The sequence below is a fragment of the Prionailurus viverrinus genome, chromosome A1 (assembly GCF_022837055.1).
Source record: "Prionailurus viverrinus isolate Anna chromosome A1, UM_Priviv_1.0, whole genome shotgun sequence".
Classification (NCBI taxonomy): Eukaryota; Metazoa; Chordata; class Mammalia; order Carnivora; family Felidae; genus Prionailurus; species Prionailurus viverrinus.
The window spans coordinates 30,761,546-30,833,634 of record NC_062561.1 but is presented as its reverse complement, the minus strand read 5'-3'; the positions used below and the strand labels follow the sequence as shown (position 1 = coordinate 30,833,634).

Here is a 72,089-nt window from a genome sequence, read left to right as displayed (position 1 = left end):
TCACTCTGTCTTTATTCCAAAAATCCGAGATGCACGCCTGAAATTAAATCCTTGACTGCTCCAGAAATTCACACGCAACAGGTGGCCCGTGTGTCTTTAGAGTAGAGAAGTGTGGTTATGTACTTGGATTGCAAAATAGTTAACAACTGCGGAGTAGAGACTTTCCGCCACTGAGCTCTCCAAGTCAGAGCTGTTTCAAAAACTTAGAAACCAAAGGAATCAGTGGGTGAGTCCTGCTCCGTGTGTTTTCTGCTACGTGACAGAGCCTCGGTACCATGGGGGTTTGCCAGCCATGTCTGAACAGCAAACCCAGTGGGAAAGAAGCTAGCTGGGGTTTGGGAGAACTGCCAACAGGTGGGGCATGCCAGCAACTGCAGAACTCAGTACTTTCACAAAAAGAGAGTTGCAAAGCCAAAGAGGCATCAGCAGCCCGTGTGCTCCACAAACCAAGCCTTGAGAGCTGCTTTTCTCTGGAACTTTTCTGCCCATGGCATAACTTACATAAAATCTGAATACTCAAAAATCTGCAGTTGTTTGAAGAAATGGAGTGGCAGCATTTCTGGGGCCATAGTATACAATGGTTCCTCTTTGGGAAAGGGGAAGAAGTAAAATTAAGTCGGTTACATACCGAAGTTCTAATCTGCCATGTCTTTGGTGCCCTCAGAGGATGCTATGATAATCTTTCATCAAATGGCCAAAGGAAATATTAATATCTCTGCTGAGAAAAAGCATTGTACTTTGCCCAGCATTGTCGGAACATTTGGCGAGATCGCAAGCAAATATTTAGGTTAGGGAGACATCTGCCAAGGTAAAGGTCTTTCAGTGAAAAGGGCATTGGAAACTTCTGTCTGGAATATAATACTTTGCCAAATCAAAGTATCAAACGGGAGAATAAAATATATCAAAAGATTGATGGTTGGTCTTGGGAGGATGAGGGGAAGGATTAACGAAGAGGAAAATAGTGTCTTCTTGGGCACCCAAATATAAGTAAAAATTAAAAAACATGAACCTACTTAAAATTACCCATTTTAAATAAATATCAGTTCATAAAATGAATTATTAATAGGGAAAGACAAGAAAGGATGGGAGTTTCCTGGAGAGGTAAATTCCAAGCTTGAGCTAAGCATTCTTTCCAGACTATTCTCTTTGGAAGTATTTCCTGCCAAAAATATGCTCCCAGGCTCACCTCGGGTGATGCATTAACATTCTGAAAGCTTTTACCTAAACCAATAAATGAAACTCCCTGATTAGCTATAAGCCCTGTAGACTCCTTAACTTTACCCATTAATTAACAAAGGGACAAGTGAAGAAGGAGAGAGAAGTGTAGGGCAAGAAATCCTGCTATTTCCATTAAGTCTTAGGAGGACGACAACAAAAATGAAAATGAATGATTTATAGCCCCTCGTTTCTGGGCAAGATGTTGAAGTAGCTCGGTTTTTGGATTTAAGTAACATAAACCAGCCGATCACTAATCTGTGTATGTATAGGCTTGCGCGTGTATCTTGAGTGGAGAGTTTTTCACACATAGACATTCAGAATGCCTACTGATAAGTATAAATATTTATGACACATTTGTAAATTCTGTTTAAGGAAATGTTGCTATGGGTAGTTTCACTTCAAAAATTGTGATGCTGGGAATTTTAGCAGATTACAAATATATTTATTTTCTAACAGAAACCAAGCACACATCTCCTAATAAGATGAAAGGCCACCCTAATGATTTCCCTTTCCACTCACAAATTAAAGTGATGGCTGGATGTTAAAGACACAGATGTTATGTGGCAATGAAATATTTATCAACTTAACCAGACGCATCAGACACAGGTAAGGTTTCCTTTAAAAATAACCGATCCATTTGGATAGGAAAATGTCACATTTTTGAAACACAAAAGCACCTGGCTGGGCGGATAAAGCGAGGGTTGGTTGCAGAAGTTCTAGATGAATCTCAGAGTCACAAATCAGCTCCTGACAAGAGCTGCATTGAAGAGTTTCACAGTATAAATATGCAAAGGTTATACTTCAGTCTAGAGAAGATGGAGAAAGCAACACTATCTAAACCTAATATGATGTGAATATAAACCATATGTTTTGCCCTCTGTATACCTCTATAGAATCACCAAATTTAAAAGAGAAAATTTCATCTACATGAACCTACCTGATCATTCTTTTCTCTAGAAGGTGACAAATGGTATTTCTTTAGAATTATTAAGCCGACTTGCCTAGTGATCAGAAATTAAATTATACATGCTGACGTCTGGTTTTAATATAAAACTATGTAATTATCAAAATTTACATATTAGGAATGTCTAAGTGAATATTCAGTGAATATTGTATCCAAATGCAAGAATAAACAATGTATTAAATTAGTAAATTTTCTGGGGCGCCTGGGTGGCGCAGTCGGTTAAGCGTCCGACTTCAGCCAGGTCACGATCTTGCACTCCGTGAGTTCGAGCCCCACGTCGGGCTCTGGGCTGATGGCTCAGAGCCTGGAGCCTGTTTCTGATTCTGTGTCTCCCTCTCTCTCTGCCCCTGCCCCGTTCATGCTCTGTCTCTCTCTGTCCCAAAAGTGAATAAACGTTGAAAAAAAAAATTTAAAAAAAAAAAAAAAAAAAAAAAAATAAATTAGTAAATTTTCATTTTAAAAGGTGACTAAAAATCAACTTATAACTGCATAAGTTCATTGAACTCTTCATGACTCAATTTCCCTATCTGTAAAATGGGCCAATAACAGTGGCTAGTTCAAAGAGTTTTGGGGAGAATCACATGGATGTAACACAGTGGAATGATGGGCATGCAGTAAGTGCTCCAAAATATAATTTATTATAATGATAATTTATGTAGGCCCATGCAGTGGTTCCCAGGATAAATTAATAAATGATCTCCTCTTAATGTAACTTACATAGATTCAAGCTACATACATCGCATACAGTAATTGCCATGAAATGCCACATTTCTGGTCTGTGTACAAGAGCTCCTACTGCCAATAAGTGGGCATTTTGTTCCTGTTTCCGTTCCATATGTATTTTTGTTAATAAGACTGCATTTCTAGGAGACTGCTCACCCTAGGGCTTAAGAGTCCAGCATGAAGGCCATTATATAAGAGGTTGTATACGGTCAGATTTCTTCTAAATTAACATTTTTCAAAGTTTAATTTTGTAAAACAGTGGTCTCATGGCATGCCACAAAAATAAGGTAACTTTATCTAAAAAGGCTCAGATCATTGCTCCAGAAATTCACAAGCAACAGGTTGCCTTGCCTGTATGTCTGAGTTTTATAGAACTCCCATTCCCCATTCTTACCCACTAGATCAGGGCCAGCTCTTTATTCATTCTTTTCTACAAGGATATTACTTCAAAAACTGGGTGTGTCACTTACTGGTTTATTTCCTCAAAGTCAGTGATGAAAGATAAGCTGGATCAAAACTTGAGAAAATAAAGGCAGTATGCTTTTTCTTAATAGTGTCTTAGTTCAGAACTTCCTATTTTTTGCTACTATTGCCTCCCAAGTAGTCACTCTGTTTCTATTTTAACCTTTCATTTAATTTATGCTCCATGCTACCATAAAGGACATCCTTCTGAAAAAAAAAATACGAACACACACACACATACACACACACACACACGTATATATGTGTGTATATAGTCATCTATTTAAAATTCCTTATTTAAGAGGGAGTAAATATGTTCCAACTTACATGCTGTTATGAACTCAATGTGTCCCCTCAAAATTCACAAATGGAACCCTTAGCCCCCAGGGTGGCTATATTCAGAGATAAGGCTTCTAAAAAGGTAATTCAGGTTAACTAAAGTCATAAGTGCGGGCCCTGATTCACTAGGATTAATATCCTCCTAAGGAGAAACATCAGAAAGCTCATTCCCTCTGTGTATCGCACTGAAGAAAGGCCACGTAAGGATATAGCAAGAAGGTAGTGGTCTATAAGCCAGGAAGAGAACTCTCAGCAGAAACCAAATTGGCTGAAATCTTGATCTTAGACTTGTAGCCTCAAGAACTGTTAAAAAAAAATTCTCTTGCATAAGCCACTTAGTCTATGGTATTTTATTATGGCAGTTAGAGCTGACTCAGACACATACCATAGAGATTGCTTTTATCTGTAGCTACCTGGTGTTAAACAGCTCATAAGGACATAATACAACAATTTATGAACAACAGTGGGGGAATGGCACTATGTGGGCTATGTGACTGGATTACTGCTTAGAGTATATGTTTGAAATGACATAGCATGGTATCTATGGCCCTTTATGGCTTGGTCCCAACATACCATGGACTAGTGAACAGAACATTCTAGGGGAAAACGTTACAATGACTTGATCAGTTTCACTTCAAAATCATAATCCCAAACCCAGAAGCACTCGCTACAATCTGGCAACCTCTTAGTGTCCTCCCGATGGCCTTCCAATCTGAGCGTTCTCTTCCCCTCTTAAGCTTCTGAGTACCCCCTCCTCCGTCTTCATTTCCCTTTCCCGCAGCCGATGACCCCACTGCATGTGTATCATCCTGCAAATGTACCCATCTTTTTTTCCAGTCACGGTTGTGACAAAACCCCCTTTCCCAAAAAAGGCCAGTGCTTCCACAGGAACAGCAAAACTATGCTTGTTACCTTAACACAGAACATTTAATCTGGTACATCAGTTACGCTCATGCTGAAGAACAAAGAAAGGCCAAAAGAGAACACTTTGGCCAAGATTACAGGAGGCAGCTTCTCCACAGCCGAAGAACACAGGACAAAGCCTGGAGTTGCATGAACCTGGAACGAAAGCCCTGTGGCAGTGAAATCTGGCTTGCTGAAGATGGGACACTTCTCAGCTATGAGCTCCCTGTGGGCCTCCAGCTCAGGTGGGTTCAGTGAGACCGTAAAGGTAGAGTAGGAAGCTAGACACTGGAACCAGGTGATGCTGGGAGGGCACTGAAAGGGACAACAAATGCAAAAGAAGTCCTTTCTTCCATTAGTCCTACTTCCAGGCTCCCTCTAGTGTCTCCAATGGGTGTAACGTATAAAAAACCAGAAGGTAAATGAAAAAGTGTTTGCAGTCTTGCTGGGCAAGCCTCATAGAATGGGTCTAGAGTTGAGAGACAACAGATTGATAACCAGGATATTCTGTTATTTTCTCTCTTACAACTTGTTTCTTTTTCTCTGTCATATGTTTCCATCAGCGTTCCAAGACACTCTCAAATTGTCCAGAAAATTCTCCTAGGACCTCACATGCCTCTCTGCAGCTACTATCCCAAATTGCCAGTCCCCTTCATAACAAAAATTCTCAAAAGAGCTCTACAGAAGTCTACTTTCCACTCCACTTACTGCCATTCGAATACTAAGCCACTTCAGTTGGCTTTCACTCCCATCCTTTAGCACAATTCCATAAATACCGATTCTCACCAGTGTTACCCAATCCAAAGATCCTGCTTTGTGCTAACAATCCTTGTGCATTCACCCCAGATGGCTACCCTCTCACCCGGGGAAACACTTTTCTTTGTGGATTTCCATAAATTCCTGTTCTCTTCATTGACTTCTTTCTCAGTCTTTTACACTTGCAGCCCTTATTTTGCTTCCCTTCTAAATGTTAGTATGTCACAGATTTTGGTTCTGGTATATAACATTTCTCTAACTTTACTCGTTCTGTAAAAATCTCATATAGGCTTCAGTTGTTAACAGAGCCTATATGTTGATAAACACCAAATTCAAATTATCGAGAGATACTACACCCCTGAACTCCAGACATCCAATAAATTGCTACTTCACCTTCATTGTTATAAAGGCATCACCAACATGATGCGGCTCAAATGACATTATTTATTATCTTTTTTATTTAAACCTGATACCTTTTTCTAAAGTTTATTTTTTTTCTAGTAACCTCTACACCCAACATAGGTTTGAATTTATGCCTCGAAGATCAAGAGTCACATGGTTTTCCTACTGAACCAGCAGGTGCTCCTTATTTATTATCCTTTAAAACATTTTCTTTCTGGGGCACCTGAGTGGCTCAGTCAGTTAAGCACCAGACTCTTGGTTTTGGCTCAGGTCATGATCTCAGTTTGTAGGATTAAGCCCTGTATGGGCCCTCCACTGACAATATGGAACCTGCTTGGGATTCTTTCTCTCCTCCTCTCTCTGCCCCCCCCCCCCCGCAATCTCAATCTCTGTTTCTCTCTCTCTCTCTTAAAATAAATAAATAAACTGGAAAATAAAAAAACAAAAACAAAAATTAACCATTTTTCTTCTGTAGCTGTCTCCAAAACAGGAACTGGAATCAATTCCTACCACTTGCTCAAGTTAAAAACTAAGAAATTATCCTTAATGATATCTTACTAATTTTCCATCTCCTGTATCCAATATAGGGATGTCCTTGCTTTTACTTTCAAATAGATCTAAAATCCCTTCACTTCTTGCCATTTTCACTTTTAGTACTAAGAATCCAGGCCACCATTACTATGTAGACTATTCTCATATCTTCTTTACTGGTTATCCTTCTCCTATGTTCTCCCATTCTAATTCATTCTCTCCAGAGCAGTCAGTGATATTAAAAAAATAAAAAAATAAATAAACAAATACATAAATAAACAAATTAATTAATTAAAATCTGGCTGCTTCACTTTGAAAACAATTTAATGGCTTCCTATAGCACTTAGGATAAATTCCAAATGAAATAAATTCCATGGCCTACTGGGCCTTGTGTAACTATCCATATTCACTGTATATATATCTTATCAATATCTCAACTATATTCCAATAACACCGATCTTATTTCAGCTACTTAAAATTTTGAGCACTTACTATGTGATATCATTATGATATGCAAAGTCCCTGTACTTATGATTATGGAGTCTAATGGAAAGTGACACAGATACATATATACATACATATAATTATAGAATTTAATACTGTTATGTAGGAAATAAACAAGGATTTAGGACAGAAAATACATCATGGATGGTGAGGTAAGCTGAAACTGAAAAAACAAAATGAATAGCCATTCAAAAGATAACAAGAAAAAAATTCCAAGCAGAAGAAGACCATGTGTAAAGGCCCTAAAAGCTTAGTGTGGACAAGCTTCTGCAAGAAATTCAAGATAGCCTGAAATAAGCAAAAGAAAGGGAAATAAGCCAGAGATATTGTTGGATGGATATAGCAGCCTGACCAATCAGGCCATTATGAGGTTCTCAACCTTGGCACTATTGATAGGATGCTAGTCTTTTTATTTTTTTAATGTTTATGTATTTAGTTTTGAGAAGGGGAGAGAGAGAGAGAGAGAGAGGGAAAGAGAGGATCCCAAGCTGGTTCCATGCTGTCAGCACAGAGCTCCACGCAGGGCTTCATCCCACAAACTATGAGATTATGAACTGAGCCAAAATCAAGAGCCAGATGCTTAAGTGACTGAGCCACCCAGGTGCCCCGACAGATTGCTACTCTTTGAGGTGGGTGGCTGACCAGTTTACTGAAGGATGTTTGGCAACATTTCCAGCCACTAGATGCAAGTAGCACATGCCCCTGTTGTGACAAAACTGTCTCCATATATTGCCAATTGTTCCATAGGGAACAAAATCACCTTTAGTTAAAAACACTGGAATATAGTGGTGTCTGGGTGGCTTAGTCGGTTGGGTCCAACTCTTGCTCTTGCTGTCCGTTAAGGTCATGATCTCGTAGCTCAAGAATTCAAGCCCCGAGTCAAGCTCCACACTGACAGTTTGGAGCCTGCTTGGGATTCTCTCTCCCTCTCTTTCTGCCTCTCCCCCACTCACACTCTATGTCTCTCTATCTCTCTCTCAAAATAAATAAATCAATTTAAAAAAAAAAAAAAGGAAGAACCACCATTGGAATGTAGTAAGAACTTAGAATTATATTCCAACCATGAATCATGGAATCTGTGCCCTATGTTCATTCACTTGATGTTTTATTCATTTATTTAGTATATATTTATTGAGAACCTAATATGTGTTAGACACGACACCCAAGTGCTAGAGATAAAAAGTGATCAAGATAAATCCCTGCCCTCATTGATCACATAATCTAGTGCAGAAGAAAATTTCTAAACAAATAACAATTGTCTAATTACATTTGTTGAAAGTGCTATGCAGAAAGAAGTGTATCTTTCAGTTGCGACATCACAGAAGTAAATTTAGTCAATCAGCATCATATACCAATTATCCTTCGTCTAATATCCAACTAATGTTCACATCCATCTTCAGTTGTGTTTGTTGATACATTTTACATAAACGTAAACTTTTAGAAGTTTTAAGATCTTAGAGGATAGCATTTGGATCCTTTATACTAAATGATCCACACGAACTATGAAAATTTTGTGAAAAAAGAATGTAAGTCCTGAATAAAGGATTTGACGGTAAAAGCCCAATGGGATGAAAATTCACTGATTTTTCTAAATGAAAGAGAAGATGTTGACGAATTGTCTGGCGAAGCCACGCAATGAAATTAAAGACAATTTCAAAACACCATCAACAGAAAAGAGTAAAAATATGTGACTACAACCAGAAATGATACATCCAAATTAGTGGAGGGGACAAGCTTCTCTGAGCCATAAGGAGTTAATGGTTATTCACAAAGGCCATTCAAAAGGGAACCTCATAGGGCAATAGCAATATATAATAATAAGAGATCATCATCATCACCATCATCCTAGTCATTCCTCCTATGTGTTAATTGCACAAAGTGCAAAGGCTAAATGTAGTGCAAAGTGAGTGAAACACTGTGCTCAACCTCCATCCAAGGCAGGTTATAGTAAGAATATTGTTAGTGCCTTCATATGTCCAGCTTAACTGATACATGGACTTTATCTTGAAGACCTAAGATGCAGGGTCCACACAACTTTTATATGAGATCATCTAAGAGGCCTCTAAGAGTTCATGATAATAACAAACAAAAATAAACCTTACAAGTATATTGTGCATAACACCTAGTATCTGGGCATGTTCTCCAGGCATCAGGATTTCTCTTAATAACCAAACGTGTTTGGCCTCAGTACTAAAAGCAAGCACTTCCATTTTTAAATGATGAACAGATAAGGAATGATTTACTTTAGAAAGCAACCTTTTAGTTATCAGTGTATGTCTAAATAAATGTCTGTTTATTGAATGCTGACGTAGACTTATCTCATTAGGAATATTGCCAATATGAAGGTTACTGCCCCAAGCAAGCATTATCAGATAATGTATGTGGTTTTAGTCATTACCACCCATCTCAATCCAAATAATGCTTCATACTTTTGAAATTACAAGATACTTGATTTATAAATAATTGCATTTGATTGACAATATCAGAACAATTTAGATATATTCAAAAAAAGCAAAGATGTTAACTTTATAATTTACAAAAAACTTTATAATCTCTTAAACTCTTTGTCATGAACTAAATTGTGTTCCTTCAATATTCATTCTCTGAAGTTCTAATATCCAATATATAATTGTATTTAGACTTAGGGACCTTAAATAGGCTAGAAGGGAGTTGGTTGATATAGCCAAAGTGCTGAAAGAAAAAAATATCAACCAAAAATATGGTATCCAGAAAAACTATTTCTCAAAAATGAAGGAGAAATTAATATTTTCTCAGAAAAACAAAAGCAGAGGAAGTTGATTTTCACTAGACCTCTTCTACAACAAATGCTAAAGAGATTTCTTCAAATTAAAATGAACCAATGATAGAAGACAACACAAAGCCATACTAAAATATAATGTTCTCCAGTTGGGGCACCTGGGTGGCTTAATCTGTTAAGTGTCTGACTTGGGCTCAGGTCATAATCTCACAGTTCGTGAATTTGAGCCTATGTTGGGCTCTCTGTTGTCAGTGCAGAGCCCTCTTCAGATCCTCTGTCCCCCTCTCTCTGCCCTTACCTCACTTGTGAGTGCATGCTCTCTCTCTCTCTCCCTCTCCAAATGAAAATAAACTTAAAAAAATATTAAGTTTCTCCAGTAAAGGTAAATACATGAGCAAATATTCTAGCCTGTACTACTGCAATATTAGTATGTAAAATTTAAATGACAAAAAAACATAATAAAAAAAACTATAAATCTGTGTTAAGGGTATATAAAGGTGTAATCTGTGACATCAATAAAATAAAGAATGTCGGGGGGCTATAAAGGAGTGGAAGTTTGGTCTGCAACTGAAGTGTTATCACATTAAAATAGAATGCTATAACCTTAAGATGTTTTATATAATTGGAATGGTAACCATAAGGAAAGCATCTACAGTCTACACACAAAATAAGAAAGAATTCAAAGTATATCACTATGAAATTCAATGAAACACTAAGGAAGGGAGGCAGAGCAAGAAAAAAAGAGCAACAAAAAACTATAAAGCAGACAGAAATCAACCAACTGGTAACAATAGCTCTTCCCTACAGTAATTACTTTAAATGTGAATGGATTAGGGGTGCCTGGGTGGCTCAGGTCATGATTTTGTGGTTCATGAAATTGAGCCCCGTGTCAGGCTCCCTGCTGACAGCTCGGAGTCTGGAGCTTGCTTCAGATTCTGTGTTGCCACCGCTCTCTCTGCCCCTCCCTGCTCACGTTCTTTCTCTCTCTCCCCCCACCAAATAAACATAAATAAATAAGATGGATTAAACTACCAATCAAAAAATATAGATTGGTTCAATTGCATTTAAAATAAAAAAAAAAAAAACAGGGGGTGCCTGGGTGGTTCAGTTGGTTAAACATCTGGCTCTTGATTTCTGCTCATGTCATGATCTCATGGTTCATGAGATGGAGCTCCATGTAAGGCTCTGTGCTGACAGCGTAGAATCTGCTTAAGATTCTCTCCTTCTCTATCTCTCTGTCCCTCCCTAACTCGTGCTTGTGCACATGCACACACTCTCAAATTAAACATATAAAATAAAATAAAATAAAATAAAATAAAATAAAATAAAATAAAATAAAATAATAAAATAAATAACAGGATCCAACTATATGCTGTCTCTAAGAGATTCAATTTATGCCTAAGGACTTACATAGGCAGAGAGTAAGGACAGAAAATGATTTTCCATGCAAATGGTAAACAAAAGACAGCACAAGTGGCTCTACTTTTATCAACTAAACTTTAAATAAAACACAGTTACAAAAGATATAAAAACATTCTATAATGATAAAAAGTCCTATTTACCAGGAAGAAATAACAATTATACTTATTCACCAAGCCTCAGAGTTCATATATATGTGACATAAATATTGACAGAACTGAAGGGAAGGATAGTAACGCAATAATAAGACGATGCTGCCATATCTCATGTTCAATACCAGAGGAAGCGATCTGAGAGAACATCAATAATGAAATAGAGAACTTAAGCAATACAGTAGACACATGGGCCTAACAGATATAAAAAAGAGCACTTAACCCAACAATAGCAGAATATACATTCTTCTCAAATGTACATGAAACATTCTTCAGGACAGGCCATAAGTCAGGCTACAAACCAAACCTTAAGTAAGTAAAGATTTAGTTTCATTCCATTACGATCAGAAAATATACTTGATATTTTTTCAATCAACACAAAGAAAATGGAAAATCCACAAATATGTATAAATTAAACAACACACTCTTCCACAATGAATGGGTCAAGGAAGAAGTCATAAGTATCATAAGTATAATAGTATCATAAGTATCATAGCCAAACAAAAAGTCTCAGACCAACTGAAGACTAACCACATGCTCAGACGTTAGGACAGTATATCACTGATGAATGTGCATGCCTGTTTTACTTCTATTCTTCTTTTTTTAACAAGTTAAAAATGTATCCAAATTCATATTTTTATACCACAAATACAACATATATGACACAGTTTGTATATATATACATTTAAAGACAGTGTCTTAGTGCTAATGGTGGTAAACAAACTTTTAAGTAACCTTAAAATATTTTAAAACAAAAATTAGGGGTGCCTGGGTGGCTCAGTCGGCTAAGCGTCCGACTTTGGCTCAGGTCACGATCTCATGGTACGTGAGTTCGAGCCCCACGTCGGGCTCTGTGCTGACAGCTCAGAGCCTGGAGCTTGTGTCAGATTCTGTGTCTCCCTCTCTCTGACCCTCCCCCATTCATGCTCTGTCTCTCTCTGTCTCAAAAATAAATAAACGTTAAAAAAAAATTTAAAAAAATAAATAAATAAAACAAAAATTAAAATATAATATACCAAAACTTGTGGAATTCAGCCAAGGTAGTACTGAAAGGGAAGTTTATAGATGTAAATGTGTACATTTAAAAAGAAAAAAAATATTTCAAATCAACAACCTAATTTCGTACCTCAACAAATTAGAATAAGAAAAAAAAAAACCTAAATCTAAAGTTAGCAGAATGAAGGAAATAATAACTATGAGAGCAAAAATAAATGAAACAGAGAATAGAAAAAGCAATAGAAACAAATCAATGACGGAGTTTTACTTAAATAAACTCAGAATAAAAGAGACATTACAACCAATGCCACAGAAATTAAAAGGATTATAAGAAAATGCTATGAGTAATCGTCATCAAGTTGGATAACCTAGAAGTAGATAAATTCCTAGAAAAACACAGCTTATTAAGATTGAATTGTAAAGAAACAAACTCTAAGCAGACTAATAAGTAAAAAGATTAAATTCATAATTAAAAAACCTTTCAATAAAAAAAAAAAAAACTCTGGACCAGATGTCTTTACTCGACCACTCTCGCAAACATGTAAAGAATTAAAACTAAATTTTCTGAAACCTTTCCAAATATTTGGAGACAAAGGAACATTTTCAAATTCATTCACCATGGTACCAAAGCCAGACAAAAATAGTAGAATAAAACTACAAACCAATACCCCTGATTCCATGCAAAACCTCAACAACATACTAGCAAATAAAATTCAACAGCACATTAAAAGGATTATGTACCATAACCAAGTGAAATTTACTCCTGGAATGGAAAGATGGTTCAATATAGGAAAACCAATCAATGTAATGCACTATACTAACAGAATAAAGGACAAAAACCAAATGATCATCTTAATTGATGGGGAAAAATCACTTCACAAGATTCAACACTCATATATGATATAAAACTACAAGCTAGGAATAACAACAAATATAACATAATAAAGGTCATTTATGATAAGCCCACAGCTAAAAACTCAATGGTGAAAAAGCTGGAAGCTTTCCCTCTAAGACCAGGAACAAAGCAAGGATGAAATCCTTACCACTTTCATTCAATATAGAATGAGAAGTCCTAGCCAGAGAAATTAGTCGAGATACAAAGGCATCAAAATGGGAAAGAAAGGAGTAAAATTATCTCTGTTCACAGATGACATCATCTTATAACATAGAAAACTCTAAAGATGCCACAAAAAATGTTAGAATAAACAAATTTCTCAAAGCTGCATGATACAAAACCAACACACACAAATCAGTGATACTATTAATGAATATCCAAAAAGGAAATTAAGAAACAACTCCATTTAGCATAGCATAAAGAAGAATAAAATACTTAGGGATAAACATAACCGAGGAGGTAAGAAAGATTTGTACGCTGAAAATTACAAAATCTGAAAGAAAAGAAACAAATGGAAATATATCTAGTGTTCATAAATTAGAAAACTTAATGACCAGATGGTCTTACTACCCAAGGTGATGTATAAATTCAGTGCAATCACTGTCAAAATTCCAATGATATTTTCTGCAGAAATAGACAAATTCATCCTCAAATTCATATGTAACCGTAAGGACCCCAAAGGGGCAAACAATCTTGAGGAAGAACAAAGTTGGAAGATTCACACTTTCTAATTTCAAAACATAACACAAAACTAAAGTAATAACAACAGTGTGATACTGGCATAAAGACATACAGATATACCAGTGGAATAGAGAGCCCTCATATATATGGTAAATGATCTTCCACAAAGGTGCCAAGGCCATTCAATGAGGAAAGGATCATTTCCAATAAATACTATTTGGAAAACTGGATATTCACATACAAAAGAATGGGGTAGTTTTTTCTCTTATGCCATGTACAAAAAATAACTAAAACTGGATTAATGACTTCAATATGTGATCTAAAACTATAAAATTCCTGGAAGAAAACATAGGAAAAAAGCTCCATGACAATGGACTTGACAATGATTTCTTGACTAGGACACCAAAAGCGTAGGCAATGGATACAAAAATGGACAAATGGGACTATATTAAACTTAACATTTGTGTATCAAAGGACACACTCAACAGAGTGAAAGGCAACCTATAAAATGAAACATTGCAAAATCGTATATGTAAATTGTCAAAATACAGAATATAGGAAGAATTCTTACAATACAACAACAAAAGAAATCAAGTAACCCAATTAAAAATAGGCAAAGGACTTGATTTTCTCCAAAGATGGTATATAAATGACTAAACAAGCATATTAGATGCTAACATCACTAATCATAAGAGAAAGGCAAATCAAAACCACAATGAGATATCACCTTATACCCATTATGATAGTTATTATTTAAAAACAACAACAGGGACACCTGGGTGACTCAGTGTGGCTTCCACCTTCAGCTCAAGTCATGATCTCACAGTTTGTGAGTTCGAGCCCTCCATCTGGCTCACTGCTATCAGCGCACAGCCCACTTCTGATCTTCTGTCCCCTTCTCTCTGCTCCTCCTCCCTCCCTCTCTCTATCAAAAATAAATAAACATTAAAAAAACAGAAAGTATTAGGGATGTAGAAACATCGGAACCTTTATGCACTGTTGGTAGAATTGTGAAGTGGTACAACTCCTCTGAAAAACAGTATGGAAGTTCTTTAAAAATAAAAAATAGAACTAACATATGATCAGGCAATCACACTTCTGGAAATATATCCACAAGGATGGAAAGCAGGGTTGCCGAGAGATATTTTTATACCCATGTTTACAGGAGTACCATTCACAATCATTATGACACTAAAGCAAACCAAATATCCATCAGCAGATAAATGGACAAACAAAATCTGGTATATTCAAACAATGGAATACTATTCAGCCATGAGAAAGAAGGGCATCCTGCCATTTGCAACAACATGGGTGAATCTTGAGGACATTGTGCTAAGTGAAATAAGCCAGTCACAAAACAACTTAACAATGAAGTATCTAAAGTAGTCGAATTCACAGAAACAGAACGTAGACTGAATAGTCATTACAGGATCTGGCGAGAGGCAGAAAAATGGAGTTGTTTAATAGGTACAGAGTTTCAGATTTGCAATGAAAAAGTTCTGGTGATCTGTTTCACAACACTGTAAATATACTTAACACTACTTTAACTGTGCACATTAAAATGGTTAAAGTGGTCAATTTTTTTTTAACACAATACAAAATTAACATCCTACATCCTATATAGAGCTGTAATCTCCAAAATTTTTTTGTCTTTCCCCTCCATCTGCCTTCCCCCATATATATACATGTATTCATAATAACATTTATATACTAATATTTAGCTAATGTCTCAAGGTGCAATATACACATATAAGGGTCATATGTAATGAATAGTGAATGGTGTGTATAAGTCTGTATTTTCAAAAACATTGTTGATAATTTTAATTTTCAAAATTTTGGCCATATATCAGCTCTAATGAGGTCCTCATTTTATTTATTTTATAATGAGACTTACAAAGAATTTATACTAAAATAAAAAGTATCGGCCATTCCCTTATTGGTTCCTTATGCTTGTATGATTAACATTATTTCAATTTGAAAAAAAAAATTGTGCAAGAATATTTAAAGCTACTTTTTAATCTTTCAAGGTGAATTTATCAAAACTAAATATCACTATAAATCCACTCAAATGATCACATGTATATTGCAATATGAAGCAATACAATGAAGGCAAATGGACAGGTGTACCAGTGTCCATCCCTCCACACTGCAAAACTCCCCCTTTTCCCAAAGGATCGCTCAGGTGCTGTTGGTGACAGATGACTAATGGTCTGACCTCAGGACCTTTGACAGCACTAGAGTTATTAATCAATACATTAAAAAGTGATTAAGCTTAATTTTCCTTTTAGATGGAAAATTAATATACATATTTTAATATTTCCTTCTTGTGCAAGTTTCAAGGTCTACCTTTTTTTAATATTAAATACATTTTTAGTCTAGGCTTGTCATTTCTTCAGTAATATTGTACCTAAAAACAATGAGCAGGCTTCTTATCTGTTTGATTCCTATCAGTTTCATTCCTATCGGTAACCAACATTCTTTCCTATAGTTCTCAAATCTGCAGTTTTTTGTTCTCAAACCATCCCTCTACTATCATGTCCTCTGCTTTCTCAACTTAATGTATAAGACCCTGTAATCATGTGGATTGGTTGGCATTGATGAGATGGAAACATCATTAATCTGATCTTTGCTGCAAAGTCAACTCTTTTCTTCGACAGAGAAATCTTAGTGGGTGTTCATCTCTTGAAACCATTTTTAAACATCTGTCTCACTCTTTTAAGTCCACAAACAATAGCTTTGCCTAGTCCTGACATCTGACCTCCCCTATATCACCCCATCTCTGCCTGACTCCACCCAATTCTTGCCTCACCTTATCTCTTGTAACACACTGGCAAAAAGCGACCAATAATGGCCAACATATCCTAAAAAAAATTTTTCCCCCAATTACTTCCTAGAGCTATATGCTTGGAGATAGGTGGTTTACCTTCCATGTTACTCATGGGGGAGTTTTACCAAGTGTTTTTACAACTCTATAACATGAACCATCAGATCTCTGTCTCTTATATTAGGCTCTTTTCCATGTCACCTGTCTCCTAATTGCTAACCCAGGGCCATGTATTAAGCAGAACTCTACTCCAATGTACCATTTCCATATTAGGTAATGTCATTCTACCTGCTACAACAAACAACCCCAAATCTCAGTGGCTACATTCAGGAAAGGTTTATGTCGTACTCTAATTATGTTAGATGGCAAATTTGGGGAAAGTGATACTATCAACTCCATGAAATCACTGAGAAATCTAGGCTTCTTGTATCTACTGGTCCTACCCTTGGCCTCTTCCCCACTCAGCTGGCAGCGGGAAACGAAGTGGTTAGTTATGTATATTTTGTTATAGACCAAACCTAAAATGGGTATATGTTACTTTAACTCCCAAGCCACAGCCGTATTAACTGCAAAGGACACTGAAGAATGTGGTCTAGCTGAGTATCCAGAAGAAAAGGCAGTTTGAAAAACAACAGTCTCCTCTTCAGCCCATGGATGAGTGAAATTGGCCCCTAAACTGGTCCCCTGCCTTTACTTTTGCTCTCCCATGATTCTTTTTATTTTAAGTTTATTTATTTATTTTTGAGAGAGAGAAAGGGAGAGAGAGAGAAAGAGAGAGAGAATGAATGAGAGGGGGGAAAGGCAGAGAGAGAGATAGAGAGAGAGAGAGAGAGAGAGAGAGAGAGAGAGAGAATCACAAGCAGGCTCTGCACTGTTACTGCAGAGCCAGATGCAGAGTTCAAACCCATCAACTGCGAGATCACGACCTGAACTGAAACCAAGAGTCAGACATTTAACCAACTGAGCCACCCAGGCACCCCTCCTATAATTCTATTTTTTTTTCAATATATGAAGTTTATTGTCAAATTGGTTTCCATACAACACCCAGTGCTCATCCCAAAAGGTGCCCTCCTCAAAACCCATCACCCACCCTCCCCTCCCTCTCACCCCCCCATCAACCCTCAGTTTTTCTCAGTTTTTAAGAGTCTCTTATGCTTTGGCTCTCTTCCACTCTAACCTCTTTTTTTTTTTCCTTCCCCTCCTCCATGGGTTTCTGTTAAGTTTCTCAGGATCCACATAAGAGTGAAACCATATGGTATCTGTCTTTCTCTGTATGGCTTATTTCACTTAGCATCACACTCTCCAGTTCCATCCACATGGCTACAAAGGGCCATATTTCATTCTTTCTCATTACCACGTAGCACTCCATTGTCTATATAAACCACAATTTTTTATCCATTCATCAGTTGATGGACATTTAGGCTCTTTCCATAATTTGGCTATTGTTGAGAGTGCTGCTATAAACATTGGGGTAAAAGTGCCCCTATGCATCAGTACTCCTGTATCCCTTGGGTAATTCTATTTTCAATTCAAGAGCAGACAGTTTTTTTTCACATGGTTCTTCAACACCCCACAATAATGCCTCATTTTATTTGTAGTAAAGGCAAAGTCATTCTAGTGGCCTATCGTGCCCAACATGTTATGGCCTCCGTACGTCTTGGGCTTCATCTCCACAAATTTCTCTCAATCTGCACCTGACACAGTGGACTCATAAATGTTCTTAAATGTCCTCAAATGGGACAGGTGCAGTCTGGCCTTGACGTGTTTCTATTGGCCTTAAGGATTCTTCTTCTAAACATCTGCATGACTAAGTTCAATATTTCCTTTAATTTTTCTCAAATGTCACCCTCTCAATGAGATCTGTGCCCAACTCCCAATAAACCTGAATTCTAGCATCCAATATACCTGCCATGGCAGGTACCATACAGTTCTTTCTCCCCCTGCTACGAAGCAATTGATAAAACTATACTTTCTGGTTGATGGTCTTATGGTTGGAAGGGACCATATGACAGTTCTTGTCAATGACCTTTGGATGGAACTGAGATGTGGTCCTTCTTGGCCAGAGTAATTCACCACCTGGCCAAGCAACCACCTGGCCAAGACTCTGGGCTCTCTTTTCTTCTGGCAATCCAATGGCTGATTTAAACCACAGAACTTCTAGCCTTTCTGACTACAGACTGCTTATTTGTTAAATTTACCACTCCACTCTGTCTTCCATGGCAAGAACAGGAGTTTAAGGGGCAGGGATCTCTATCTGTCTTATTTATTACGATATCCCAAGTTCTCAAAATAATGCCTATTATATATTAGATGTTCACTAAATATTTATCAAATTTATGAATGAATATATGAGATCCCGAAAATTATATACTGGATGAAGAAATCAAAAAAAAAAAAAAAAAAAAAAAAAAAGAAAGGACACAGAATAGGCAAGAAAAGTCTCCAAGGGATCATTGCAGACAATGAAAAAGTAAAACATAAAAAGTCAGTCTAAATACTTAATTATCTCACACACAGACTAGATGAGTATACACAGATATATTTTATAAAGAACACCAGAAATACATCCATATGTTTAACCAGGTTTATTTTTAGGTGTACAACTTGTATTTTCTTTACTTCTCTAATTTTACCAAATTCTAATTATTAATACATAGCACTATACAAACCTAAGGAGTTGAAACTTAAGAATAGCTAGGTATATAGTATCTTCTGGTTTTAGTTGGATACCTACATACAATATTTCTCAGTTCCTGTTATAGTTTGATTTAACCATGTGCTTAAACTGGGGCCAATGGGATATAAATAGAAGCAATGGAACTCGAGATAATGTCCTTAAAGAAGCTTATCTAGGAATCTGTGTATTCTTCCTTTATTTTTTAAGTTTATATATTTTGAGAGAGAGAGACAGAGAGAGAGACAGAGAGAGAGAGAGAGAGAGAGAGAGAGAGAGAGAGAGAGAGAGACCATGCATGGGAGGGGCAGAGAGAGAAGGACAGAGAGAGAGAATCCCAAGCAGGCTCTGCACCATCAGCACGGAACCTGATGCAGGGCTCGAAACCACGAAGCAGGAGATCATGACCTGGGTCGAAATCAAGAGTCAGACACTCGGGGCGCCTGGGTGGCGCAGTCGGTTAAGCGTCCGACTTCGGCCAGGTCCCGATCTCACGGTCCGTGAGTTCGAGCCCCGCGTCAGGCTCTGGGCTGATGGCTCAGAGCCTGGAGCCTGTTTCCGATTCTGTGTCTCCCTCTCTCTCTGCCCATCCCCCGTTCATGCTCTGTCTCTCTCTGTCCCAAAAATAAATAAACGTTGAAAAAAAAAAATTAAAAAAAAAAAAAAAGAGTCAGACACTCAACTGACTGAGCCACCCAGGCACCCCTCTGCATATCCTTCCTAACCCCTGGGTGAGAAATGTCAAGCACTGTAGTGGCTGGTTGACATTGACAGAGCTGTCCTGCCATCCCTTCTCAATTCCCCTTTGGATTCATGATACAAGAGAGAAATCAATTTCTAACTTATTTTACTCACTAAACTTTATAGTCTATTATAGCAACTTAGCTGTTATTCTAAATACCACTAAATTCAAGGAGGAGGGGACTACATGGTTGGCTTATACTATTTTTTTGTTTAACATAAAGACAAAGATATTTCCCCATTTCTTTCTCTTTGTATGTGACTATAAAAACTATCATAATGTGACTCTCCCTTTTCTGAAGAACAATATTTGTTAAAAATAAACAAAAGTTTTCAAAATCTTGCATTATTATGCAGATGCAATAGTATAATATGTGTAAATATTGCATAAATGTATATGCATCTTTATAGCGACAAATCTTCAACAGTTAACACAAAAATTCCTAGGCAAAATTTGCTATGTAGAAAAATAGGATACAAAGAAATCTTATTGATACTAGCTCTTTTCATCAACACCTAATACAAAACTAATGAATATCTGTATAGATAAAAATATGACACTTCTTTCATCACAAAAGGGTAACTTTTCAGGCAACAGTGTTAGTTTTACTTAAGATACATCCTTTGTTACACTTCAGTATAGCATGGGAAAACGCATATGGGGAATGCTCTATGAAAGCACACCAAGTCCATACTTTGTATGATTATATTTGTAAATCTTTATTTTAGATCAATTTGGTACAAGTTGTTTTCATTGAACAGGACAGGATCTGATTAAATTGGTTTTGTTCTATAAATGTATAGCTTGGTTTATTTCCTGAACTCTGTCTATGATTTGCATTCCATGGTCCCTGCTGTTCACTGACATCTACCATAATACAATCATATCCCTCTAGTTTTGTTCTATTTCTTTTCGTACCTCCTCTTAATTACCCCTTTTGTACCCCTTGTCTATGGTCTCTGTGTCTCTAATACATGGAGGTACTAATTTCACAACCCCCAAGGCTTGTCAGGTTAAAGATTAATGAGCAGACTATACTCAGAGGCTTTGGAAAGGTTAAGCATAATTACAAATGGGTATTTTATGCAATGCTGGAGATGTGCAAGCTGTTTTTTAAAAAAGGGCAAGAAAAAAGGTAATGAAACTTATGGGATTCATGTCAACTATTGTATTCTCAAAAAAAAAGTCTTGTTAAAATGAGAAATTAACATACTAACTAAAAGGGCTTGTTAAATTCTACCCTTTGTTTTATTCACGATTAAAACACACGTGCACACACACACATACACACACACACACACGGTAAAATTTTAGGTACAGTTACAGGCCTGTGCTATCACTGATTTTTAGTTTTACTTTTTCTTTATTGTGAAAAATTTTTCATATTTAGACTAAAAGGAAAAGTTATGGTTTGAAATAAATACAGTAGCTAAGCATTGCTACTAGAGAAATTAAATAGCATTCAGAGAGGGAATACGTAGTTTCCACTTGAAATTTTATAGCTCACCATGAAAAGAGCTACTTTCCACAGAAAAAAATAACTTAAACCTTCTTTAGAGGTTCAGTTACACAATTATTGTAAAATATAAGCTGAACATCTGGCCATCTTAGCACCAGGGGGATGGAAGTAGGATTATAGTAATTAAAAGAAATCCAGTCAGTGTTTTACTAATTATAAAGTGTTACCAGGGTTAAAACATTCTTGTTTAAAAGTCAGAAATCTGTTGACCTAATTGGAGATGCTTTTTCCCAAAATGTTTCAGAACAAGGGAATATGCTGGAATTAACTTTTCTCAAAAGGAAAAAGAGATGGGGCGCCTGGGTGGCTTAGTCTGTTGAGCGTCCGACTTCGGCTCAGGTCATGATCTCACAGTTTCTGAGTTCGAGCCCCACGTCAGGCTCTGTGCTGACAGCTCGGAGCCTGGATCCTGCTTCGGATTCTGTGTCTCCCTATCTCTCTGTTCTCCCCCTGCTCACATGCTGTATCTTTCTCAAAAATAAGTAAAGATTAAAAAAAAAATTTAAAGGAAAAAGAGAGAGACAGAGAGAGAATATTAATCTCTGAATGTTGAGTTGAGAAGTAAGAGTATTTTGAGGTTTTGTTTTGTTTTGTTTTATAACAGAGATTAGACATTCCTAGTGTTAATTCATTTCCTTTTACAGTGTTAGTCAAGCCCCTACTAAGGGCAGCCCCTGTACTTGTCTCCCATAATCCTCCACTTCTGGCACTCAGGGCCATCACAACTGCACTCTCTCATATTTGCATCAAGATTTTTCTCCATCAACAAAATTCCAGCTTTTTCACAATGGGTTTGCCCCCAGAACACAGGTGTTATGAACACCACTGCTAAACCTAAACCAAAATGGGAAAGGAAGAGACTCCTATCAACATCATCATCATTGGACACGTAGATGTGGACGAGTCTACCACTACTGGTCATCTGATCTCTAAATGTGGTGGGATCGACAAAAGAACTATCAAAAAATTTGAGAAGGAGGCTGCTGAGATGGGACAGGGCTCCTTCAAGTATGCCTGGGTCTTGGATAAACTGAAAGCTGAACGTGAACGTGGTATCACCACTGATATCTCCCTGTGGAAATTCGAGACCAGCAAGTACTATGTGACCATCACTGATGCCCCAGGACACAGAGACTTTGTCAAAAATATGATTACAGGCACATCTCAGGCTGACTGCTGTCCTGATCGTTGCTGCTGGTGTTGGCGAATTTGAAGCAGGTTGTCCAAGAAAGGGCTGACCCGTGAGCATGACCCATGAGCCCTTCTGGCTTACACACTGGGTGTAAAACAGCTTATTGTTGGTGTTAACAAAATGGATTCCACAGAGCCCCTCTACAGCCAGAAGAGATACGAGGAAATTGTTAAGGAAGTCGGCACCTACATTAAGAAAATTGGCTACAACCCCGACACCGTAGCATTTGTGCCCATTTCTGGTTGGAATGGCGACAACATGCTGAAGCCAAGTGCTCACATGCATTGGTTCAAGGGATGAAAAGACACCTGTAAAGATGGCAATGGCAGTGGAACCACACCGCTTGATTGCATTCTGCCACCTACTCATCCAACTGACAAGCCCTTGCGTCTGCCTCTCCAGGACGTCTACAAAATTGGTGGTATTGGTACTGTCCCTGTGGGTTGAGTGGAGACTGGTGTTCTTAAGCCAGGCATGGTGGCCACTTTTGCTCCAGTCAGTGTTACAGCTGAAGTAAAGTCTGTTGAAATGCACCATGAAGCTTTGAGTGAGGCTCTACTTGGGGCCAACGTGGGCTTCAATGTCAAGAACGTATCTGTCAAAGATGTTCGTCATGGCAATGTGGCTGCTGATAGCAAAAATGACCCACCAATGGAAGCAGGCGGTTCAGGATAATCACAGCTCAGGTGATTATCCTGAACCATCCAGGCCAAATCAGTGCCGGATACACCTGTGCTGGACTGTCACACAGTTCACACTGCCGGCAAGTTCGCTGAGCTGAAGGAGATTGACCGTCATTCTGGAAAAAAGCTGGAAGATGGTCCCAAATTCTTGAAATCTGCTGATGCTGCCATCGTTGATATGGTTCCTGGCAAGCCCATGTGTGTTGAGAGCTTCTCTGACTACCCTCCTCTGGAACATTTTGCTGTTCGTGACATGAGACAGACGGTTGCTGTGGGTGTCATCAAAGCAGTGGACAAGAAGGCAGCTGGACCTGGCAAGGTCAACAAATCTGCCCAGAAAGCTCAGAAGGCTACTTAACTGCCCCCACTACCTGCCACCCCAGTCTTAATCAGTGGCGGAAGAACGGTCTCAGAACTGTTTGTGTCAATTGGCCATTTAAGTTTAATAGTAAAAGACTGGTTAATGGTAACAATGCATCGTAAAACCTTCAGAAGGAAAGGAGAATGTTTTTTGGACCATTTGTTTTTTTGTGTGTGTGGCAGTTTTAAGTTATTAGTTTTTAAACTCAGTGCTTTTTAATTTCTTTTTTAATGTTTATCTTTGAGAGAGAGAGAGCAAGCACAAGCAGGGGAGAGGGAGACACAGAATCCGTAGCAGGCTCCAGGCTCTGAGCTGTCAGCACAGAGCCCAACACGGGGCTTGAACCCATGAACCAGGAGGTCATGACCTGAGCCAAAGTCGGATGTTTAACCAACTGAGCCACCCAGGCGCCCCTAAAATCAGTACTTTTTAATGGAAACAACTTTGACCAAAAATCTGTCACAGAATTTTGAGACCCATTAAAACAAAAGTTTAATGAAAAAAAAATTCCATTAACACATTAAATTTTTAATCTCATTAAAAAAAGGGGAAAAACCCACCCTTTTAACTCCATTACTTCTTTATCTACCACACCATTTTACTCATTTTCTTTATAGCAGAATTCCTCAAAATACTTGTGTATTTTTCCAGTCTCTGATTCCTTGCTTCTCAATCTATTTTAAATTCTCTCCAATCAGACTTTCAAAATCACTCCAATTAACTGAAATGACTATTGTCAGGGTAGTCGATGGGCTCTCCAAATCCATCATCCAATCTCTGTCCTCCTCTTCCATGGCTCATCAGCATTTGGCATATATAATTCCTTCCTTCTTGATACATTTCCTTCACTTGCCATGCAAGACATTTGCAAGGAACTGGCTTTACACATTTGCTCCACCGCATTCTCCTTTCTAGCTCCTAATCTTTGGAGTTCTTGCTGTTGTTTAAGGAATGGCCCAGCATAGTTCCTGAACATTTTCTCTTGTCTACCAAAACTCTCTCCTTCAGTGAGCTAATCTAGGCTCATTTCTGGACTTATGACTGTTAGGCAAAAATTTTTACTGTCAACCAATCATTTATGTTCTCCCTCAAATTGCCCAGACCCCTCTCAGTTACGTGAGTCTATTGGGTTGGCCATCATCAACAGGAATGTCTATCTCTTCTAGGCAAAGCATCTAAGAGTTGGTCTGAGATCTTCCCGCTCATGATGGTGGTGATACCTGGTGACAGTGACGGCCTCATATTGGAAGAGTGGAGTTCTGGGATGGAACTGACTTTAATATCCGAATCCAGTGCTTGGAAATGAGCTGCTCCAAGAAGAGTGTTTGGATAACAGACCTTGAACAAGAAATAATGCTTTTTTTTCTTTAAGCACAGGGTCAGCAATTTTTTTGTGTGTGCAAAATGACAGATGATAAATATTTTAAGCTTACAGCCATACCATCTCTGTTGCGGGTATCGATTCTACCATTACAGAGAGAAAGCAGCCATACACAAACTGTAAATAGGTGTGGCTGTGGTCCCAATAAAATCACACTTACCAAAAAGGGTGGTGGCTAAGATTGGCCTATGGACCATTGTTTGCTGAGCTCTGCTTTAAGCCAGTAAGATATGGGGGTTTCCTTGCTATCATAGCATATAGCTTGGTCTATACTGATTAACACAACTTTCAGATTTATGTGGTCATTCCAGACCTCCAGGCACACATATGATTGCCATAGGGTCTTAACTGCTTTCCTCCATTGTATTTTGTTTTTACCCTTTTCTCTCCTTCAAAGGTCAGTATCATATTATCAAAACATAAACTCGAACATGCCACTCTTTTGCTCAAAATTCTTCAATCGCTTTCTATTTAACAAATGTCTAAAATTCTTACAATAGCCTGGAAATAGGGTAACCATTCATTCCAGTTTGCTAGGGCAGTGCTTAGATATAATCATTAGGCTTATCTCCTTTCACTTTCAAAAGTGTGATGGGTTATATTAAACATAAATTTATAAAGGGGGTTGTGCCTGGGTGGCTCAGTCGGTTAAGCATCCGACTTGATATCAGCTCAGGTCATGATCTCATGGTTCGTAGGATTGAGCCCCACATCAGGCACCATGCTCACAGTGCAGAGCCTTCTTGGGATTCTCTCTCTCCCTCAACTCACGCTACCTTTCTGTCTCAAAATAAATAAACACTTTTTAAAAAGTATGAGGATTTAGCCCCATAACACCTAAATAACCTAATTTACTGCTATTTTCTAATCTTTCATACTGTGCCAGCCATATTGGCCTCCTGGCTATTTCTTGAACACACAAGACACCATTCAATTTTAGGACTTTTTATATATGCTATTCCCATTTTTTTGTATGTTCTTCCCCAGAAATACACTTAGATTCCTCATTACCTTTGCATCCTTCCATAAATGACACTTTCTAAATGTGGCCTTCTCAACTATCTTGTTATAAATTGTACACCATCCACTAATCCACTTTCTATCCACCTCCCTTAAGTACTGTTCACCATAACACTTAAAACTATCTATGACATACAAGATTGATATGCTGTCCTTACTTAACTCATTTACTGAGAAATCTTTTCACACCAGAATATACCCTCGATGAAGACAGCTTACCTCCTCAAACCTACATCAATGGCTTTATATAGATGTCCTACAAACACCATTTCAATGAATAACATCTAGAATGAAAGTAGCTAAGTCTTAAAAGAGGGATTGTCTCTCTTCAACTTCAGTTGCATTCAACTGACTGGGATAATTTATGTCATAACCTGAATCTCCTAGAACAGAGACTCGGGGAAACATGAAGTAACAATACTTCATATGGAAGGTCTAATCTTCATTAATAATGAGGAAAGAATCAAGTGAATGAGAATATTATGAGAAGCCATGCATGGTGATGTCCTACAGTGTTCTCCATTGCTTTGCAAAGAGCTGCTTAAAGACCCAGAGGACTGTTTCATAGGTGATTTTTCTCAGGCATATGGAACATCTCCTGAAAGGCCAAATGGAGAAAACTTACCTTGGCTCAAATCTATTAGAGGGAGAAAGGAAGCAAATTGATCTACTCTTCTCACTCGTATCTCATGTTTCCCTTTGGTCAAAGTTAGCTGCTTGGGGATTTAATGCCCCTGAACTTTCTGGTTGCATTATTTGGTTCTTCTGAAACTGCTTGAAAAGTCAGATCTTAAATCCTGTGGTGTGGTATTTTATTTAAATTTGTTAGTATTTCAAGGAGCCAAAGACACAAGTCTGGTTGGCCTCAGGCAGAGAAACTGTGTAGACCCAGAGAAGGTTAGGAGGTCAGGGTAGCTGCTGAGAAGGAGCAAGAGGTTGAGTGTCCAGGAGTCAGGGAAGTCAGAGGAAATTTGAACAGTACCTAGGATGTGTTTTTTTATAGCCCACTTTTTAAAAAAATGGACACATCCATATTTCATGGCCACAATGACTACATACATTTCTCTTTTCCAGGAAAACACATGTATTGATTTTGTTTTGTTCCTTTTAATTAGCAATATAATGTTAGTTTGTGGATAGATTAGGTAGCTGCCTAGAATGAATGATCAGCTTCAAATAACAAATTATTAAAGATCTGCTAAACGTATAAGAGAAAGTGTTGCATGCTTAGAATCTAACCTGTGAAGAAATCCCACAAAACTTGAAAACTAATTTGCACAAGCTGCTCTAACAATGGCTAAATTGTGAATTATGAGTGTGGCCAGCTGGATAGTAAATAACCGACTTCTATTACCAACAACTCACAGGACATACAATCGCCAATGACAATGTTTCACCCTCCCAGAGAAAGTTGAGGTTCTGTCTTCATAATTATAGTGGTGGAACTGAAGATGTGTAGTGAGTAATACTGACTTCTTCAGAGGTAAATGTAGCTTAGAACGTAAGAGAGAACAAATTCCTTCCTTAGTTTTTGGAAAGCATGCTGTGTAAGCTGCTTTCAGGGGCATGCATGTTAGATTTCTCCCCATAAAGTAAAAGAGAATCTGCTTTTGCATTTCAAATTACCATGCAGAGCTACCATTAACTTCCTCATTTCAACACAACTATGGACATAGAACTGACCTAAGAAGAAATGACCAGATAGCTAGATGGTTGAATATGCAAGTTCCTCTTAAACATGTTAAGTCCCAACAGTAATGCTCCAACTTTGGAAATCTAGGCCTATTCAGTAAACAAAATGTTCCCTAACACCCCTACTTGTGAATTAAAAACATAGTATTTTAGGGACATATGAAGGATTGGTCTCCATGTTTTGAAGTCATGACTCAGTACCGATCACTCCGTTGTTGACACAGGAAGAGACCCTAAACTTAAACCTGCAAGTATATTTCATGAGATCACTACTTAAGCTAGTTTTTCAGTAACTTTGAGCATCAAAAGGAGAGTTTTACACAGTTCAGCTCTACTTTGGGTAGTCTGGTAAATGCAGTTACTAAGTGTTCATGACACTATCTCATGATTTCAAAGTTAAATATCAAATTAGGAAGTATCATCTAATTTTTTTTAAAGATGCAACTATTTAGAAACAAAAATTAGAACTTCTTCCTTAACCTTAAGTTTCTTTTATTGTCCTTAAGAAATGATATGACTAGGATTTCTTTGTTATTTCATTTAGTAGTAATTTAATAATACTATTCATTTAGTAGTTATTACATTTAATTTATGGCTATTAAAGTAATACCCTGATAAAGAATAATAAGTAAACTTTTATCCACCTGATATACAAACCAGAATGCATTTATCAAGATTTTCTCACTGAGACATTTCAACACAAATGATACCTACTAAACTAACAATATTGGAACAGAAATAAGTTAAGAAATGAATGGTTCTAAAGGCTTGCAGAGTTACTGTCCCTTGCTCAAAATTTCTCTTTCCTGGTTTTTCTATCAGTTGGGATTTCTGCTGAGTTTTCCTAGGTACATTTCCAATAATGAAAAAGTCTCAATTTAATAGCTTTGGAAATACAGTAATATTTTGTCCATTAACAGGAAAGCATTTTCTTCTTAATAAGGAATAGACTAATGACTGAAAAAAAGAAGATGACAAAGTCAAACTGGAAATAAAGGCCAGGTCTTCAAAAAATAGTAAAATAAAATAAAGTAAAATAAAAAACCCTGATGAGGTAGGGCATGACCATAAGTCCAGCTTGGGTATATATATCCTTTGGAAGATCACAGTCAAGCTACAGGATGGCAGAAAAGGGCACATGTCACTTTTTACTACCCATTTACATATTTTACATATGTGATCTGATACGGCCTTCCCAACAACCTGATCAGTATTATTTCCTTCAATATCACACAAAGAAACAGATTCAAAAGGTTGGGAAACTTTCCCCAAATCACACACATCAAGAGTTCTCAAACTTCTGAGTGCAGTGGAATCACTTGTAGAGCTATTTAAGTACCAAGTACCATAGTTCCATCACATAAACTTCCAGTTAAGTGTTTAGTCTGACATTCTCATAATCTCTCCACTGTTTACCCTGAGTGTGAGGAACATGGACTTGACAACAAGCAGAAGAGCCACGATTCAAGAACTAATTCTTAACCAAAACCAGTATTGCACAGGAACTAAAATTGGTACGGTTTATACTAATCGGTACCCCTTTTTTCCTGCTCATTTGAACATGAACATTAGACATGACATTAATTAACTTTGGACACAGGAATTTCCCTTGCCTTGAAATGAAAGACAAAGTCCTGAGTTCTAGCACTTATTTTAGGATTTTGTTCTACAGATACACTAACTATACTAATTACTTTGGTTGCTGCTTTCCTCTACATTTACATTTAGCTAGTTCCAAAGTTTTGTCTGGTAGCAATATTGGAAATAAATGGAAAATATGGCCAATGTGTTGTCCAGAGAAGTAGGAACTACCATTGATGTGATTGTCTGCACCCAGGAGGCTTCCAGGAACCGAAGCTTTGAAGTTTTATGATGTTACCTATTCCCTCATTGCACATATTGAATTCAGTTGCACATAGATTTAGAAGCATGGCTGATCTTCAACACTAATGAGTGGATGCATGGTGGTCAGGTAAATTCAATCAGAGTTTTTTTCTTTTCTCTGTAATTATTTATTGTCGTTATTCCTTCCCTTTTTCAAATGAGAAAGGAGACATGAGTTTTTCAAAACATTAAAGCACTTAACCTCATGATCTCAACACTGTTCAAGCTGATTTGCAAATTTAGGTATAGTTTTGTTTGGCAAAGCTAAATCAACAAATAAAATAAGAATGGATTCATATCACATTTCTATACTAAGCTAGAAGAGAAATATTCTAAATTCTTTTTATTAAGAGGTATTAATTTGTGTTGATCTTCCTTTAAGTCAAAGACCTCATAATTATAAAATTCGGCCTTGCACTTATTTCCTATTTCAACAAGCATTTATTAGACACATTTACAAGATTTTCTATTAGGTATTTTGGGTCTTTCAAAGATGAACAAGAAATTACCCCTCTCTGCAGAAAGTTTATAATTCACAGCCTTAGGTCAATTTAGTGGAAAAGCAGTAGCACAACAATTAACTGAAAAACAAATTGTAAACACTATCTCACAATACCTATAACATGGATCTAAGACAATTGATAAATCCATTTCACCATCGGAGATCAGAGCTGGGGACTAGTCAACATATTGGGCAGGGAAAGATCAGAGACAATGAAGGAACAGAGGCAAGCATGGAGACCAAGACCTAAAAAACAGGCAAGAAGCTGAAGACAGAAGAAAGGGCAGGAACAAAGGACAATGGTGGACAAGATATTAATATGCAAATTCAAAAAGTAGAAAAGAATAATATGCATAAAGAAAAGCAGATTTATCCTGAAATGTTAATACATGAGAAACTGATGTTTGAAAAAGCTGTACTGACAAATCCCTACACAAAAGAAAGCAGAAAAATACCCCAAGTGTTTCAGGAGTTGATCATTTGATGAAGGAGTCATTTACTGTTTATTGTTGTGAACTGGTCTGCTTTCAGAATTGAGTAAGACCACTGGGAAAAGCAACCGTCGGGAGATCTGGTTCTCATTCCAACCGGTCAATAGCCATCCGATGTGCCTATGTCACAACTCCTTTGGGTCTTGGTTTCCTCCACTGTAAATTGGTGCCGGGCAAAGGACGGGCTAGGGTGGAGCTGGGTGAGGAGAGATTTCAGGTTCAAAAATTCTGTGACATGGTGACACAAACATCTGGCAACGACAGAATAGGGACAGAAAGTACGGAACACCATAAGGGCATTGTATACATGCCATAGAACAGGGAAGTAGAGAAAAAGTGTATTGTGTGACACGTCATGGAGGAAGATTTAAACCAGTGCAATACAGGATTCTTGCTTATAGCGGAGGGTGGGGGGATTTGGAGGGAAAGGCATGAGGAGAAACAAAGAGACAAAATGTGTTTAGGTAATGGCAGTGCTTCAATCTGGCTTAAGAAGAGAGAAGCTACGGGGGGGGGGGGGGGGGAGAGAAAAATGTTAGTCAAGATCCACGGGGAGGGGGGCAGAAGATGCATACCTCCAGCTGAGGGCTATTTACGTTTTCTTTTTAACATGATCATACCTGTGATTCAGGGTGGAATCCCACATAGGTGATGCCAATGTCACCTCTTTGATTCCAGACCTGTGGCTCCCACAGCCCATCAGTCAAGGCTTATTCCCACCAGCCTCTCTAAATCTATTTCAACACAGGCAGCTGTTACCAACACTAAAATACGAGCAGGAAACTTGAACTCTATTTTCTACTCCTTCTTCTGAGATATTAAGCTGGTAACTGACATCAAATGGAACCAGAGGTGTATCATCGGACTGGCAACCTGGGGAGCAGAAGGAAGGAAGGAGGGAAAGAAGAGATGAGACCCACTGCAGAGGCCTCGCCATCTGCAAGATGGGACAGGGGAAAAGGAGGCCACCAAGGAAACCTTGCAGGATTGGCAGTGAAATTTAGGACAAGGAGAAGACAGTTTACAAGGTAGGTGTGAGGAATGATGTGATTTAGGGCTTGTTGAATTTAGGTGTGGGCAGGGTATGTCTGATAGGACTGGACTTTGTGGTACGTGAAAGAGTCAAATGGAGTAGAAAAGCAGCAAACGTGTTTTAGACAGAAGCAAAAATACAATCAAAGGGTGGAAATCAGCTACCATGTATAGAGAAGGGAAGCCAGTAAATTCTGAGAACACTCTTCCTAATAGAGAAGAGAAGGATGCAAGGTTGTCTAACAAGGTGGTGCTGATTACGGAACGCCTCAGTCTCTTCCTATTCTCCCGGGGCCTGACTGACTTCCCTTCTAATCATCATATGAAGAGCAGCCAGAGAAGCAGGAGGCCCCGTTTAAACAGCGTGAAAAATCAGGGAGACACAAAAGAGCCAGCCTAAGTCAGAAGGCCAAGACAGATGCACGCAAGGGGAAGGCTCATGCACAATTCCCTAGCCTTCATTGAAGGATCTGTACTTGATAACGTGTACTGTCTGCTCAGCTATGCTTCGGTAAGATGCTCCGCACACTGTGCCAATAAAGCAGGCATCCTGTGGGACGCAGGGCCATTTTTCTGAGTGGTAGTGTTTGGGTCCTGGTTTTATATCTAATCCTCACAATGTCAAACAAACCTGTGGCTCTCTCCAACCACTCAGCAATCAGGGTGCGCCATCCCTGCCACTGGAGACAAAATCATGACGTTCGGAAACTTGGGTTCCTCCATCCTCAACACTTCAGAAAGGAAAAGAGAGGTTCACCACATCTGTATGAGCGCTCCCTATCAAAAAGCGGTTGTAGATCGAAGGTGGGGAAGCCGCCTTCACCCTCACCTGAATCAAACCCCCAGGCCATCCCTGGGTAATTTGGCTCGAAGCCCAGAAAAGGCAGAGCTGGTGCTACAGTTTCTGATTAACTTGAACCTCCATTCTTGCATTTGTTTTGTTGTCAGGCCACAGAATAAAAGGACAGGAACAAATGACAACTATAACTGATGTCCATTTACCAGGTAAGGTGGGTATATGGTGATGTTCAAATGCCAGTGCACTCAACTTATTTTTGCCGTAGGTCTTTTGTTTGGGAAATACAGCCGGCAGAAAAAAGCACTCATGCCATAGATCTCTATGGTTATACCTGGTGCTTCAGACATGGACGATCTGGCTTCAAAAGGTTTATAATGACAGATGTGAGGTGAACTGCCCTGATACTGATCATCCCTATGGGAGACGGGCTGTAACTGGTCTCACGGTGGAAAATGAATAAATGGGTTGGAATGCTATTTGCCAAAGCAAGGTCACCACGGCTGAATAGCAATTCAGGATGCATAACAGTCAAACAGAGACATTTGGTCCTCGGTTGTCTGTAAATTAAGGTATTAAATTTGTAAGATACTGTTTTTAATTCACAGTTTTCATATAATTGTGTTGACTCAATTGGAGTTGTTGGACATTGCAATTTCTGAGTTCTAATCTGTTTTCTTTTTTTAAGGCAGAGCAAGCATTGATTGTCCTCATTAAAGTTTGAACAGCAGCTATAAAAGCAGCATGATGGAGCGGAGTATCAGCTTAAGAAAAAAGATGAGAAATGATGGAAGCAGGCAATGGAACAGGAAGAAAGCTTAAATTGCCACACCTGTTCCAAGCACCCTCTTGGGCTATTTACTGTGGGGTAAAAGGGCTCTGCAAAATGAGCGTGTGACACGGTGAGGCATGGAGAATCACCACGCAGGATTTATCCTAAATATTCCGAAGGCAGCATGAGAGAAAGTAGAGGTTCCTTGGGGTCTGCATGCAGGACAAGGATTAGTGTAAACACGGAGAAGTGTCACAGAAGTTTAGAAACCTGGGGGGGGGGGGGGTGGGAAGCAAGAATAGAAAACAAGGGTTGGCATCTGGAAAGAACCTGAGGACTGTGAAACAAATTTTAGTTTGAATGCTTTTCTTCTCTCTCTCTTGAAGCATTCTTTAAAATTTTATTTTATTATTACCTAGTGATTTGGATTTGATGTTTTTCACCTAAAAGAAAATCCCTGAATTACCAAGTGAAATCCTAACAGTTGTGGTCCACTGTGTTACTATGCACTTAGTCACATAATAAGTCAATAGTCTAGGATGAATGGAATATTCCAGCTTATAATAACTTAGGGGTCTCATGGACAGTTAATGGCCTTTGGAAAGAAATACTACTCAAGCTTCAAATTCCAGCTGAACTCTGCATGCTATAAGGGCAGGAGAACTTAGACCAGATGAGTCCCTTTCTCAAGCACATGCCATGCTGTGTGGATCCGGCTGTGGAAGCAGTTTGCCAATCTTATCTTCAGAAACACATAGTCGGTGTTCAGCCAATAATGAATGTCAAAATAATACTTAGCTTCCCTTTGGGTGATTCAAAGGGCTCTGGCCAGAAAATAGGCATAATAACCTTTCTGGTATGTTTCTCATTAATTGCCCTTCAAACTGAGAGAGGTATTTTCAGAAGACTGTTTGCTTGTGCTGAAAGATCAGGGAGCAGCAAACAGTGTGAAAAGTACTGAGTTGGACACAATCATTACGAGTGATATATTGCACGAATAAACATGAAAGTCCAATCTTGGCACCAACCTGCACAAGAATCTATCAGAAGCTTCTGCATTCATATCACTGTGTTAGAGTAAATAACAACTATGGCATCTCTGACCCCCATGTGCAAAATGAAGATTTACATATAATGAGTTGTATATGTTTCCCTTTTGTCTTCTATCCAATCAGACTTCCAGCCCGCACTTGAGACCAAGAAGAAAAATGCCCCAAAGTCCAGGATCAGAGAAGTGGGAACAGGAAATGGACAACCCTTGTATGGGCACGAGGGATGAGTACTAAAGGAAGGGTCACATAGAGAGGATTGGCAAATATAGTTCCCAGCCCAGTTTTGTCTGCGTATCCTATTTCTCTTTTAGACAAAGGAAAATGCCGGTAGAAGGAGTGTTGAACAAAAGTATCTTGTCAAGGACAATAGATCCCTGTTCTAGAAGGGAAATACCACTTTGTATCTGGAGAAAGGAGAGTCAAGATTGATAGGCAAAAGTCTAGTGAGAGAAGCATGGTGGAGGCCCCTTCAGAGAGCAATGAAATGTGGGCCTGTCAGGGAGGAAAAAAAAGACTAGCCTCTAAAAGCTGGGGTGGGACAGAACGGAGGCCATGAGATAATGACTTAGCAAAAATCTTAAAAAAGTGTTCTTCCCAAACTCCCCGCACAAGGGTAATTTAAAACAAGCTGTTAGTGATGATAAAAGAAGGCTTTCCAGAGAATACATTTCACTGAACCTTCTGGATTCTTTGTTCCAAGAAAATGTTTAAAGAGTATTTTTCCACAGATCCCAATATTCTCCTTTCTCCTTTATGACTGGGCTCTTGTTGTTTTATACTGATTTTTATGGGTTTGGGTTTTATGTAACTATGCTTTTCTTTATTGTAAATGACCTGAAATCCTTTTTGCGAAACAGCACGGTATAAATAATATGTTTTTTTAAATACCGTCCAATCTTGGTGTTCCCTAGGTTTTTCAAGCTAGTGAAAATCGAGATTAAAATCAATACATATTACATAAAATATATTAAATATAAATATATGTGCGTATATCAATAGATATATTTTCACAGGAAAAGGGTGGGTGGGTGACCCCCTTGAAAAAGAACCATTGGTCTCATGAGTCAGTTGTGTAAGATGAGAAACTGCTTTCACGTGAAGTTTCCTTTGAGGGAATACTTACGATATGCCTAGTAGAAATGAAAACTGGGAAATATTTGCAACGATTCAGATCCTCAGAATGAAAATGAAAAACAACAATGTAAAAATTTTAGAATCAGACCAAAACGTAGAGATCCTGAGACAAAAGCTTGTCTTTGTGTCATGTATGCTAAAAATTTCACTGACTACATATCTCCTTCAGAAGCTTGTGAGCCGACACGGTTTCCTTACTACAGACATTCTATAGAAGAGACTGCACTTCACTTTGGCAAAGCAAATGCATCAACAAGGAAAAGACATTTTGTAAAACTAGTGATAGGAAATCGGATAAACCTGCTAAAGCACTAACTCTGTAAACTCACTGTAGGCCAGGTACTAGGTACGTCCTTCAACACATATTTATCTCATTAAATCTCCCAACTGCCTTATTAGGAAGGCCCAGAGAGGATATGTTGTTTTTCCCAGGCTGTGCACCTTATCAGTGGCAGAGCCAGGATACAACTTCTGGTTACCTGATTCTAGAGCTCACCTTCACCAGGAATCACCTACAGAAATGAGCAGAAAGGGGAAAATGACCAAATGGAGAGGAATAACAGTCTTCCTTTTCTAACAAAGTTCATGAACGGGAAAGCTTATGAAAGAAACAAAGTTGAGAAGATTATGAATGAGATATGCAGTTATACTTCTTGGAGTACCCAACTTATTCATCAACATTGGTTGAATACCTCATATTTTCAAGATACAATGCCAACTGTTGGGGAGGATACAAGAAATTCATCTGTTTGACTTCATCTCTTTCCATGGGATCCTCCAGTGGCTCCCTGGTGCTTCAAAAAAAAAAAAAAAAAAGGAGGGGGGACTCCCTAGTTTGACACGAAGGCACTTCATGATCTAGTCTCATTTACTGTCAGGGCTCTTGTAGCTTGCTCTCAAGTTATTCTGAAATGACCACCAGTCATCTGTTATGTCTTGGTGAATTTCCATAGGCTTCTCCCTCTCTCCCCTTTTGGCCTGCCTACAAGAAATCCTTCAAAACTCACCTCAAATATATTTTGTGGAGACTAGTTTGGCTAAACACAGTTCTGAGTCAGGTACCCCCCCCCCTTTCTGTTCTCATAGCCTCTCACATTATGCTTTTTCGCTTATTTTCCTCTACCATGGAAATTTGTGTTTTGTTTTTTTTTTTCAAGCAGGAATTATATCTTTCATTTCTTTTTCCCTGAACTGAGCTTGGCACAGGAGCCATATAAAAATATTTGAACTATTTATTGAAATAACGACAGGTTTTAAATAGTGAATATATGCAACATATGTAATAGGTAATTACCAAATTTTAAAAAGAAACAGAAAATCAAAAGAAGGCAAATAAAGCAGTAGTATCTCACGAAGGATTTGAAGCATCTTACAAAAATGTTTCAACACAAAAGATGAAATACATAGTCAAGAGAATCATTACAAAGAGGAAATAATCATACCCTGGGTTGGATAAGCACACTAAGAAAGCTTTCTATGCTGTATTACAAAAGAGTAGGGGGGAGGGTAAGGGTCCATAAATATCATTCCTAGTGACTAAAGCGTGATCTGTTACCAGATTCACAGGGCCCATAATATGAAATCACATCAGTTTTCCAGTAGAACAGAGCTGTTCTGATTGGTAAGCCTAAGGAAAATTTTTACTTTGTTTCCATATAAAGAGGACTCTCTGTGATAAAGAACTCAATGTTTCCTATGCTTCCTTATACTTCCTGTAATAATAAATGCATTTCACATAGCCATTTCAAATAAAGTCTTTCAATGTAGGTCAATGACCTAGTACTAAAGCAGAATTCAGTAAAAGTAAACCTAATGGGGTTCAAAATAATACTGTCCAACACAGTAAAATAGACCTCTGATGGTTGGACTTTATCCAAAGGTAACGTTCAGGACAGCCAGAAGAGCCTATGTTGCATGGCCTTTAGGAAATTTTCCATAAATATTATATCTCACAATAGGCATTTAATAACAACCTGACAGCAGGAATTTCAAGATTATATTATTTGGCAAGTATCTAGAGAAGAGAATGTCTTCTGTTCTTCTGATCAAAGCACATTTCACATGCTCTGCCAACCAACTGAGAAGACTAAATACAAAATAAGGATTCTAATGAAGATTTATGCCTGAACGGATCTCCACCCAACCATTTTAGAGGAATACACCTGATGAAGTTTTTACATTTTTATTTAAAATTAGTCCTGGGCTACAACAGGAAATAGGTAATTGAGCAATTGACTAGGACAAAGCATCATCAATGTTACTTTGAAAGTTTCTGAAGGTTAGTATCATCAATAAACAACCATAATTTTAAAGAAAAAAATGGTCGTGAGTTTGTTTCAAGAAAGTCCCCATCATGTTTCTAATAAAAATATTCTATCTTCCTAGTATATCCCCCAAAATGAATGAGTTGAAAATTAAAATTCTATTTGGGAATTATGTTTAAAAAGAATATCTGCAAAATGAAATGATTTTATTTTAAAGCATCTGAATTTATGCCCATTAACCACTAGGATATAGAAAGCGATGAAGGATTCTCTCTTAACACTAAGAACATCGGGAATGTACGGCTCCTCTCTGGACTTTTGGGAAAAAGAGTAGTGCAAATTCAGTCTTATGATGAGAGTGACAGCTACAGCTTTTAGAAGCAAAACACATGTAACCTGGGGAATGCCCATACAAGGACGGGAAAAGCGATGTGATGTTTATCAGAGCACAATGTCTGCTACATTTGGATTATCTTTATGTCACAGATGAAAAAACAGAGCATTTTCTGCCAAAACTCACATGGTTGATAAATGGCAGTGAAAGGACCAGAACTCAAGTGCAGTGAACATTGATTGGTTGCATTCTCAGGATCTATTTCCCAAGCTTAACAGGACCCTCACTTTCCCACATATATGGAGATGGGCTTTAACTGGTCAAAGAAAATCACTATATACCACTTTTCTGGCAACAAGGATTGGTTCAGTATTAAACACACTGAGCTACCAAAGTAGTACCTTTCTTGTACTAGGCATAATTATAATATGGCCCCCACAATCTCCATCCTCTAGTGTTGTTGCCAGGATTATAGGACAGGATACAAGAGCATGCAGCAATGTAATTAAGGTTACTCATCAGATGAACTTTAAAGTAAGGAAATTATGTAGGTGGACGTGGCTTAATCACATACGTCCTTTAAAAGCAAAGAGATTTCTCCGGCTGGTAGAAGAAAAGAAAACCAGAGTAGCATGAGAAAGATTTGCCATGTTGTTGCTCGCTTGAAGATGGAGGGGATGATGTGGTAAGAAATGTGTGTAGGCTATGAAAGAGTGAGACTAGTTGACCTCTAGCAAGGAAATGGCAACCTCACGCCATACAACCATATGGAACTGAATTCTTCTTCCAACAAGAAGTTTAGACACCAGTTTTCCCTTCGAGTTTCTAGATGAGAACTCAGTCTGGCTAAAACCCCAATTTCAACCTTGTATGTCCCAGAGCAGAAAACCCAGACATACCATGCTGGACATCTGGCCTATAGAAACTGTGAGACAGCAAATTTGCATTATTTAATCTATTAAGTCTGTGGCAATTTGTTACACAGCAATTGAAAACTGATTAAATTTCTACATGTAAATGAGAAAGCTACAAATGTCCTAGCAGCCACCTGTCAAACATGAGCAGACAGTCTGCCAAAAAATGCACTGACACCACAGAAGAACAAAGAAATAGAAACAGAGAAGGTAAAACTTTAGTGTCTGTACAACCTCATCAAACCTTCCTGATACTTGCATATTTTGGGGCTTTTTTTAAGTCAATAAATTCCATTTGCTGCATGTAGTCTGACTTAGATTTTCTGTTGCTTATATCCAAAGATACTCCAATGGATTCACCAAGCTCCTAGGTTACATGAACTTTGTCTGCAATGACACTGGCTAGAAAATGGTGGTACTTTTCCTTAGATTTCATAGTTACCATAAGCATCTGATTTAATGCAATACCTATTAGAAATAAGTGAAAAATAAAGTGGAAAAAGATAGAGAAATAGGGTGAAATATGAAGTATTTCAGAAGAGAAATTTCAACTAAAAGAATACAAATTGAAATTCTAACTTTGATAAATAAGATATCTGGAATGCTGAATATATTGGATGACTGAACAGCACACAGGGTGAAACAAAAGAATCAGTGTACTCAGAGACAGATCAACAGAAGTTATTCAAAGTGAAGAACAAGGAGAAAAAACTAATGCACAGTATATACAGGATACAATGTCAGAGTGACATTATCAAATGATCTAGCCCATGTGTAATTGTAGTCCCAGGAGGAGAGGGGAATGTAACCTACGTAGAAGAAATATCTGAAGAGATTAAAACTGAAAATTCCAAATAAATGAAATCAATCTATACATTCAAGAAGTTCAGCAAATCCCGAAAACGTTAAATTTTTCAAAAATATTACATCCAGCAACATTAGAGTAAAACCATTAATAACTGAAAATTAACAGAAAAGCTTATAAGCATCCAAAGAAAACAAATTCACATTACATGCCAGAAAACAAGAAAACAGCTGATGTATTTTAAGAAAAAATGGAAGACAGAAAATAATGGAACATGTTTTTCAATGCTGAAAGGGAAAAGTTCCGATATTTAGTTCTAAATCCATCAAAACATCCTTCAACAACATTGAGGTAAAAAAAAAAAAACATGGAAAAAATAATCTTGATATACTGTTGGTGAGAATATTACATTGCATTTTCACTTTGGAAAACAGTTTGGCAGGTTCTTAACATTTTAAACATAAGTATATTTTATGACCTACCAGTTCCAGCTTTGTATACCTAACTAAAGAAATGAAAACATACGACCATCCAAAAATTTCCACACGTATTTTCATAGTAGCACTTACAACAGCCAAAAAGTAGAAATAACCCAAATTTCCATCAACTGGTAAGTGGATTTCAAAACTAAGTGGTACATCCATTCAATGCAATAATGTTAAATAAAAAAGAATGAAATTCTGATGTATACTACCCATGGAAGAAACTCATAAAGCATTATTCTAAGAGATTCATTTGACATAAAAACCACATATTCATACTTGTATTTATAAGAAATGTGTAGAACAGGCAAATCCATGGGAACAGGAAGTAAAAGAGTGATTGTCTAGGACTCGGTGTGGGAATAGTGACAACTGGACATGAGAGATTTTATCAGAGTGACGGGAATGTTCCAGAAGTAGACTATGGTGATATGTACAACTCTAAGTTTACTAACTTTAATGAACTATACAATTAAAAGGGGCATGTTTCATGGTATATGCATAAATTATAACTTGATAAAGTGTTTTTAAGAAATAAAGGGTAAATAAAGAAATTTCTAGACAGAGAAAGTTGAAGGAATTCATTACCAGCAGATCTGTACTTTAAAAAATACTAAGATATTTTCAGGCTGTAGGAAAATTATAGAGAGAGGGGTCCATACATGTATGAAGAAATTTTAAAACATTGGAAACAGTATGTATGCAGTTACATAGAAGATACTGTTTTGAAAAAATAAACTGAATAATTATTGGTCATTTAAAGCAAGACTAGCAATGTATTGTGGGCTTTGACATGTGTGGAGAAGTAAAATATATCAATAATATCATAAATGAGAGGAAGGGCTAAATGTTATTATTCCATTATACATTTTATAAAATTAATTTATTTTGAGAGGATGGAGAGGCAGAGAGAGGGAGAGAAAGAGAATCCCAAGCAGGCCTTGCGCTGTCAGTGCGGAACCTGAAGCAGGGTTTGAACCCACAAACCGTGAGATCATGACCTGAGCCAAAATCAAGAGTCAGACACTTAACCAACTGAGCCACCCCGGTATCCCACCATTATACAAGTTTTACATACTTCAGGACTTATTATAATATCTATTGACTATAAACTGGGACAAGTTAAAAATGCACAGTGTAAATTCTAGTACTGTAAGATAAGAGGATAACTAAAAAAAAAATCAATAAAGAAAAGAAGATTGGATGCTTAAAATAAACAGAGAAAAAATACTTGATTAATCCAAAATCAGGAAGGCAAGGAAGAATAAAAGGACTAAAGAAAAGGTAGAGTAAATAAAAACAAACATAAGACAACAGACTTAAATCTAACAAAATAAAAATCACATTAAATGCAGATAAACACAACACTCAAAAGAGACTGTTAAATTGATATAAAAAGAGAACCCACTGCCTCTACATGCTTTTTATAAATGGCAAATATAAAGTTTGGATATGCAGAAAACAAATAGACGGAAAAATAAAGCAGCTGTGGCTATAATATTATCAGAACAAATACATTTTAAGACAAAGAGTATTCTGAGAGAGACATAGGTCATACTGATTAAAAGTATTATTTCTTGAATGCATAATAATTTAAATGTGTATATACCTACTAGCATAGGTTTAAATACATGAAACAAAAGTGAAAAAACTGAAAGCAGAAATAGATCCACCATCAGAGCTGGAGATTTTTATCACCACTCCCTCAATAATAGACAGAACAAGCAAACAAAATCATTAAGTTTACAAAATATTTAAACAATCTAATAATTTACTTGAATGAATAGATATCTGTCTGACATTATACCCAATAATTACTTAATAAACATTCAAGTGCACATGGAATATTCACAAAAAAAAAAAGAGAGAGAGAGAGAGAGAGAAAGAGAGAGACAGATACCAGGTCATTAAGACAAGAATCAATAAATTCAAGGCTTTAAGTCATACAGAGTATGCTTTCTGATCTCAACAGACTAAATTATAGATCAGTAACAGGATGATACCTGGATTTCCAGGTATTTGGAATTTAAGTAATGAATTTCTTAGTAACTAATGGGTCTAAAAAGAAACTACAATGGAAAATTAGGAAATGTTTTGAATTGAGTAAAACTGAAAATGAAATTAGAAAGAATTAACAATGAACCTGGAAGGAAAGAACCACTAATGAATTCCTAACTCCTTCACTGAGGAATATTGAAAGAAATGATTAACTCTGACCAAACCTATTTGTAATCATGCTAATAGTACTATTTACTAAAAGGAAAATACAGAGGAACTTCATCTTAGGGGGAAAAAAGGTTTTTAGCAGGATATATGGGATTTTCCTAAATTGCTTATTGTTAAAACAAAATCACCTGGATACTTACCATTTACAGACCTATAGGGAATGTGTGTTTGTGTGCATGTATGCATACATGTACATACATGTATGTGTGTATATATGTGTATATGTGTATACACACACACACACACACATATCACCTGGTACTTACTATTTACAAACATACGGGGAATGAGTATATAAACACAACATAAACATAACATGTATACATATAAACATATATGTAACATATAACATGCATATTCATATTCATGTATGTATACACATATACATTACAAAATCTTAATATATAAACATATTTAATATACATAACATATAACATACATACATATTTACACCACACGCACACACACACACACCTGGCAAAGAAGTCTTACCTAAAATATATCTAAGAAAAAAATTTTAACTCCTATAAATCAGTAATGAAAAGGCAAACAATCCAATATAATGGGCAAAAGAAGTGAAGAAACATTTCACAAAAGAAGATATCCATATCTTCTGCCAACACATACATGCAAAGATTAGTTATCAGAGAAATGCAATTTTTTTTAAGTTTTTTTTTTTTATTTTGAGGGAGAAAGAGAGCACGCACGTGAATGAGAATGAGCGGGGGAGGGGCAGAGAGCCAGGGAGAGAGAGAGAATCCCAAGCAGGCTCCCCACTGTCAGCACAGAGCCACACATGGGACTCGAACTCACGAACTGTGAGATCATGACCTGAGCTGAAATCAAGAGTCGGACACTTAACCAAATGAGCCACTCAGGTGCCCCCAGAGAAATGCAAAATTCAAATCATGTTAAGATAAATATAAGATACCCTCACCAAAATATCTCAAATTTTACAAATTAACATCAGATGTTGGTGAAATGTGAAACAACTAAAATTTTCATATATTACTGATATGAGTGTAAAATGGTACAATCACCTCTGTTCGTTTTTTTCCAGTCTTACTGAGAGATAACTGACACATAAACTGTATTAGTGTAAGGTGTACAATATAATGATTTGATATAGGTATATATTACAAAACGATTACCACAGTAAGTTCAGTTGACATCCATCACGTCACATAGCTACAAATTTCGAATAAAGTTTGACACACACCCAGTTGGTAACCCACTGCTAGGAATTTATATTCAGTAGAAGTAAGTGTGCCCACACAAGATCCTTTACAGGAATGTTCACAATAGGTTGATTCATAATACTGCCAAATTGTAAACAATCCAAATGTCCATCACTAGCAGATTAAATAAATTTCATTGTAAAATTTGCTACTCATAGATAAAAAGGAATACAATACAGATAGTACAATTGTGCTGAGTAAAAGAAGCCAAACACAAAAGAATAACTTCTGTATGGTTCTGTATACATCAAGTTCAAGAAGAGGTGGAATTAAAATTATTGTGATAGCTGTCAGAATAATGGTACCTTTCAGAGAGAATACTGAAAAGATGGGGATATATAGGAGTTTTGATACATGTGGTTACATATGTAACCTATGTGATACATAGGTTAAAATCCACCTTGTTGTATATTTAAGATTTCAGCATTTTACTATGTATAAATTAATTATGCCTTAATAAATAACATTTACTATAAAAGAAAAAAACCAAGTAGCTGATAGGCCCAATCATTTGTTGAAACAAATCAACAAATAATCTTTATCAATGTAGAAAAGATTACTTGACTTAATACCCTTTATACAACTACCAGCTCCTTTAAAAACAACCTCAATTAAGATGTTGGAAGAAAAAAAAACCAAAACGGTAAGAATTTTTAAAGAAACAGCAGTTAAAATATGTCCCTGTTTTATAGGTGAGCCATCTTAAGAACCACAATTCTTAAGTTTCTCTGGATTCAGTTTTCCATAAACCTTAGTACTCAAAAATCAGTCATGACTTCTTTTTTTTTTTAATTTTTTTTCAACGTTTTTTATTTTTATTTTTGGGACAGAGAGAGACAGAGCATGAACGGGGGAGGGGCAGAGAGAGAGGGAGACACAGAATCAGAAACAGGCTCCAGGCTCCGAGCCATCAGCCCAGAGCCTGACGCGGGGCTCGAACTCACGGACCGCGAGATCGTGACCTGGCTGAAGTCGGACGCTTTACCAACTGCGCCACCCAGGCGCCCCAGTCATGACTTCTTACAAAGTGGCACATAAGTAGATCTCCACTATGCCAAAATCTAACAGGCTATAAGTAAGAGTTGGAAATTAAGTTAAGATAAAGTAAAGAAATAGATTAGTTATGTCAATATTTTAACAAGAAACTTAAAAATGTATATGAGAGGTAATCATCTACATATTTTTGATTTTTTGAAAAAAAATTGTTAAACATTTGACATTGTAAGAAGCAGCAATGTGCATTTTAGCAGCTGACTCAAGCTTCTCCGGTTGAATTTTATGTCAGAGAGCAGTCTGGTACTATAAAGCAAACAATGGCCTCAATAATATTTCTGCAACAAATGTAGTAATAATGTATTTTCCTGTAGTGTTACCAGATAAAAGGTGAAAATATGACATTACCAAGCACACTCCCAGTAGCAATTCTACAAGGGCCTAAGATAAATATCATCCAAGAATACAGACTTTCTGATCTCAAGGTAAAATTTAGATTATCTAGAGGAGTGGAGGCCAGCATATTGATTTTACCTGCATACAGAAATAGAAAAATAGGAAGGAATGATATTCTATTTTTAGGCCTGTCACTTTAAGATAGCATGGAAGAAATTATATGACAGTTATTATTTATACACGCAGAGTATTTATGAGCAAATAACCCAGTTCTGGAACTGAAAAAAAAAATTCAACATACTTACTAAAATAAATAGGACACACTGTGCTTTCACATCTTTAGCAAAAGTATATACATTGTTTCTGGATTCCAGAGGTTCCTTGAACTACCTTCCAACCAGCTAGTTGGTGTGGCTGTCTAGAAAATGTGACAACTGCAAATTGTCTAGGCATTCTGAAGTACAAAATGAATTTTAGTCTCAGTCCTTTCACCAGAGATTCTGTCTTTACTAACGTCAACCACATTTGGTTGATACAGTAAAATAGAATCTGTGTTTTCTGGATCCATAGGTTATATGTTATCTCTTTAACAGATGGCCTATAATTTCAGATGACATTTTCTTATGTTCCTTTTCAAAATATGCACGTGGAAGCTGCTACATTTTACTGGCAGAAAATCTTGAAAATCTAGTTACGTTCTCTGGCACAAGTGAGTGCGAAACTTGTGAGCTCTGTGACTCTCAGGGTCTATGCCTTTGTGTGAATAAATGTGCCAGTGTGGCTTCCTCTGGTAGCTATGACCATAAAACTAAAGAATGTCAGCTGATATATATACTCCCACATACCTTAACTATTCAATGACATATTGTATGAATACGATAAGGTTTACTGATGAATAAAATAAGGTTTTATTCTAAGAGTGTAATCCTTACTTTTGTCATTGAGTATTTCCCTTGTACTGTAAGTGTTCAACTGGTTTCTTCTACATAGTTTTCTTGGATAAATGTAATTTTGACAATTATTGCTCTCTCAAGAGAGGTCAAAAAGATTACAGAATGCTCTATAAAAATAGAACAGCATTGTTCTCCATCTAGCAAAAAGTATGTCTAAGTCTGGCAATCATGAGAAAACTTTACATTTATTCCTTTTTTGAGAAAAGACTCAACATCACACCCACACACCCAATGAAATACCTTTTGATTTGCTCTTTTCTTTTTTAGACTCCACAGGTAAGTGAATCACAGGGTATTTGTCTCTGTCTGTCTGACCTACTCCAAAGGCAGAATCAGACCTATACAAACAGAGCACTTAATGATGGGTGCCAGAGGGAAGGGGGTTTGGGGGTGGGTAAAATGGGTGAGGACAATGGGAGTTACAGATGTCTAGTTACGGAATGAGTAAGTCATGAGAACAAAAGGTATAGCATAGGGAACACAGTCAATGATACTGTAATGATAATATATGGTGGCAGGTGATAGCTATGTGTGTGATCACCATAAATAACATACATAGTTGTTGAATTGCCATGTTGTACACCTGAAACTAAGGTAACATTGTATGTCAACTACGCTCCAGAAGAAAAGAGAACAGAACAGGAAAAAAGAGGAAAAACAGCAAGAGCTATGTGGCAGGAGAGAAGGGTAGGTGACGGAGCAGGTGCCACACCCAACCTGACCCAGAGGCCATGGAACTTCGGGTTTATCTTAAAAGCATGAATAAGTTTTAAGTAAGCATTGACCTAATCAGATTGCAAAACATCACAGTAGCTTTGCTATGGCATAAGGTCTGGATTGAGGCCAGAGCGGATATTAACCAATTAGGAGACTATTAAATTAGCTAAAGACAAGGGTGGAAGAATGTGAGGGAGGGGAGTGTGCATAGGTACTGTAAATCATGGAAGAGTGTTAAGTAGGGAATCAAGAAGATAAGGCTGTCCTTTTAGAAACACGTACGATACACTGAAGACGGCAAACCCAAAGTAAGACTAATTAAATGATGACGGCAAAATTATAGGAAGAAAATATGAAGGTCTACCCTGAGATTGAGGGATTAGAGAAAACAGATTTAGTCAATACTTAGAAATTCAAATCGCTTTTTTTAAAAAAAAACAAATTTTGATGGTCTCCCAGGATTCAGTGACATCAATAGGGAAGGACACAGAAAAGGATTTGAAAGGCTAGTTTAGAGGCTTATGACTTGCAACATGACTTAGTTGATATACTTAATATACATATTACAATTCAGCAGCCTAACTCGTGTCTTCCCTCAATCCTTCCAACCCTGTTGTGAAATTTCAGAATGACAATAGTTCTCAGAATAACACTAGAGGTCAAAATAGTATCATTCCATTCTAATTTCCCAAATATTTTTGTAAAAGGAGTCGTTTTCTAACCAAGCGTTTTCACACCCCATGTTTTAAAAACCAGACCTCAAGTGTCACCAAAAAAGAAAGAAATACTTATTGGATAAATCACAAAAGATCCCTCTCTTCCTCCTCATCTCCAAAGCACGGTTAGCAGGTCATCCCAGTTCTCTTCTCTGAACTCTATCAGAAGACCATTAAAGCACCGTGGATGTAACATGCTATGGGCTGCATAAACACAAGAACTGGTATCATGGCCGCCATAATCTCCTTGTTCTAATCTATTTTAAGAATTACCACAGAGAAATGTACAATGCCAACCAGAAAACTTGTTTTTAATTTTTTTAATGTTTATTTTTGGGAGAGAAAGCGCGTGCACGCACAGCACGAGGCACAGGGAGGGGCAGAGAGAGAGGGAGACACAGAATCCAAAGTAGGCTCCAGGCTCTGAGCTGTCAGCATAGCGCCCAACTCGGGCTCGAACCCACAAGCCGTGAGATCACGACCTGAGCTGAAGTCAGATGCTTAACCTACTAAGCCATCCAGGAGCCCCTAGAAAACTTTCGAAGATCGGGTACTATCGCTGTAATTTCCTTTGCTCTAAAGTCCATGTTAAGGTCACGTGAGACATATGAGGAAACACTGACTTCAGTTATCTTTATGAATGCGTTTCTACTATGAAAAGATGAGAATTATACCCAAGTTGTAGGTATAATTTGTTACAAAAACTTTAGCAAAGATCATTTTAACCATAAAAACTAAAAATGCAAACTATTAGATTATGGTTTATTATAGCAGAAAAAAACCTAAGAAGTATATCATTGAACACTCATAACAATGCAACATGGATAAAAAAACACACTAATTAATTAGATATATATCTCTTCATAAGCTATAATTCTGGTAATGTGGGGTTTTTAAAAAATATATACTCCAAAGTGCTTTATGAAGCATCTAATTAAAATACCCAGTGAAAAAAAAAATAAACAAAAAATAAATAAAATAAATAAATAAAATAAAATACAGCAGTAATGGAATATTTTTATGCAGGCAAACTGCTACCCACAGTCATGCATTAGTTGCAAATATGTCAACTAACTGGTCATAACAGAATAAAGACTAAACAAAAGCTATTTAAGAATTACAATAAGAAAAAATGACTAATAAAAAAAATTGAAATCAACATATAAAATGGTATATTTTATTAATTACCTAACATCGTTCATTCTTGAACATCTAATTGCTGACTTATTTCACTTTAATAAAGACTATGTGAAGAGCTCCAGATTTTGGAGAGACTGACCTGTACCAGATTCAATTAAGAAAAAATATTTCCAGATCTTATTTTATAAAATTGGAAATTGTAGAACTGCAAACACCTGAAGGCTCCATAAGTTAGAGCTGGACTAGTTTTTTAAACAACTTTTAAAAAATCTATATAAAGTACAAATGTTCAAAGTTTGTAATTTGATAAGATTTGACTTATGCAAATCCTATAAAACCATCTGTGCAAGATATGAATATATATATACCACCCACAAAAGTTTCTTAGTGTCCCTGTGTAATGACCCTCATGCTACTACCCGGGCAACCACTGATCTGTCACTATAGATTAGTTTGCATGTTCTAGAAATCTATGTAGATGAATAGACTTACTTTTTGTCTAGCTCCATATTCCATAAACACTATCTGGAGATTCATTTATGTTATTGCTTATAGAGATAGGCTCTTTTCACTTTGTGTTTTTTTATGTAATACCGCGTTATATGGGTATTCCAGAGTTTTACTCATCTGCCTCTTGTGGACATTTGGGGTGTTTCCAGCTTGGACTATTGTACATAAAACCACTATCAATTTGTTTTCTTTTTCCTTTCTAAGTTTTTATTTAAATTTCAGGTAGCTAACAAACAGTGTTAGTTACAGGTATAAACTTTAGTGAGTCAACACTTACATATAACACCCACTGCTGATCACATCAAGTGCCCTCCTTAAGTCCCATCACCTATTTCACCCACTGCCCCATGACCACCTCCCTCTGGTAACCATCAGTTTATTCTCCATAGCTAAGAGTCTGTTTCTTTGTTTTCGTCTCTTGGCCCCCACCCCATGTTCATTTGTTTTGTTTCTTAAATTCACATATGAGTGAAATCGTATGGTATTTACCTTTTTCTGACTTATTTTGTTTAGCATAATTTTCTCTAGCTCCATTCACATCATTGCAAATGGCCAGACTTTATTCTTTCTGATGGCTGAGTGGTATTCCATTATATATATATATATATATATATATATATATATATATATATATATATATATACATATATATATATATTCCATATATATATTCCATATATATATATACATATATATGTTCCATTCTATATATATATGCCACATCATCTTTATCCATTCATCAGTCAATGGACATTTGGGCTCTTTCCATAATTTTGCATGCCACATTTCTAAGAGAGGCCCAATTCGGGCACCAGGGCTTATGCACAAATATTGGATCTTAGGTATTATTTGATTCCACTGTTTATGTGCTTTCCCTCCAACTGAGAGATTACTGAGCATCCTATCTGGCACCAGGCCCACACAAAGGCCCAACTGTCTCGGCAGTGGAGGGAGTGTAGTTGTCTATCCTCATTAATTCAAGCATATTGCACTGTATATTAACTAAAATTTAAATTAAAATTGTTTGTGAAAAAATTTCAAAAAAAAACCCCATTCTTGGAATATATAAAAAAAAACCCACAAAAAACCAAATATGCTTCTCTTTCAAGAGTCTGTCATATCTACCTAATTTGATATGCCACTATCAATTTGTTTTCAAATCTTTGCATGGACATAGGGTTTCATAGGGACATAGAAGAAAAATAGCTGGGTATATGGAAAGTTATGTTTAACATTTTAAGAAACTGCCAAACTCTTTTCTAAAGTAACTGAACCATTTTCCCTTCCATCAGCAGTACATATGAGAGTTCCAATTGGTCTACATCATTGCAACCAAACCTGTGACAAGGCTTAAAATTAAAAAGCCTGGCGTAACGAGTTTTGACAAGAATGTGGAGCAACTATGAGCTCTGGTCATTGTGCCCATATCATGTAAGCAGACACATTGTTGACATAAACTTGTTCAAGAGATTCCTTTACCTTTTAATATTTGTAGAATCTCTAATACTACCCCCCCCATCTCATTCTTTGTATTTGTCATGTGTCATCTCTCTTTTTCCTCCTTTCTTTGCCTAATCTTTTGCTAGAGTTTTACTGACCTTCTCAAAGAACCAAGTTTTTGTTTCATTGCTATTTCTCTGTTGTTTGCCTGTTTCTATTTAACTATCTTTGTCCCTGGCAATACTTTGTATTTAATCTACTTTACTTGATATTAATATAGTTCCTCTAGCTTTCTTTTGACTAGTGTTTAAATAGCCTATCTTTTAAATCTATTTTTATTTTATCTGTGTCTACATAGATTGTTTTTATGGTTTTTTTTCTCATTGATAATTTCACATATTTGTTACCTTTTTCTCTTCTGCCATCATTGCAATTTAGTATGTTTGAAATTCCATTTTATTCCTTTTGTTGGTTTATTATGTATAACTTTATTTTGTTGTTTTGGTTGTAGTTTTTGTATTTAGATATAGTTTACATCTTTAACTTAGCACATTGTTTCTTCAAGTTCTATTATACCACTCTGCATAGAATACAAGAACTTTATCATAGCATACTTGTATTTCTCCAGTCCTGATCTGTGCTTCTACCGTCATATATTTTGTATTTGCACATGTTACTAAACTTCATAACACATTATCATATTTTATTCACATTTCTATTTGTATTTTAAAGGTATTTAGGGGTGCCTGGTTGGTTAAGCATCCGACTTCAGCTCAGGTCATGATCTCATGGTTTGTGAGTTTGCTGTGCTGACAGCTCAGAGCCTGCAGCCTGCTTCAGATTCTGTTCTGCCCCTCCCCTGTTCATGCTCTGTCTCTCTCAAGTAAACATTAAAAAATTTAAAACAAAAGGTATTTAAAAATAAGAGGTATTGTTATATGTAATGTTATATATTTACCTACAGAGTTACCATTGTCTGAAATGTTTACTTTGTGTGTAAAAGATACAGATTCAATCCAGTATCATTTTCCTTCTGCTTAAATGGCTTCCTTAAACATTTCTTCAGTGTAAGTCAGACAGACATGAATTATTTCAGTTTTCCTGTGTCTGAAACACCTTCATTTGGCCCTTGTTTCTGAAATATATTTGTTCTAGGTATAAAAATTCATGTTGACACTTTTTTTTCTTTCAGTGCATTAATTTGCTGCCCACTTTCTTCTCCCTCGCATTGTTTCAGCAACAAATCTATCATTCTTATATTTGTCCCACTGTACATATGATACATGTCTTCAAATATATATATTTAATATATATCAACCATGAGTATTTTCTATGTTTAATATTTTATATTTAAAATTCATTTGGTATACACATACAACATATATTTTTAGACAATATGTATTTTATATATGAATATAACTACAAATTACATGTACATATGTTATACAAATAATATATACATCATGCACACACACACCCTCTCTCCTGTCTTCCAATTTTAGGAACACTGGATTGCTTTGTGCTGACCCACAGATCATATTCTGGGTTTTTTTTAATTTTTATTCTTTTTTCTCTGAATATTTTCTTTTGGATAGTTTTGTTTGAATCATTTATTGATTTATTTATTATTATTTTCTTACCTATATCTTTAATTTTGCTAATTGTTCTGCTCTCTGCAGTGCATACTTTGCCCTAAATTCCATCTGGTATATTTCCACCTCTAGAAGTTTCATCAGGGTCTTTATGTGTTTTAATCACTCATGTCTCTGAACTTCTGAACATACGGAATTTAGTTATAAAGACTGTTTTAACGTCCTTGTTTGCAAATGCTAACATCTGGATTAATTCTACATTAGTTTCAAATGGCTGATCTTTCTCTTTATTATTAGCCAGATTTTCTACCTCCCTTGCCTGCCTGGTAATTTTGAGTGCCAGACATTGTGGATTTTACTCCCCCCCCACCCCCCAATGTGAGGAATATGTTTATATTTCTATAATTATTCTTGAGCTTTGTTCTGGGATGTGATTAGATTACTTATAAACAGTTGATCCTTTTGGAAATGTCTTCAAGGTTTGTTAGGAAAGATTAGAGATTTAACACAGTCTTAGGAACCTATCCAATTCCACATAAATAATGAGGTTTCCAGCCTGGCTGGCAGGAACAGGGGTTAATCCTGGTCCTGTGTGAGCACAGGGTACTATTTCCTCATAATTCTTTCTGGGGGGTGTTTCACTACCCACCTTTGTATAAATTTCTAACAAGCATGTGCTACTCAGTATTCCGTTGAATATTCAAGTGCAACTCTGCAGTTCACTGGAGTGTAAGTGTACTTTCTCTGTGTTTTGGAAATTCTAGCTTCCTCATTCTATTCAGATTCTCTTGAACATTCAACTTCTGGATTCTCCCAGGCTCCACTTGTAATGTCTCTTTATGGGCCACATCCTGAGAATGCTCTCAAATCACTGAACTGGGGTACCTTCTTTTTTTTTTTTCCTCTTTCTCAGCTATAGCTGTCTTTCATTGCCTGAAGTCCAGTGTTTTGAAAACCATAGTTTCATATATTTTGTCCATTTTAAAATTGCTTTAGAAGAGAGAATAAATCTAGAAACTTCACTCCAACTTGCCTGGAACCGGAACACTCATCATGTCTTACAGATTTTAAGAATGTTAATGGAGAAGATTAAGCTCTACCTTTTACATATACATATAGTGGAGAGATCAGAAATTTTCCCATAGGATTTTAGAGTGCAGAAAATGAGACCATTAATTGGTTTACATATGCTTTCTCAAACGAGATGGTAATTTTCTGCCAAAAACTTTATTCTGGGTTTTGTATCTCCTAGTTTTACTTAATTCAGAATTTCTCTACTATAGGATTGATCATGCGGATTCAAAGGATCTTGTTATGTTACTCACAAATAAAAAATTCCTCCAGTATGCTTTTGAAGGTTTTTAAAATTTTATTCTTAATTTTTTTTTTTTTTTAGTCTCACTTTTCAGACTATGCAAACCAAAACCAAATACTTTCTGGGAGGCCTCATATTCCAGCTGTCATAATGCTCTGAGGTATATTTGATTTCTAATATCATTTTGCCCCCTCTCTAAAAATAAGTGTACTTCTATTAACATTTTCTTACATAATAATTTAGTTACAACATTAGTTGTATGCAGCAGCAGAATAACTTTTTCCCAACGTTTGTTCCTAGTAGGTAGTCACTTCTGGTATTTAAGCGCTCTGGTACATTGTGTTATTTTTACTAATCACATGTCTTCACTTTCATTTGATCAATGTAAAATATGAAATTGGAAAAAAACACTGCATTTGTTTCACTCGTTTTTTAAATTTATTTTTTTAATGTTTTATTTATTCTTGAGAGAGAGAGAGATACAGAGCATGAGCAAGGGAGGGGCAGAGACAGAGTGGGACACAGAATCCAAAGCAGACTCCAGGCTCTGAGCTGTCAGCACAGAGCTTGACATGGGGCCTGAACCCACAAGTGGTGAGATCATGACCTGAGCTGAAGTAGGATGCTCAACCGACTGAGCCACCCAGGCGCCCCTCGCTCGAGGTTTTAACAGGTTGAATCTTACACTTTCTTCACCCTACATGATTCTGTTCTTTATATTTATGAAAATATGACTCATTTGAAGATGAATTTATTTATGTTTTTGCTCTAATTTTGAAAATCTTAACATTCATAATCACATGATTTCCTAATATCTAATTGCAAGACACTCTTGGAAAAAAATTTTCAAATAATATTGATAACAATAGTCCATTTGTGAGAAACAAAGTATATGACCTAGGTAGTGAAATATACCAAAACCTTGGAAATTTTTAAAATTTCCCCAATGTATTCATTTCATAATATATTGACTATCATAATCAGAAAAAAAAATCATAGGTTAAGTATACAATGTCCTCATTTCTAACATTTCATGACTGGAATTTCTTTGCATGCAAACAAACAAAAAGAAGCTAAATTCTCTCCAATTTCTCTAAATTACACACAGACAAAAAAATATTCCATAAATATTTCAGATCATTTAGTAAATTATTCTATTTTAGGATGCATGCTATCTTCAAATATTTGTTTCAACTGGAGTTGCAACAATTCCAGCTGAATTCTACTCATTTGACAAATATTCCCTTGGTAAAAGTAGAAAATTAATGCTTCTTTGATCTTAGAAAATATTTTGGGTAATTTCTTCAAGAAATCAGTAGTCATTCCCATATTTATTGTCTGAAAATAAATAATAAAAATTATTTGATGACAGATTGCAAAGAACCAAGAATTGAGGGGGCAAGGTGGAGAGAAAACATTCCACCAAAAAAGACTGATGTGTTTTAACAGCAAATCCTGTGAGTTAGGAATCAAGTCTTTTTCTAGAAGCATAAAAAGGATAACTTTCCCTTTATACCCTACCAAGACCATTAAGTGATGGAGCTAAGATCTCATTTTCAATATGCCTGAATCTGCCTGTGATCATTGTATGATCTAGAACTCATGACTCATCCCTAAAGACTGATGCCAAATTCTGATGACATTAGAAAAGACCTAATGATGCACAACCACACATAAAAAATTCAAGATTCTTTCTAATATAATTAATAACAACAACAACAGGAGCACCTGGGTGGCTCAGTTGGTTGAGCATCCAACTCTTGATTTCAGCTCAGGTCATGATCTCAGGGTTGTAGGTTCAAGCCCCACAAAGGGCTCTGTGCTGAGCATGGACCCTGCTTAAGATTCTCTCTCTTTCCTTCTGTCTCTCTCCCCCACTTATGTGCTCTCTATAAAATAAAACAAAAAATAAGAGTAATAATAACAATAATAATAAAAACAAACTGATTCAACAAGGTAGCAAGTACAATGCATAATCTCTTTTTTTTCCATCTCTGAGAATCTCTCCTTATGTGTCTTAAAGGTTGAACAGAAATGGATAACTAGCATGATTTTTAAGTTTTATTCACTGTTCCAATAAAAGCCAACGAACCAGAATAATTTTCCAGGTGTTTTCTATTTGTTTTGTTTCCATATCTCGTTCAGTTATGTTTCATAAAGAATTTATTAAAATTATTGTAAAATTTCAAGCAATATGGCAGGCTGCAAAATAGAAATGTAAAATACCCTTCCTTCATGTCCCACAATTAACCCCTGCTGACATTTTCTACTTTTTCTAGAAAGTAGCAAATTAATAAATAGCTAAAACCAAGCAGATTTTGATACATTTATTGATGTAGGTTATCTCCTTCCTGGAGCTACATCAAATCCTTTGTTAAGAAAAAGTATAGATAAGGAACCAACCTCGAAATATTTCTTACATTTCCTTTTTAAATTTGTGGCAGTGGAAAGGAAAAGATGACATTTCCTTTGTTCAAGTCCTTCATTTTGTTTTGTTTTTTTGTTTGTTTTGTTTTATATCACCCAGAATCAGTTCCTTTCAAGCCATATTGTTTGGGCAAGAAAGACCTCATCCTATAGGTCTGTCTATCCCACCCACTAGTCCATTACTAACACATGACTTATGTCTGACCAGTGTGTCAGGTGTAGGGTCTCTCTTTCGCTAACTGTATCTATTATCAGAATAACTTTAACTAGGAAGAATGTATTCCTAGTCTGCTACTCTGTCTGGTGTAGATTTAAAATTATTCACAACATCCTGCCTCTTAGATAGCTGCCTTTAGCTCTACAATTTTTGGCCCAGGCTTCTGCACCCACATACTCAACAACTTAGGCAGTATTTTGCTTGAGATATGTTAACAACACTTTATGTTAAGGATTTTGACATCAACCAAAATTGTACTTTACAATTCTCTTCTACAGTCCCATATCCAGACATATTTGAAAACTTTTGACACATCTGGGAAAAACAGAAAATCGATTACAGTAGTTGATACAGTATCTTTAAAAATAATAGTAGGGGCGCCTGGGTGGCGCAGTCGGTTAAGCGTCTGACTTCAGCCAGGTCATGATCTCGCGGTCTGTGAGTTCGAGCCCCGCGTCAGGCTCTGGGCTGATGGCTCAGAGCCTGGAGCCTGTTTCCGATTCTGTGTCTCCCTCTCTCTCTGCCCCTCCCCCGTTCATGCTCTGTCTCTCTCTGTCCCAAAAATAAATAAACGTTGAAAAAAAAATTAAAAAAAAAATAATAGTAGATAAAGACCTACATTGCATAATACACACACACAAAAATCTAAAGTGAAATTGGAGCACAGATAACTGTGAACCTGTGACAAATAAATACATTAAAATCGTATTTAAATTCACAGTGACAGGGGAATGTTTGTTCCATTTCATAGACAGACAAATTAAAGAACAAAAATTTATTGACCACAATGGCTGGCAGCAGAGATATAAACCAAACTCAAATATGCATCTATGTGCAAGGACAAAAACAAGATACTATCATTTTCATGTAATCTTCTTTTAATCATCAAATGTCTACATTTTATAGGAGAGATTTCTAAATCTTGTGAGTCATTTCGAATTTTAAAACTATGGTGTTTCCCATCAAATGACAGAGCCATTAACATTCATGGCAGCTGAGAGATTTTTTTTTTTTTTTGCACACATGGCCTTATGCCTGAGCTTCTATTATTTCTGTTCCAGAAGAATGCAATAAATATGTCTAGAGACAAGGGACAAAGTTAATAAAAGGCTGTCCTTTCCTTTGCCTAAGACCCTGGTTTAAAATGAGCTATTTTCCCTGAACACCATATTTTAATTGGATGGCTTCAGCTTCAGCCACAGACAAAAGCAATCCAGATCATGATTATTTGCAATATAATTCTTCTTGATATGATGAGCAGTCACAGAGCATAGATATTAAAAAGTAAACTTCGTCCATGATAAGATCCTAGAATGCAACTTGGTAGGTCAGTTAAAGGACCACCACCAATGTAATTTCTTGCATTGTGCACATCCCTCTCAAAGATTATAAATATTTTATAATTTTAGAGGCTTCACAACTATTTGAGTTCTAATTGGCTCAGTTTTTTAAATGAGTTGCTTAAAGTGCTTTTTGTTTGTTTTTAATATGTATTCAGGATTCTCTATATGATTTCTACACCTTGTGGAGGGTTGACATTATTTAGTAGACAGCAGGCTCTGTGGACATGTTTGCCCATTTAACTTAATTTGTCTATGTTTTCATGTCATTTGTAAAACATAAAGTACTTATCTTTCTCATATCATACGAAGGTGGTATTCTCAAGCCCATTGCTCAAAATACTAACATAGAATAATTTTGATTCAGAACCTGTGCTTCAAGTCTTTGATCCCAGGGAGTTTCTAAAATCCAACAGACTGATCCAAAAAAGAGCTGAGAAGACTAAGCTTGCACAGTGCCATATCCACTCTGTTTTTTAGGGGTCATTTAAATCTTTTAAATGAGAGTTTAATATCTAGGGCATCAGTGTGAATAATCACTGATAATCAGGTAATCAGGTATAGCAATAGAATTCCTTCTCCTATTACCCCCTCTTTTTAATTTTTTTTTTTTTACTTTTGGGAGCTAAACAGGTAAAGCTGTGGTTCTCAGCTGGGGGTATGTTCCCCAGGAGGTATTTGGCAATGTTTGGAGACCTGTAAAATTATTGCTACTTGGGGGAGCAGGTATTGTGCTAATGGGTAGAGACCAGAGATGTTGCTAAACATCCTACCATGCTCAGAACAGTTCCCAACAACAAAGAATTATCTGGCCCCAAATGTCAGTAGTATTAAGGTTGAGAAATTCTGATGTAGGTGAACAAAAATAAGGGAAATAAGTATAGAGTTACATTATTTTATATTGCTAAACCCTATTCTCCAAGCCTAAAATAATCGTTTAGCTTTCTACTCGTCTAAATTCTCATAGGTTTAATTACAAATTTCATTCACACATTCAGACATGCATGCATGCATTCATTCATTCATTGACTCATTAAAAAATAAAAGGAGGATTTCTAAATTTCCAATTGAAGTAAGTACATAAAATATTTCAGATACCAAGGACAAACAAATCAGGGTAGAAGTATAAACCAGATTAAAACATACGCATGCCTTGGGACTTTATACTAAGGGCAAAGAGAAATCATTCAAAGAATTTAAGCTTGACAATGGACACAAAATTTGTGTTTAGGAAGATTATAGTTGTAGTGGACACATATATAATGTAATGTACAGAATCAGAATCCAAATAGGAGGTTGTTGTAAGGCTCCAGACAAATGGATGGGCATAAAATATTGTCCATGAGATGGAGAAGTGGGCTAATTATAAAAGATGTTTAGGAGGTAGAATTGGATACAACTATACCACTACAGAGCTGTGAGATCATGAACATGGGGATAAGTCAAAGATTATGCTTGGACTTCTTTTGACTTAAACAAGGAGGAAACACTAGCACCAAGAGAGACAGAAAATATCAGAGGTGCTTTGGGGGAAGAAGAGATAATAATTTCAATTTTTTATATCATAAGCCAGAAACCTGTGTAACACCTTTGAAAGTGTCTGTAGATAGTTGGCTATGTGAGATGAAAAATTCTGGACTAAGATCTAAATATGAAAGCAGAGAAATATTCAAGAAGTCATCAAGATGGTAGAAATTTGATTTGGTCAGAATTCATGGGTACTCAGAAGTCACAGATGAGGAAGCTCTGGATGTCAAAGGCAATCTGTTCCATCAGTCAATGAACTCACCAGGTACAAATAGGGTGCAACGCAATCCCTCAGTCAAAAACGTATAATGAAGAAAACAGTATTGGGAAAACACATGAAGTGTGACTCCTGATTTTTTTTTAATATTAAGACAGACATTTGTATAGTACTTTAAAATTACAAAACACTTTCATGAGAATTATGTTATTTAATTCATACAACGTAGGAAAGAGCAAGACAGATAAATGTTATTATTTCCATTCTGTATATATGAGTACTGAGGCAATAAGAGGTAAAGGCTATTTCTCAATATCATGTAGGATAAAAGTGCCATCACTGAATTTTAAGCCAAATTTTCTCACCCTAAGCTCCAAGAATTTTTCAACACACACACACACACACACACACACACACACACACACACACACACACAATGCTTGGATATGGATAAATAAAAATTAAGAATGAATGTTGTTTAGAAAATAGTTCCCCCCCCATAGTATTCTACATATGCATTAAAAATAAGCCAGGGACATTTCAAGATATGGTAGCATAGTACTAAAGTACATTTCTATATCATTTATCCAACCTGAGAAGTTAAATATTTTAAATATTCTAATGTTATGAAAATAGATCACTGCTCTCAATAGTAACCGGGCACCCATAGCCTCATAGCCTAAATAAAATTTTAACATGTTTCCATAATAGATAGTTTTACAGTTCAGTGCTAAATGTCTATTTCAAATGACCTTGGATGTCAAATCTGAATGGCCAAGGTTTCTTAGAGTAGGAAATTCAGAGGTAGAGGAACTTTAACACGTGCTCTGGTTTCAGTGGTGTGCTATCTCGAATAAAAATTGATAATGACTCCAGGACTGGAAATGCTTTATCAGTCCCAGAGGCTTAGTCTCCTCACACCAGATGCAGAAATTCGACTGTATTCATTAATATCCTTCAGTGAGGTCACAGGTAGGGAGGGAAGGAGCTCCAGGGGGGATAGCAAGGGAAATAAAAGCAACGAATATAGAGTTTTGTGCAGTAAAGGCAGGATGCGGGTTTATAAAGTTCTCATTGTCTGAAGTATGTAAGTAAATTGAAAGTCAAGTCTACTGAAAGAAACACTTTATGTTACTTGAGTCTTCCCATTCCGATTCTATCAAGGATACACAGCACCTGTTCAGAGTAACTATTGCTTTGCACATCTCTTGCTCCCTAGTCTACTGTCTAAATTCACAAAAAGGGAAGTAATCGTTCTGGCTTTGTTACTTTGTTATTTTGTTTTGTATTGGTGAGAATTAGAATTTAAACATGTGGTAGCCTTTTATGACACTTTCACTGTCAGCACGTTTCTCAGAATTGAGCTTAACCGATTCCAGTGAATCCATGTGAAGTGACTCCTGAGGGAAAATACAAATCCTTCGAAAGGATTGCTATACAGCTTCAGCAACAAGCCTGGAGACCTCCTTATCCAGCCTAACCCTGCTTACATATTTCAGAACTGAACCCCAATCTTCATCCCTGCACAGGATTTCCCTGGTGATTTGAGCAAGCCTTGTTAACAGTTTCATCTAACAGGCTCAGCAGGTTCAACATTTGATTATCTTTCCCTCAGGTTCACGATCAAGTCTTTTTCCTTCGTTATGCACTGACAGGAACACTGTGCTCAGGTTCTGTGGGTGGGTAGCTTCACATACTGAACGTGCAGAAAATGCAGAATCAACAATCTGGGTAAATCTCACAGTCAAGGAATTTAATTGTATTATTGAAATTCAGGGCTGCGCCCCTGAGACATTGATCCAGTATTGTCAGTTTCAAATCCTGGGTGCACTGGCAGCATGATGATGTGTTCATGGAATTTGCAATTGAGATAATGAGGAATCAAAGCTTACGACAGGATCGCTAACCAACAGAAAACAGGGGAACCAACGCAAATCAATACAGACCGGCCCGATGGAACCCGCCTGGCAGCACGCAATCTTGGCAGAGCTCCTCAGGTTCCAATTTAAGAACAGGCTCAGGACTTTGGAGAGGGGCACAGTTGGATGTGCAGACTGGGGTGACGCTTTTGCTTTCCAAGGCACAGAGAATGTTTACTCATAAGCTTTTATTGCCAAAGGCAAGGCACTCTGGCTTCAGCAGCCAAATAAAACAAAGGGGGATTGAAACAAAACAGTGGAATACAAAATACGAGGGCGGGGGGGGAAGGAGGAGGAGGAAAAAGACTTGTGACAAATGGTTGTTTTTTTGCTCTGCAAGGAGTTAGATGTAATCTGTTCTGTTTGAGGGCATTCTTAAAAATAATCTAAAAGGAGGTGAAGGCCCACATTGTTAGAAGAAGGATACAGTTTAATCATGAAGCTGGATTTTTCTGAACTTTTGTTTACTTCAGAGCTGAGTCAAAGAAGCCAATTTTCATTTCAGAGTGATGAAAGCAAATTTAAGGTGCTTCTTCGGCTAAACTAAAACAGACCATTGTCTTAACATTTACCCGTTGATTCAGCAACACATTCTCCCTCTCGGATTCCAGATGCCCTGAAACTGATCTGTAGCAACAAAAATGGAGCAAAGAAATCAACCAGGATAGAGATTTCAAGCCAAATTTTGTATCTCATTCTTGGGCATTTATTCTGTGGGGTAATGATTAGATTACATGTAAGTTCCTGACTCCAACAAAACACAGGGTGGGGATACATCTCTAATTACAGAAAGGTCTTCATTTAGGTTTGCTGTCCTGAACTAATAATGAAACACACTCTTTTAGGGGCTCCTGGGTGGCCCAGTTGGTTGAGTGTCCAACTCTTGGTTTTGGCTCAGGTCATGACCCCAGGGTCGTGGAACTGAGCCCCACGTCGGACTCCACATTGAGTGTGGAACCTGCTTAAGATTCTCTCTCTCTCTCTCTCTCTCTCTCTCTCTCTCTCTCTCTCTCTCTCTTTCTGCTCCTCCTCTGCTCATGCTTGTGCGCTCTCTCTCTCTCTCTCTCTCTAAGAAAAAAAATAATGGAAAATAAAAAGCACTCTTTCATTCTCAAAATGTCTTAGGTGGGATAATAAAGATTTGGTAATATATGGTCACCCTGAAAACCTGAAAGAGTTGTCGGTTCAAAAAGAGATTTTCTTTTTATCAGATAGTGTTTACTGTACCATATAATGCTTAAATTTGTAGTTCAAGGACTAGTTTGGAAAAAAATAAGTCCTATTGCCTCAGTTTTCTCTGAAGTGAAAGGAAAAATGCCATCTGAAAAGTCTTTAGGGAAAAAAAACCCCATTTGTTTAGCTATTTTACCTGCATCTAAATTACTCCTTATGTGCCTTAGAAAGTACAAGGATACACTTGGAAAAGACCAGTGTATTTCATCACTACCTGAGAGACTGATGGATACTCTGTGGCCCTGAGTGAACTTTCCTTAACTATAACCCTACCACTATAAAAACGCTATAGTTTGTGATTCAATACCAAGAAAGCTAGTCAAATAAAGACATCAATTTAAATTATTCAGAACTAGCCTTTTAGATAAGTAAGTGCTGAAGTATATATATTCCAACCCTTTTGGATAAATAATAATCTCTAATATATATGGAAACTTCCTGGACTGATAATCAGAACCCCTCTGAATAAAGTTCTCTAAATTATCAGAAAGTAATTGGTACTGATACCAGGAAATAACTTGGCACTCTCCCGAAAATGATCTCAAATCAGATTTGACATTGTCAATTAATTTTTTTTGGTATTGAAGTGAGTGAGAACTGTGAGAGAAGATCGATTCCATTGGCACATGACAAAAGGGTTGTTGCATAAAACTGGTCATTCAATGAAGGTGAAAGCAGGTTTACCTGAACTGTTTTATTCACAAAAAAAATATTTTCCAGAGTTCTAAGAGATGACCTTGGGACTATTCTGTAAGCAATATTCTCTCATTCCAGAAACTTTAACTCCATCTGTCTTCTAGAATCAGGTTCAACTCTCTCACAATCACTTCTACTGCCCTTGATAGAGGAACACATTTCATGAAACTTTCAAACATTGCTACCAGAGAACCTATGGCCAATTTTCCCTTTAAAATCTATCAAAGATTCACTGTATCTTCCCTACCATCTTATAATAGTCAAATTCCATTCTTCTGGAGCAGGAGATTGAAGTATTTTGAAATTAGGTAACTTTTTTTTAACACGCTTATTAATCTAATAATTGAACACAAAAGAAACTTAATTGTGCTTTGAATTGAAAGAAAAAAAACACACTAAGTTTTAATCCAAGGTACCAATTAATTAGCTCACTCATTTAATCATAAATAATTGCTCATTGCCTACTATCTGCTAGACTCAGAACACATTGGGGAACATGGCAGGAATAATATAGAGATTGCCCTGCCCTTATATGGGAGGCAAAAGAATAAAACTGCAGACGAGGGAAAGGCAAAATGACTCCAATTTCTCTGTTCTAGCCCCATGCCCTGCAATCCTACACCTAGGTCATTATATATCTGTATCTATATCTATATCTACATCTATATCTACATCTGTATCTGTATCTATATCTATCTATATTTATCTCTCTCTCTCTCTCTCTCTCTCTATATATATATATATATATATAATATTTATTTATATATACATATAAAATTTATTTCTAGGAGCTGCTATGGAGTATCATTCCAAAAACCAGCACAGCTGCATGCAAACTTTTCAGGCAGTTGATAAAATCAAAAAACCTCATTCTCTTATTTTCCTTTTAAGTCTAGGCTTTTTTTTTTTTTAATTCCCTACCAATCATTGTTCAATATTCATTCTACTATGAAGAAATTATTATCCCATTGCATAAATTACTCGCACTCCAAAATGACACGATTAGAAATTTTCAGCTAATCAGTAAGTGGTCTGTAGTTTGATTCCCATTCATCAGTGATGCGAAAGGGGAAAATGTCAAGGAAGGGAGAAGCAGGGCTCTATTAAGCATTCCCTATTAAGAATGGAGTACTGAAATTGATTAATAATTGAGAAAAGAATGAATTTTTTTTCTTTCAGCCATGTTATAGAGAAGAGATTGTGATAGTTAATGGCAATTATGTGAAATATTCTGGCTAATGAGGCAACTTAAATAAACTTTGCGGTCTTCACTCATATCACAAATAGAAAAAAAACAGCAATTTGAATGTAATATCCACAGTTTGCATTTAAGATTATGGAGAAACTCAGTGCTTGAACTAACTCAGTCTATTACATAGTAACGTTTCAGTAATGCTAAGTGTTATTATTATTAATAATCATAATAATAACACTCTCTGCTTAATTTCCTTTATTTTGACTAGCAGAGTTTACAAATATTTCAAACAGGCTAAAAGTGCAACGTAAAACCCAGTGAGACTGGTAAGGGGTTACAGACACCGTGGAGGTAGGAGTTAGGTCAGTAAAGCTTCAGAATGGATCTTTTTCATTATATTCTCTTCTCTGCTGTTTAATTTGCTTTGTATGTTATTTATTTTTTAAATTATTTTTTAAAGTAGGCTTTAGGCCCAGCATGGAGTCCAACACGAGGCTTGAATTCACAACCCTGAGACCAACACCTGAGCTAGGATCAAGAGTCAAGATGCTTAACAGACGGAGCCACCCGGGCACCCCTGTATATATAGTAATTAATTTATATTTATTATATTATTGTTTATTAATTATAATAACTATTATTTATTTGTTATAATAATTGATTACATTATATTGCTCTATTTATATATCCAGTAACACACTGGATTTCTACTAAATAAGGGTATAGTCTCTCATGCTTCATGCACGCTATAGATCTTATGATTGTGGCAGATTTAACCGCCCTTTATCCCTGTACTTGTTCCCAAAATTCTCAGCCACTTAAATAATCAAAATCCAACAATCTAGCATCTGGCAGTCTTTGCGGGGGAGTGGACCAAGTAAGCAGTAACTACGACAGGCAGTTCCCCAAGGAACACTCTTGGCATTATCTGTTCACAGACAATGTTAGTCATTTCAGATAAACCTTTAAAGTGCCCAATGACTGGATGTTCATTAAGCCAACATCAATGAACCAGATGTCAATTATTTCAGGGTTAGTCTCTTCCCAGTTAACTAAAATAATCAAGTTGGCGAAAGAGGTTTTGCTCAATATGCACGAATGTGAGACCCGTGATCAAAGCTGTGTGAAAACATACAGGAAACGAACAGAGAAAGCCCAGAAGTCTAAAGAGTATTACTTCTCTAAATGGCACAAGTGTATTTTTTTCTGTATTCCCCACAGTAAATAGATATTACTTTTATTGTGGCCATGTTTGCCTTTATGGAAATACTTTATTACAATTGCATTTTGAAAACTTAGAAGTCCACTTCCAAAACTCTTGACATGCACTGAAATATTTTCTGAGCACCGTCAAATGCTACATTATTTCTGCAATCACTGTCTGCAGTCACCTTTGCCATCCTAAACATATGTTGATTTCAACTAAGCCATGTGGAGGAGAAAAATCATCTCTCACTTTCTTTGACTCAAAGCTGTTACCATCTTTATTAGGTGTTGGTCAAAAATGTTTATCATCAATGTCTTTATATAAAATTTTGGATTTTTTTTTCTCCCAACTCAAACTATGAGGAGGCAGAGATAACACTCTGTGAAAAATCCCCCAACAGGACTTTTTCTTGAAAGAATCACTTGCCAATTCTAGAAAGCCTTCAGTCTTCCCAGAATTTCTCAAGACGTTTCGTTATTTTTGCGTTGTTTTTAGTCCTACGATCTATGATTCCTTCACATCTAGCTTCCCAAGTGTTAATCTGAGGGGAGAAAAACAGCAGCCTGAACTTATTTTCTCACGCCAGTAGTCTATTTAGATCGCAATTTTGCTTTTAACATGGTGCTATTCAGTTCCAGCCTAGCCTCCGCAGCCACGATTACTAACAATATTATTCCCTTAGATTAGTAAAATGAGAATTGCTGAGGGTTTGTTGCCTCAAGGAACCATAGTAAAAAATACACAGGAATTTATTTAAAAGCTATACAGGAGGCTAACAGCACAGCTAGTATATATAGTTTGATTTATAGAGTTCTGTATAGTATATCAATGTGTACTTTTTTTCATTAAAGACCAGAATAAGCTGCAGAAGTTCCCAAAAATCAAGTGTTGAAATACAAACGTAAAGGGCTTTCACCAACTCTGCCTATAGATAACTTAAGCACGTAAACCAACATTAAATGTAATTTTAACTTTTTGAAAAGTTGGCAATTAAAACAGGAGGCACTCCAATCCGAAATAAATGACTGCCCGTCTAAATTAACAATATAGAAGGGAGCCGATTCTATAGTAATTTGGAGAAATGTGCAAAAATTGCCAAGTCGCCATTACCCTGCTTTCTGCTTCTATTTCTAAAATGTAACTGGATTCAGTCCACTTCACTTTCTCCTGCCTCCAGCAGAGTCCAAAGACCTACCTTTTCCCACCTGATCCACCCAAGGGGTTCCCTGCAAATCTCCTTGCTCCTCTACTCTGTTCGACCTCTCCTCTCAATCTGCCCCTTTCCTTCTACATCTGAAAATGTTCCAGTCCCTTCCAATGTACCATTTTTTTTTATTCTAACTCCGCTCTCTTGCTCTCTCCAGGTCTTTGCAGTTACAGTTCTCAAAGCAGTACTTTGAGCTTTCATCTGCCCTTCTTCAATGTCTTTCTGCTAATTCATAGCCTAATTAATTCATTCATAATCCTACTGTAACACTCAATTGGACACTTACTTCCTGAGATCATCAAGAACCTCCCAATTGTCAGGTCCAATTTGACCTTTCCGTAGTATTTGACACTGTTGACCATTCCTATTTTTTGGAAACTTCACATTCGCCTTTTATGACACACTTCTTTCTGCATCTCTGCTTATGTGTCAGGCAGGGCCATGGCAGGGAACAGATGGTACACTTAAATTGGATAATTTGAGAAGATCTTAATACAGGGACTATTTACAGAAATGTGAGCAAGGGAGACGAATGGGATAGTGCAGTTCTCTAGGTTTAATATCTGTGGGTGTCATGTCTCCCATGCATATAGTACAAAGAGAGGAAAAGGTTGCCAGAATCTTGAGACAGAGAGGCTTTGGTTGAGCCCCACAGGAAAGGTGACCTTTGGTCATGGGTCATGTCAATGCTTTGAGAACCCACAAGGATGGATGTGAGGAACAAAAGCTGTGCACTCACTCTTCTTCCTTCTGATTTTAAGTGCCTCCTCCTTAACTGGGTGAACAATATCAAAAGCTACAGCTAAAGGAGCCATTTTATGTGGTCCAAACAAGTCAGGCAGCTTCTCAAGGCACAGGGAAAAATGGAGAGGAGTGGAGACTGAATCTGAAGGAGCTAACAGAAGACATTCTTCCCAGCCTCTATGTTTAAGTGGTGGTTTTCCTCCAGGGTTCTAATTTGAATCGTCCTCACTTCACATTCTTTAAACATCCTCCTGACCCTGGCACCTTCTTTTCTTCCAACTCGGCTTATATTATTACTCCTATCCTGGTGATTCCCCAATCTGTATCTCTATTATGAATGTGTTCTCTAAGGTCAGTCTCATACATTCAACTATCAAAAGGGTATCTCTTTCTTGAAATCAACATCACAAAATCTGAAGTCATTTTCTTCCCACGTTACTTACTTTCTCTATATTATCTCTCTTTTAAACTGAATGACACCAGAACCCACCCAATCATCAAAGCCAAAAACCCAGAATTATCCTTCACTCCCCTTTTTACTCACTAGATACAGCAAATTGATCACAGTGCCTTATATAACATCTCATAATGAATATTTAATGTACCCGCTCCTGTTCACTGTCACCATCACTATCCTGATGACTGTGGCAAAAACGTCCATACCAAGAGTTATAGAAACTGAATACACGAAGAATTTACTGAGTCTGGGGATTATGCTAAGTTCTTCCAGACGAAAGCATATGTTAGCTAAGTCCTAAAAGATGAATAACAGGTGCCTGAGTAAATCGTGGATGCGAAATACGTAGCATATGCAAGGGATTCTAGGGGAAAGAATAAACACTTGAGAAACTAAAATAACCAAGTATAACTCGAGTGTGGAGGGTAGAGAGGAGATACCTTAAAATATCAACTGAGACTAGAGAAGTAGGAAGATTGCAGAGGGCCTTGGGAGTTTTAACATGAATTTGGGATTTCACGAATATGGTATTCAAGTTGAAGGAAGGAGTGAGGAATTAAAGAATAGACACCAAGAAAATTATCTCCTTTTTAAGCCTGAAATGATCTCATGGTCTTCATCTGTATATTAAGACAATATACCAACCAGGTGAGAAAAAATCTGATCAAAGGTCACTGGTAAAGAAATCTTCTAGAATCAGCACACCTTCTTTACTACCCACTTAACTTTCCCAGGACAATTCATCTTTGTGTCCCAAACATTTGTGTATATTCAAGAATTCTCAGATTACATTGTGGTCAGGAGTTCTTCCTTGAAGGGAGTTGCTGTGCATTTATAGTTTGATTGAAAGCTCTTGATGCTTATGACTGTCACATCATCCTTCCAAGAGGCAGGATGGAAAGATCATTTATTCAAGAGTTAAAAATCTTAAATATTATGTTGTTGTTATTATTTGTTAGTCATGACCTCTCAGATCGCTTAAAACTAGGGCAAACCACTTAAGCTCTGTGTTTTGATTTCCTCTCCTCAAAAATAAAAGAGTTGAGTGAGATAATTACCAAGAGCCTTTCCAAGTCTGGAGTTCTATAAATTGAAATAAACCAAAAACATGAGAATAGATGAAATTACACCTTTAAGATTATGTATAATCCTCTAAGCCCTATAATATATACTATAAAATAAACGAAGTAGACAACCATGAAAAATTATCATCACACATTTCCAAGTAAATCAACATTCAAGCATGCAGAACAATATAATTTAATCTACAAAGCTTGGTATCAGATTTTAGATCTGCCACCTACCATGGTGTTTATTCAACTGTTAAAATTCTATCTCCAGAAAGGTCTTAGTAATTAGATATGAGAGATGTTCCAAGTTAATGCACTGAGGCAATTCATCTGGCTCCTAGAAGAAACTACATAGCAAAACACACACACACACACACACACACACACACACACACACACACACACACACACTACTCGTCAGAGGCTAGGCTCTAGGTGTTTTCAGAGATAAGAGAATAGAAAGAATGAAAATGATGGAAAAAATGAATAAGGAAAGAGAAGAAAGTACACTGTCCTCTCTCGTTTTTACATCTTAAACTATTTTAAGAACTTCTAACTTTACTCTTAATTTTCTTTTATCACCTCTTGACTTCAACTTAACACTGTCCAGTGGAGAATTATTCATCTCCTAAAGGATCCTAAGACTTAATTAATAGAGGAGCCAGCCAAAGGGATAAAGCCAGAGATATCAGAAGTAATTACAATTTAATGAAACAAGAATGAACAAATTACCACAAAGCCCAGTAGCCTAGTAAGTGACCTGATAATAAAAAAATTGGTCATCAAATGGATGGCCTCTCTTTTTGCCTCTCCCCCAGAAATACCCTTTTCCTTTACTCTTTTCCTATTCCATCCTTTTCTCATTTTAGAGATTTGTGAAATGATCATAGTTAAGATTACAAATAAAAATCATAAAAATATCATTGTAGGTCTCAACCTCAACATGTATTCACAAGGTAACTGTGACATGGGAGTTGCAGGTGAAACTTAAAATTCAACTCTATGTATCTTAGAGTCAAAATTAAGACCTGTTTCAACAAAAGTTAGCTTTTATTGCAGATATCCTACAACCTTTTTTTTTTTTAATGTTTAGCATATTTTAAAGCCTACATGTAACTCATTAATGCCTCCTAAACATAGTTTCCAGGGTGGTCTTCAGCACAAAAAACCACCACAGTACATTTTAGCTGTGTCAATCCAGCCTCAGATAATGTTCAGAATAGAGGGAATGTTTACAGTCCCGTGCTGTTTATTTTGACAAACGCAATCTCTCTTATACTGCAGGAAGGAAAGAAAAGGGAACCAAAAACACAAAACAAAACACAGAGAGAGAAAGAGAGAATCTTTAAGTCTGTGGCTATCAAATGTTAAAAATGGAGAAGGGAAAATTAACTCTCCTCCCTCTCCTGAGAGGCAGCAGCAGGGAGAAATTAACTGGGAAGGCAATCACGGTGCTCTGTGTACTTCTGCTGGGGCTGACTCGAAAGCCAGTTCAAGTCCATTTCCGGCCCCTCTCCCAGTCAGGACACCTAACTGCGTTATACACTACAGACTATTTCAGTTTGGGGGGAGCAGGCATGGGTGAGCAAAATCTAGCTGAGAGGAGAAAGACTATCTAGTAGAGACCATTCTTTGTGACAAAACTGGGTATTAGTGAGTAAAGAATTTCCATCTTTCAGCAAGCACCAAGACAGTACAACCTCACATGTTTTTATGTCTACCAGTTCATTGCCTATGTGGACATGTGTTCTTTCACAGATAAGAAGACTGAAGCAATTGAGTAAAGGTTTAAATTTTACCCCAAATTTCTCAACTGTCTAACGACTTGTGGTTTAAGAAACGAATGTGAGTTAATATTGCCTAATGAATATTTAGCCATACAGCAATATTTTCTTCTGAGGGCAGCTAGTTCTAGAAATACATTGAAAGGAGCCTTATCTGATCACATCCTTGGAGAATTCTATTTATTACATAGATAAAGGATGCTAAATTCCAGCGGGTTTGATAACAATGGGGAGGAAAATTAGGTTTAACCATGTCAGAAATATGCTCAATGCAGTAAGTGAAATACAAAAATAAAATGAAAATGCATTTGTCTGTACGTCAATTTGCTAGGGGTGTGAAGGAATCTGCTATGATCCCAAGAATAAAAGACTATGAAAGTCCACTATCAATTACTTCATTAAAAACAGGAGATGATTTAAAGTTGGATATTAAATTCACTTAAGGACATGAGATATCAAGAAGAAATAGACACAGATTCTAAAATATATGACAAGACATGAAAAACAAGCTAAGACGAATTCTAAATTATTATATACGTACACATGTATATATGGGTACATGTACGCACATATATGTATGTATATATATATACATATATACATATAACATATGCATATACATGTAGCAAGAACTTGTAATGACTAAATTGTTGTATCAATGGGGAAATCCCTGTGCAACTACACATTAAGATATGTTTTCAAATTTTACGCTAAATCATCCTGGCTGCACAGGCATACAGCCAGATGGAAGCTTATGGCTGCTATGTCAATACCTACAGAACACTGATGTCTTCGTAGCTAGTCCAAATAGAGCCATTCCATCTGCCATAAACACTGGGCCCAAAGGCCACATTTATAGATTGCACTAAAAAAGTTAAAATTATTTTTACAGTGAAGGCATTTTTATAGGTTCTGGGAAAAGGGGAACTCAACGTGTGTTCCAAAATACTTATTCTCTGGTGACTGTGAGTGCATTTTCATGTGTGCATGCATAGGGAAATAAAACAACCTTAGGAGGGGATTTTTATGGATGCCAACACTAAATTAACTATGCATTATTATTGTTTCCCTGGGGGTGAGATCGAGCTGATTCTCTTTAGCTTCTTCATTCTTTTTTTTTCCCCCTAACCACTGATGGTTTCCCACTCCAAATGAAAAATACAGGTTATTTCTAGGTCAACCTGCCAGAAAGTATTCAAGGAGAAGACAGTAAGGCAGATTGAAGGCAAAAAAGGACTCTGGGTCACTCACTGTCCTAAAACCTACTTTGTTGTGATACTCCAGCCCCTAGGGGAGAGTAGGAACCATTGCCCTGGGCACTTACTGCCATTTGAGGTGAAGCTAATAAGTGCCATGTCCT

General features: G+C 36.8%; 1 pseudogene; it reads left to right on the top strand.

The window, feature by feature from the left end:
* The first annotated feature begins 22,306 nt into the window (after positions 1-22,306).
* LOC125163536 (elongation factor 1-alpha 1-like) lies at positions 22,307-23,695 on the top strand (annotated as a pseudogene).
* The last annotated feature ends 48,394 nt before the right edge of the window (positions 23,696-72,089 follow it).